Genomic DNA, 72,089 nt, shown 5'->3' on the forward strand with positions numbered 1-72,089 from the left:
TGACAATTTCAAGGCTTGTGGAGTCGATGAGTTTGTGGCTCAGAAGCTCACAAAATGGAATGATGAGCTCATCATGCAGTTCTACTCCACAACTCATTTCTACCCAGATGGAAGGATTGTCTGGATGTCTGAAGGTACGAGGTACCAGTCCACGGTTGCTGAATGGTCAAAGTTGATCAATTCCCCAAAAGAGAGTGAAGATGACTTGGATGTCTATGCCAACAAGAAGAAGGATCACAACACCATGGCACACATGTACAAGGAGATCCCAGATGCTGCTCTTGAGACACATAAGTTTGGATCTGTACATTACCTTCTGTCAGGCTTGCTAACCATCAACTGGATCCTCAGGCACACTCTCTTGCCAAAGTTAGGTGATCACAAGATGATCAGAGGCCATGCAATTAACATGCTTCACATCTTTGATGTCCCACAGAAGTTCAAAGTCATGAGCCTAATAGCTGAAACTATCAAGAGGACAGCTGCAGATCAGAAGAGGAGTTGTGGGTATGCCCCACAGATCCAGGAGCTGATCAACTCCAAGATGGGCACTGGTACATATCTGTTGGACAAGGAGCACATGCCTATCTATCCAGACTTCGAGGAGAACACTGTGGTTATGAATGAGGATGAACCATCTTCTGTGCACGCACAAGCCAAGAAGGAGAAGGCAAAAGCTAAAAAGGCTGCAAGGATGCCAACTACTGAAGAAGCATCTCAGTATCTCCTGAAGAGCAAGCAAGATCAGCTTGGCTACTTGATTGCATCCACTCTGAGGATTGAGAAGGGACTGGCCACCCTGACTCAAAACCAGGAGAGCTTGGAAAGAATCGTGGAGCAAAAGTTCTATGACTTGGATGTGAAGGTAACTGAGATCCAGTCTGTTGTGGAGCAACTTCAAGATGATATGTAGGAGAGGAAGGGCAAGACAACCACCGATGCATTTGCCAGAGTGCCTAGAGCTCAGAGGTCTGCTGCAGTGCCTGTTCTAGACACCAGAGCCACGTCATCTGCACCAGCTACAGCGTCAGTGCCACCAGCTCCAGCACCTACTCCATCAGCTCCATCTACTTCGACTGAAGCCTTCATTCTTGGAGTTATCCGGACACCACCACCTGAAGACCAAGCCTGAGCGACGATTTAGTGCTATGCATTTTCTAGGAACTTTTTGGTAACTTGTTGCCAAAGGGGGAGAAAAATGTATAGATCATAGGTTTCGAGAGAGAGAGAGCATTGCTTTTTATTCTCTCTTGCTTTGGTGGTTGAACTTTATTTGCTTTGCTTGTTTGAGATAATTTCTGTCTGCGTGATACTTGGATGATCATGTGTTTGATCATATGTTAATGCTTGTTCGATGACATTATCTTTTTATCCCTATATAATCATTCACTTTGCTTGGTGATGAGTGCATGCATTTAATTATTATCATTTTGAGCGCTCCACCAAGATGTATGTGACATGGAAGAGTAACCCATGAGCCTAACTCTTTGTGCATTTGCAGTCCAAAGCAAACCATAAACTATGCACAAAATTAGGGGGAGCTCTTGCCTTTCACATACTTCTCAAAGCGACAATGTTTTTCACTCTTATTATCATTTTTCGAAGCTTTGATCTATATGTTGTCATCAATTACCAAAAAGGGGGAGATTGAAAGTGCAACTATCCCTAGGTGGTTTTGGTAATTCCTAACAACATATAGCTCATTGAGCTAATGCTATTCCAAGATTAATATTTCAGGAAAAGCTCAATGAATGGCATGGCATGGATGAGGAATGTGGACCCCTCAAAATATTAAGGAAAAAAAGATTGGCTCAAGCTCAAATCTCAAGACTCTACATTTTATATTTTAGTGATCCAAGATCACATTCAGTCTATAGGAAAAGCCAATACTATCAAGGAGGGATGAGGTGTTGCTTAATTGCTTGCTTGCTTCATAGTGCTTAGTGATATGCTCCAAAACCCTCAACTACCTTCCCACATCCACATATGACCTAAACCAAAAGTCAAACTCGGCCCTACCGATTCTTTCTATCTGGCGCCACCGAGTTTCAAATGTCATAGACACTGCCACAAACCCTAGGAAAATCGGTCTCACCGATAGGGATTTCGGTCACACCGAGATGGGGTTGTAATCTCTTTGTTTCCCTTCGTAACGTTTCAGTCCTACCGAGATGAGTGATCGGTCCCACCGAGATTGCAATGTAAACTCTCTGTTTCTCTTCCGTAACATTTTGGTCCCACCGAAATGAGCGATCGGTCCCACCGAGTTTACCTGACCAACTCTCTAGTTAGCTTATTACCAAAATCGGTCCCACCGAGTTTGTGTAATCGGTCACACCGAGATTACGTTATGCCCTAACCCTAACCACATCGGTCCTACCGAGTTGCATCTCAGGCCCACCGAAAATCCTAACGGTCACTAGGTTTGCTAAATCGGTCCGACCGAGTTTTTCACTTCGGTCTCACCGAGATTGGTAAATTGTGTGTAACGGTTAGTTTTTGTGTGGAGGCTATATATACCCCTCCACCCACTCTTCATTCGCGGAGAGAGCCATCAGAACATACCTACACTTTCAATACACATTTTCTGAGAGAGGACCACCTACTCATGTGTTGAGGCCAAGATATTCCATTCCTACCATATGAATCTTGATCTCTAGCCTTCCCCAAGTTGCTTTCCACTCAAACCTTCTTTCCACCAAATCCATATCCTGTGAGAGAGAGTTGAGTGTTGGGGAGACTATCATTTGAAGCACAAGAGCAAGCAGTTCATCATCAACACACCATTTGTTACTTCTTGGAGAGTGGTGTCTCCTAGATTGGCTAGGTGTCACTTGGGAGCCTCCAACAAAGATTGTGGAGTTGAACCAAGGAGTTTGTAAGGGCAAGGAGATTGCCTACTTCGTGAAGATCTACCACTAGTGAGGCAAGTCCTTCGTGGGCGATGGCCATGATGGGATAGACAAGGTTGCTTCTTCGTGGACCCTTCGTGGGTGGAGCCCTCCGTGGACTCGCGCAACCGTTACCCTCCGTGGGTTGAAGTCTCCATCAACGTGGATGTACGATAGCACCACCTATCGGAACCACGACAAAAACATCCGTGTCTCCAATTGCGTTTGAATTCTCCAAACCCTTCCCTTTACATTCTTGCAAGTTGCATGCTTTACTTTCCGCTGCTCATAGACTCTTTGCATGCTTGCTTGAATTGTGTTAAGATTGCTTGACTTGTGCTAAGATAGCTAAAATCTACCAAAGACTAAAATTGGGAAAAGGATAGACTTTTATTTGGTCAAGTAGTCTAATCACCCCCCTCTAGACATACTTTCGATCCTACAGTATCTTCTTGAGAATCACCGGATAAGAACACAAGAACACTGAAAGAAAGGAATGAAGAGACTTCACATCCATAAGATGGATACTTGATTAAGAAATCCGAGTCCTTGAAGAAAAGGGTGGGAGGGCGGGAAAAACAAAGGCAACTTGGGACGGATGAAACAAACACCGTTGAGAAAAACTTAGATTTGAACTCGCGGATGTTGAAATGATCAGATCCGCTTGAAGAGCAGCACATCTGTTGGAAAAGAATTGACATGACAATCTCGATGAGCAAGAAGGATTAGTATACACATAGGAATATGAGAACACTGCTTAGTGAAGGTATGGAATCAACACTAGCCATCGAAGCAACTTGAATACCACAATTCAAAACAAAACAAAGGATTTGGCTTGCAGGATAAGCCGGAACAAACATATGATAGAGATTTCGTCCGCAATTTTTGTGCTGGGGCCCACACGGGCTCGATCGTACAACACCATCATGTACAAGGAAGTGCACATGACATACGAAGCGTCCCCGAAGTCAGCATAGCCAAGGACCCTTTAAGACACAACGAGACCACTGTAAAACCAACCGTGGATAAGCGAACCACTAGACGTCGAACCCCAATCTCATATCATGCATCTGTCGGAAAGATATCCTAGGAGCTACTTGAATTCCCACCTATAAACTCCCGAAACTTTCTCGTTATGCAATTTGGTGTTGGGGATACAGGGGAAGCATAATATCTCACCGAAACTAACAATCCCTACATCCAGCTGTATCCATCCGTCAACACATAACCAAGAAACCTTTGGAAATCGTGTACCTCAACCTTCGAAAAGCATCCATTATACGAGTTATGGCAATACTCCCGATCTCCCGCCCCAGTACTGGGTGGCGTTGAGGTTATCTCACCAACAACTGCATAAAGGAGATTTTCGATGTCGGCGAACTCAGGTATTCCAGAACTGCAACGATAAAATTGTGACGACAACACCTCGGAGATCAACTCCCCGAGACACTGCCACAACACCTAAATGTCAGGAGGCACCAAGAACAATGTTCTCGTCACAAGACTATCAGAACGATTCCAAGATACCCGCGCGATCCTAATTTTTTTTCGGGAAATTTGAGGAGAGGAGAGTCAAAACTTCTACGTCAGGAGGCCTCACCAGAGCGACGAAGGGACTGAGGAGTAAAAAGAATTCTACTCTCCGATATATATAATCCTAAGACTCAAAACATTTTGTTCTAGACTCAACACCGTCAGCGATTCGATCAAGCAGGGGGTTCCTATGTCAGGGATGGCTCTGATTACCAACTTGTAATGCCCATGATGCGGCTATATCTCCCACGTCCCGAGGCACGACTTAGAGGCATAACCGCATGGTGGTTTTGTCGCAAGAGGGGTAATCTTCACACAATCCCATGTACTGAATAAGAAAGGGATAAAGAGTTGGCTTACAATCATCACTTAACACAAATAACAAGTTTAAACATACATCATACAGAGTACAATCAAGGTCCGACTACGGAACCAAAATAAAAGAAGACAACCTCAAATGCTAGATCCCCGATCGTCCCAACTGGGCACCACTACTGATCATCCGAAAAAGACATATAACAATGACCAAGATCTTCATCGAGCTCCCACTTGAGCTCGGTTGCGTCACCTGCACTGGTTTCATCGGCACCTGCAACTGTTTGGAAGTATCTGTGAGTCACGAGGACTCAGCAATCTCACACCCGCGAGATCAATACTATTTAAGCTTAAGGGTAGGATGTGGTAATGAGGTGGATCTACAACAAGCGCTAAGCAAATAAGGTGGCTAACATACGCAAATAAGAGCGAGAAGATAAGCAACGCAATGGTCGAGAAGTTAGAAGTGATCAAGAAGTGATCCTGAAACTACTTACGTTCAAACATAACTCCAAAACCGTGTTCACTTCCCGGACTCTGCCGAAAAGAGACCATCACAGCTACACACGCGGTTGATGCATTTTAATTAAGTTAAGTGTCAAGTTCTCTACAACCGGACATTAAGAAATTCCCATCTGCCACATAACCACGGGCACGGCTCTTGAAAGTTTATACCCTGCAGGGGTGTCCCAACTTAGCCCATCACAAACTCTCACAATCAACGAAGGATATTCCTTCTCCCGGAACAACCCGATCAGACTCGGAATCCCAGTTACAAGACATTTCGACAATGGTAAAACAAGACCAGCAAGACCGCCCGGATGTGCTGACAAATCCCGATAGGAGCTGCACATATCTCGTTCTCAGGGAACACCGGATGAACACTACGTACAGCCAAAACCAGCCCTCAAGTTTCCTCAAGGTGGCGCTGCAAGTGGCTGTAGGTTGGACCAACACTCAGAGGAGCACTGGCCCGGGGGGTGGGGGGGTTAAAATAAAGATGACCCTCGGGCTCGCGAAAACCCAAGGGAAGTTATAGATCATTAGGCAAATGTAAAACCAAGGTTGGGCCTTGCTGGAGGAGTTTTATTCAAAGCGAACTGTCAAGGGTGTCCCATAACCCCAACCGCGTTAGGAACGCAAAATCAAGGAACATAACACTGGTATGACGAAAACTAGGGCGGCAAGAGTGAAACAAAACACCAGGCATAAGGCCGAGCCTTCCACCCTTTACCAACTATATAGATGCATTAATTAAATAAGAGATATTGTGATATCCCAACATAAACATGTTCCAACATGGAGCAATCTTCAACTTCACCTACAACTAAGAACGCTATAAGAGGGGCTGAGCAAAAGCGGTAACATAACCAAACAACGGTTTGCTAGGAAGGTGGGTTAGAGGCTTGACATGGCAATATGGGAGGCATGATATAACAAGTGGTAGGTAGCGCTACATAGCGATAGAGCGAACAACTAGCAAGCAAAGATAGAAGTGATTTTGAGGGTATGGTCATCTTGCTTGAAATCCCACAAGGAAGAAGAATGAGTCCATGAAGAAGACAAACGGACGTAGTCGAACGGATCCTCACAAACGCGACGATACCGGAACTAACACGAAGAAGCAACACCGGAAAGGATCCAACAACATGGTAAACACACAAGCATAACCATGGCATGATGCACAAACAAGTATGATGCATGTCCGGTTTAATGAGGCATGGCATGGCAAAGTGCACAAACAACACTACAAGTTAAGTGGAGCTCAATATGCAACAAGATGCATGTTGACGAAACACCACATTAGATTATTTAGTTCACTCCCGTTTAGGTACTCAACAATATTAAATGTTGGTTAACATGGCAAGAGGTGAAACATAATTAAATTAACTATTTAGGAAAGTTTAAATGAGGCCGGAAGTAACAAACAACAATTCCGGTAAATCCCCATATGCATTTAGAAATTTAATGCAAACAACAATTTTAAACATTTAAATGTTATTATCATGATGCGGATGACATGTGCAAGTTTTATGCAATTTTCGTTAAAAGTTGACATGAACATGATATGAAACATTTTTCACCGTGGTGGAAAGAAAGGGGTGCCACGGCGACGATAACGAAAATGGTGCCAGGACAACATTTCAGTTCGGTAACTCGATTGAGATGCGGGTGAAAAAGATAGGGCGTGAGCGAGTTGAGCAAGACGGTGGGGTGCTCCCGACTACCGGGTTCCCACGGGTTAGTGGCATGGAAACGAGTGACAAATCGGACACGGTGCAAACATACGGTTCATCTCATACAACGTGCATTCGTCCACGAGTCATTGTCTCAGCGGTATACCTTTGAAGCGTGTGTTTTCGAGGCGGTTCTAGTTCATTGAGGGAAGTAGTGGCTCATGTTCGGGAAGCAGTTTACGATGACGGTAGTTGAACTTGCTGATCCGAGGTGGTATTTGGCAGTCTTGTTCTTGCGACGGTAGTCATTCACGTTCGTTCGAAGATGTACTTGATGACACCAAGCCCTTCGGGGTCAACGGTAGTCGTACACGGGTCTTCGGTGATGGTAGGCGTACACACGTTGTAGTAGAACTTAACTCTTGCGTTACACGTGTTTTCGTCGACGGTAGTGGTACACTAGTCGGAGAGGGACTTGAGGCATCAAACGTCTTCGGTGCCACGGTTCTTGTTAGGTCATCATGTAGACGTAATTTCGAAGAGGAACTTGTCGCGTCCCAAAAGCCCTCGTTCAACGGTGCTCGAACTTGACAAAATCCACGAATGGGTCTTGGCGTATCCTGGTCTTGGAGAGGTATCCGGAAAAGAACTTGGTGTCCACAGGGGTATGGAGCCGCGGTCTTGGTGTCGAGCAGGGGTTGAAGACCAACGAGGGGCGAGGTGGACGCTATTGTTGCCTGCCAGGAGGCGAAACAAGGCGATGACAAGCTCGAGGCGGCGCTGGGAGGACGGTGACGAGTTGGACTTGGCCGGCAGAGCAGGAGGATTGCCGAGGTGCACGGGGCAGCGATGGTGAGGCAGGGGATGGAACTGCTACTACAGAGAACTTGGCGTAGGGATGATGTCCTGCCGGACCCGACGAGGATGTCGGGGTTATAGGAGCCAACAGTGGAGGCAGAGCATCATCGTCTTGGCGTGGAGCCTCGGTGCGTGGCGGCGCACGGATCTGAGACGAGGTGGCGGAGGGCGAGCTTGGGAGATAGGCCGGCAGGGAGTGATGTCTACTACACAACCTTCTTCTTGTAGACGTTGTTGGGCCTCCAAGTGCAGAGGTTTGTAGGACAGTAGCAAATTTCCCTCAAGTGGATGACCTAAGGTTTATCAATCCGTGGGAGGCGTAGGATGAAGATGGTATCTCTCAAACAACCCTGCAACCAAATAACAAAGAGTCTCTTGTGTCCCCAACACACCCAATACAATGGTAAATTGTATAGGTGCACTAGTTCGGCGAAGAGATGCTGATACAAGTGCAATATGGATGGTAGATATAGGTTTTTGTAATATGAAAATATAAAAACAGCAAGGTAACTAATGATAAAAGTGAGCACAAACGGTATTGCACTGCGTTGAAACAAGGCCTAGGGTTCATACTTTCACTAGTGCAAGTTATCTCAACAATAATAACATAATTGGATCATATAACTATCCCTCAACATGCAACAAAGAGTCACTCCAAAGTCACTAATAGCGGGGAACAAACAAAGAGATTATGGTAGGTTACAATACCACCTCAAAGTTATCCTTTCTAATTGATCTATTCAAGAGTCCGTAGTAAAATAACACGAAGCTATTCTTTCCATTCAATCTATCATAGAGTTCGTACTAGAATAACACCTTAAGACACAAATCAACCAAAACCCTAATGTCACCTAGATACTCCAATGTCACCTCAAGTATCCGTGGGTATGATCATAAGATATGCATCACACAATCTCAGATTCATCTATTCAACCAACACAAAGAACTTCAAAGAGTGCCCCAAAGTTTCTACCGGAGAGTCAAGACGAAAACGTGTGCCAACCCCTATGCATAAGTTCACTAGATCACGGAACTCGCAAGTTGATCACCAAAACATACATCAAGTGGATCACGTGATATCCCATTGTCACCACAGATAAGCACATGCAAGACATACATCAAGTGTTCTCAAATCCTTAAAGACTCAATCCGATAAGATAACTTCAATGGGAAAACTCAATCCATTACAAGAGAGTAGAGGGGGAGAAACATCATAAGATCCAAGTATAATAGCAAAGCTCGCGATACATCAAGATCGTACCACCTCAAGAACACGAGAGAGAGAGAGAGAGAGATCAAACACATAGGTACTGGTACATACCCTCAGCCCCGAGGGTGAACTACTCCCTCCTCGTCATGGAGAGCGCCGGGATGATGAAGATGGCCACCAAAGAGGGATTCCCCCTCCGGCAGGGTGCCGGAACGGGTCTAGATTGGTTTTCAGTGGCTACGGAGGCTTCTGGCGGCGGAACTCCCCATCTATTCTGCTTCCCGATGTTTTTAGGGTATATGGACATATATAGGCGAAAGAAGTCGGTCAAGGGAGCCATGAGGGGCCCACGAGGGTGGGGGCGCGCCCAGGGGGTAGGGCACGCCTCCCTGCCTCGTGGCTTCCTTGAAGCTCCCTGACGTCTACTCCAAGTCTCCCGGATTGCTTCCGTTCCAAAAATAAGTTCCGTGAAGTTTCAGGTCAATTGGACTCAATTTGATTTTCCTTTTCTGTGATACTCTAAAACAAGGAAAAAACATAAACTGGCACTGGGCTCTAGGTTAATAGGTTAGTCCCCAAAATCATATAAAATAGCATATAAATGCATATAAAACATCCAAGGTTGATAATATAATAGCATGGAACAATTAAAAATTATAGATACGTTGGAGACGTATCAAGCATCCCCAGGCTTAATTCCTGCTCGTCCTCGAGTACGTAAATGATAAAAACAGAATTTTTGATGTGGAATGGTACCTAACATATTTATCACTTTATTGTGGCAACAATATTCAGATCCATAATATTCAAGACAAAAGTTTAATATTGACATAAAAATAATAATACTTCAAGCATATTAACAAAGTAATCATGTCTTCTCAAAATAACTTGGCCAAAGAAAGCTATCCCTACAAAATCATATAGTCTGGCTATGCTCTATCTTCATCACACAAAATATTTAAATCATGCACAACCCTGATGACAAGCCAAGCAATTGTTTCATACTTTTTATGTTCTCAAACTTTTTCAATCTTCACGCAATACATGAGCGTGAGCCATGGACATAGCACTATAGGTGGAATAGAATGGTGGTTGTGGAGAAGACAAAAAGGAGAAGATAATCTCACATCAACTAGGCGTATCAATGGGCTATGGAGATGCCCATCAATAGATATCAATGTGAGTGAGTAGGGATTGCCATGCAACGGATGCACTAGAGCTATAAGTGTATGAAAGCTCAAAAAGAAACTAAGTGGGTGTGCATCCAACTCGCTTGCTCACGAAGACCTAGGGCATTTTGAGGAAGCCCATCATTGGAATATACAAGCCAAGTTCTATAATGGAAGATTCCCACTAGTATATGAAAGTGACAACACAGGAGACTCTCTATCATGAAGATCATGGTGCTACTTTGAAGCACAAGTGTGGTAAAAGGATAGTAGCATTTCCCCTTCTCTCTTTTTCTCTCATTTTTTTGTTTTTCCCCTTTTTATTTTTTTATTTGGGCCTTTTCTCATTTTTTATGGCCTCTTTTTTTCGTCCGGAGTCTCATCCTGACTTGTGGGGGAATCATAGTCTCCATCATCCTTTCCTCACTGGGACAATGCTCTAATAATGATGACCATCACACTTTTATTTACTCACAACTCAAGAATTACAACTCGATACTTAGAGCAAAATATGACTCTATATGAATGCCTCCGGCGGTGTACCAGGATGTGCAATGACTCATGAGTGACATGTATGAAAGAATTATGAACGGTGGCTTTGCCACAAATATGATGTCAACTACATGATCATGCAAAGCAATATGACAATGATGGAGCATGCCATAACAAACGAAATGGTGGAAAGTTGCATGGCAATATATCTCGGAATGGCTATGGAAGTGCCATAATAGGTAGGTATGGTGGATGTTTTGAGGAAGGTAATGGTGGGTGATATGGTACCGGCGAAAGTTGCGTGGCACAAGAGAGGCTAGCAATGGTGGAAGGGTGAGAGTGCATATATTCCATGGAATCGACATTAGTCATAAAGAACTCACATACTTATTGCAAAAATCTATTAGTTATCGAAACAAAGTACTAAGCGCATGCTCCTACGGGATAGATTTGTAGGAAAAGACCATCGCTCGTCCCCGACTGCCACTCATAAGGAAGACAATCAATAAATAAATCATGCTCCGACTTCATCGCATAACGGTTCACCATACGTGCATGCTACGGGAATCACAAACTTTAACACAAGTATCTCTCAAATTCACAACTACTCACTAGCATGACTCTAATATTACCATCCTCATATCTCAAAACAATCATCAAGTATCAAACTTCTCATAGTATTCAATGCACTTTATATGAAAGTTTTTATTATATCCCTCTTGGATGCCCATCATATTAGGAATAAATTCATAACCAAAGCAAATTACCATGCTGTTTAGGACTCTCAAAATAATATAAGTGAAGCATGAGAGTTCTTCTATTTCTATAAAATAAAACCACCACTGTGCTCTAAAAAGATATAAGTGAAGCACTAGAGCAACAACAAACTACTCCGAAAGATATAAGTGAAGATCAATGAGTAGTCGAGTAATTATGCAACTATGTGAAGACTCTCTAACATTTAAGAATTTCAGATCTTGGTATTTTATTCAAGCATCAAGCAAAACGAAAGAAAATAAAATGACGGTCCAAGCAAAACACATATCATGTGGTGAATAAAAATATAGCTCCAAGTAAAGTTACCGATGAACGAAGACGAAAGAGGGGATGCCTTCCGGGGCATCCCCAAGCTTAGGCTCTTGGTTGTCCTTGAATATTACCTTGGGGTGCCTTGGGCATCCCCAAACTTAGTCTCTTGCCACTCCTTATTCCATAGTCCATCAAATCTTTACCCAAAACTTGAAAACTTCACAACACAAAACTCAACAGAAAACTCGTAAGCTCCGTTAGTATAAGAAAATAAATCACCACTTAGGTACTGTTATGAACTCATTCTAAATTCATATTGGTGTAATATCTACTGTATTCCAACTTATATATGGTTCATACTCTCCTATACTACTCATAGATTCATCAAAATAAGCAAACAACACATAGAAAACAGAATCTGTAAAAAACAGAACAGTCTGTAGTAATCTGGATCAAACGTATACTTCTGGAACCCCAAAAATTATAAAATAAATTTATGGACGTGCGGAATTTGTCTATTAATCATCTACAAAAATAATTAACTAAATATCACTCTTCAGTAAAAAAAAATGGCAGCAAATCTCGTGAGCGCTAAAGTTTCTGTTTTCTATGGCAAGATCGCAAAGACTTTCCCCAGGTCTTCCCAAAGGTTCTACTTGGCACAACCACTAATTAAAAGCATAAAACCACATCTAAACAGAGGCTAGATGAATTATTTATTACTAAGCAGGAGCAAAAATCAAGGAACAAAAATAAAATTGGGTTGCCTCCCAACAAGCGCTATCGTTTAACGCCCCTAGCTAGGCATGATGATTTCAATGATGCTCACACAAAAGGTAAGAATTGAAACATAAAAAGAGCATCATGAAGAATATGACTAGCACATTTAAGTCTAACCCACTTCCTATGCATAGGGATTTTGTGAGCAAACAACTTGTGGGAACAAGAATCAACTTGCATAGGAAGGTAGAACAAGAATAACTTTGAAACTTTAAGCACATAGAGAGGAAACTTGATATTATTGAAATTCCTACAAGCATATGTTCCTCCCTCATAATAATTTTCAGTAGCATCATGAATGAATTCAACAATATAACCATCACATAAAGCATTTCTTTCATGATCTACAAGCATAGAAAATTTACTACTCTCCACATAAGCAAAATTCTTCTCATGAATAGTAGTGGGAGCAAACTCAACAAAATAAATATCATGTGAGGCATAATCCAATTGAAAACTAAAATCATGATTACAAGTTGCAACTTTGTTCTCATAATCAATTGGAACCTCTTCCGAAATAGTGGATTCATCACAAAATAAAGTCATGACCTCTCCAAATCCACTTTCATCAATATAATCATCATAAATAGGAGGCATGCTTTCATCATAATAAATTTGCTCATAAAAACTTGGGGGACAAAAAATATCATCTTCATCAAACATAGCTTCCCCAAGCTTGTGGCTTTGCATATCATTAGCATCATGGATATTCAAGGAATTCATACTAACAACATTGCACTCATGCTCATCATCCAAATATTTAGTGCCAAACATTCTAATGCATTCTTCTAACAATTTGGCACAATTATCGGAATCCTTATTTTCATGAAAGATATTAAAAATATGAAGCATATGAGGTACCCTCAATCCCTTTTTTTGTAGTAGTTTTCTTTTATAAACTAAACTAGTGATAAAACAAGAAACTAAAAGATTCGATTGCAAGATCTAAAGATATACCTTCAAGGACTCACCTCCCTGACAACGGCGCTAGAAAAGAGCTTGATGTCTACTACACAACCTTCTTCTTGTAGACGTTGTTGGGCCTCCAAGTGCAGAGGTTTGTAGGACAGTAGCAAATTTCCCTCAAGTGGATGACCTAAGGTTTATCAATCCGTGGGAGGCGTAGGATGAAGATGGTATCTCTCAAACAACCCTGCAACCAAATAACAAAGAGACTCTTGTGTCCCCAACACACCCAATACAATGGTAAATTGTATAGGTGCACTAGTTCGGCGAAGAGATGCTGATACAAGTGCAATATGGATGGTAGATATAGGTTTTTGTAATATGAAAATATAAAAACAGCAAGGTAGCTAATGATAAAAGTGAGCACAAATGGTATTGCACTGCGTAGAAACAAGGCCTAGGGTTCATACTTTCACTAGTGCAAGTTATCTCAACAATAATAACATAATTGGATCATATAACTATCCCTCAACATGCAACAAAGAGTCACTCCAAAGTCACTAATAGCGGGGAACAAACAAAGAGATTATGGTAGGGTACAATACCACCTCAAAGTTATCCTTTCTGATCGATCTATTCAAGAGTCCGTAGTAAAATAACACGAAGCTATTCTTTCCGTTCAATCTATCATAGAGTTCGTACTAGAATAACACCTTAAGACACAAATCAACCAAAACCCTAATGTCACCTAGATACTCCAATGTCACCTCAAGTATCCGTGGGTATGATCATACGATATGCTTTACACAATCTCAGATTCATCTATTCAACCAACACAAAGAACTTCAAAGAGTGCCCCAAAGTTTCTACCGAAGAGTTAAGACGAAAACGTGTGCCAACCCCTATGCATAAGTTCACTAGATCACGGAACTCGCAAGTTGATCACCAAAACATACATCAAGTGGATCACGTGATATCTCGTTGTCACCACAGATAAGCACATGCAAGACATACATCAAGTGTTCTCAAATCCTTAAAGACTCAATCCAATAAGATAACTTCAAAGGGAAAACTCAATCCATTACAAGAGAGTAGAGGGGGAGAAACATCATAAGATCCAACTATAATAGCAAAGCTCGCGATACATCAAGATCGTACCACCTCAAGAACACGAGAGAGAGAGAGAGAGAGAGAGAGATCAAGCACATAGCTACTGGTACATACCCTCTGCCCCGAGGGTGAACTACTCCCTCCTCGTCATGGAGAGCGCCGGGATGATGAAGATGGCCACCGGAGAGGGATTCCCCCCTCCGGCAGGGTGCCGGAACAGGTCTAGATTGGTTTTCGGTGGCTACGGAGGCTTCTGGCGGCGGAACTCCCGATCTATTCTGCTCCCTGATGTTTTTAGGGTATATGGACATATATAGGCGAAAGAAGTCGGTCAGGGGAGCCGCGAGGGGCCCACGAGGGTGGGGGCGCGCCCAGGGGGGTAGGGCGCGCCTCCCTGCCTCGTGGCTTCCTTGAAGCTTCCCTGACGTCTACTCCAAGTCTCCTGGATTGCTTCCGTTCCAAAAATAAGTTCCATGAAGTTTCAGGTCAATTGGACTCCGTTTGATTTTCCTTTTCTGCGATACTCTAAAACAAGGAAAAAACAGAAACTGGCACTGGCACTGGGCTCTAGGTGAATAGGTTAGTCCCAAAAATCATATAAAATAGCATATAAATGCATATAAAACATCCAAGGTTGATAATATAATAGCATGGAGCAATCAAAAATTATAGATACATTGGAGACATATCAGGGAGGAGTTCGCGGAGGCTGAGGTGTCACTTCGGGCTCGGGGTAGCGCACGACAGATGGAGCAGCTGCAAGGCGGTGAGGAGGTGGACGCCGACTGCAACTGGTCCGTGGCAGGAGGCCATGGCGAGCAGGCGACGACCATGGCTGGTTGACGAGCTCCATTTTCCCGGAGGAGCGACGGTGGCATGGGGCGGCGTCGGAAACAAGGTGGAGCTCGGGCGTGAGGCACACTCTCGCTCTCTACTGGCAACAGCGCGAGAGGAGGAGAGGGAGACAAGCGAGAGAGGAGGGTCGACCTTTCAGTCTCTAGTGTTCCGAGGCCATATCTGCATATGCTAGGCTCGTCAAGTTTAACCCGAGTATTCTGCATGTGCAAAACTGGCTTACACCCGTTGTATGTGAACGTAGAGCTTATCACACTCGATCATCACGTGGTGTCTCGGCATGACGAACTGTAGCAACGGTGCATACTCAGGGAGAACACTTATACCTTGAAATTTAGTGAGAGATCATCTTATAATGCTACCGTTGAACTAAGCAAAATAAGATGCATAAAGGATAAACATCACATGCAATCAATATAAGTGATATGATATGGCCATCATCATCTTGTGCCTTTGATCTCCATCTCCAAAGCATCATCATGATCACCATAGTCACTGGCTTGACACCTTGATCTCCAATGAAGCATCATTGTCATCTCGCCAACTATTGCTTCTACGAGTATCGCTACCACTTAGTGATAAAGTAAAGCAATTACATGGCAATTTCATTTCATACAATAAAGCAACAACCATATGGCTCCTTCCAGTTGCCGATAACTCTGGTACAAAACATGATCATCTCATACAATAAAATTTAGCATCATGTATTGACCATATCACATCACAACATGCCTTGCAAAAACAAGTTAGACATCCTCTACTTTGTTGTTGCAAGTTTTACGTGGATGCTACGGGTTGAGCAAGAACCGTTCTTACCTACGCATCAAAAACCACAACGCGGTATAGTGATTGCTTTTTGATCTTCAAAAAGAACTTTGTTCATTGAATCCGATTCAACTAAAGTTGGAGAAACTGACACCCACTAGCCACCTGTGTGCTAAGCACGTCAGTAGAGCCAGTCTCGCGTAAGTGTACGTGTAATGTCGGTCTGAACCGCTTCATCCAACAATGCCACTGAATCAAGAATCAACTAGTGATGGCAAGCAATATGTATATGCCCATGCCCATAACTCCTTTGTGTTCTACTCATGCATATAACATCTACGCATAGACCTGGCTCGGATGCCACTGTTGGGGAATGTAGTAATTTCAAAAAATTCATACACACATGCAAGATCTATCTAGGTGATGCATAGCAACAAGAAGGGAGAGTGTTGTCTACATACCCTCATAGACTGTAAGCAAAAGCGTTATGACAACGTGGTTGATGTAGTTGTACGTCTTCATGATCCGACCGATCCTAGCACTGAAGATACGGCACCTCCGCAATCTGCACACGTTCTGTTCGGTGACGTCCCACGAACTCTAGATCTAGCTGAGTGTCGGGGGAGATCTTCGTCAGCACGACGGCGTGATGACGGTGATGATGAAGTTACCGACGCAGGGCTTCGCCTAAGCACTACAACGATATGACCGAGGTGGAAATCTGTGGAGGGGCACCGCACACGGCTAAGAGATCAACTTGTGTGTCTATGGGGTGCCCCCCTCCCCCGTATATAAAGGATTGGAGGAGGGGGAGGGCCGGCCCCTCTATGGCGCACCCAAGGGGAGTCCTACTCCTACCGGGAGTAGGATTCCTCCCCTTTCCCTAGTTGGATTAGGAGAGGAAGGAAGGGGGGGAGGGGGAAGGAAAGGGGGGCGGCCCCCACCCAATTCGGATTGGGCTTTGGGGGCGCGCCCCCTCCTAGGCTCCCTTCTTTTCTCTCCCACCATGGCCCAATCACTACTGGAATCAAGATTTTTGCCGTCAGCCAGGTCTTTGCCATCCCAGCAACCCCGGTGACCCCTTCCCCGCCTCGCGCCATCGCTATCGTCGCATCGCGCCGCCCTGTGCCCGAGCCGCCGCCGCCCCACGCCACCCACGTCGCCGCGGCACCCCCTCCTCCACCCCGGTGGCCCCGGCGCCCCTCTGCTCCACCACCGTGGCCGCCCCGCCGCTCCCTCCTCCACCCGGCGGCCTCGGCGCCCCTCTGCTCCACCACTGCGTCCTCCCCGCCGCTGCGGCACCCCCTCCTCCACCCGGCCGCCCCGGCGCCCCTCTCCTCCACCATCACAGCCGCCCCCCCCCTCCGGCGCCCCCTCCTCCACCCGGTGAGACCTCTTGTATTTTTTCTGTTTTTGTTTCTGTATTTTAAGTTTATTTTAGGTTTATTTTAGGTTTGGTTTAGTTTAGGTTTACTTTAGTTTAGGTTTAGAGCATAGTTTAGGTTAGGTTTATTTTCTGTTTAGAGCATAGTTTAGGTTTATTTTCTGTTTAGAGCATAGTTTAGATTTAGGTTTAGAGCATAGTTTAGGTTTATTTTAGGTTTGGTTTACTTTACTTTAGGTTTAGAGCATAGTTTAGGTTTACTTTAGTTTATGAATTCAAATGCATTTTCAATAGAAAATGTAATACACATATCTAGTGAACTGTAAACAAATGCATAGTTGTGATTTGCATACAAAGTAAATTGATTAGACGACACTACACCCTAGAGCCACCTAAAATATGGTGCAACTATGATTTTTTGCCATAAGTATTCCAATGTGATCACACCAGAAGGAACTTTAGGTTTAGTTTTGGTTAAGAAGAAAGAAGAAAGATGAAAAAAGTGCGTAAAGAGGAGAAAGAAGAAGTGTATTTTCCCCTATTTTTAGATTACTATGCTCTTTTTTTCAACATTTTCAGTTTTCTTTCACGTCTAAAGAAATTCCTAGTTTTGAAGGGTGCCAATTGCCATTGCCAACTAACCTACCAAATTAACTAAGTGTTGTTGATGTTGTTGAGCACAAGTGCATTGCTTTTTTTCTTAGTTTTCTTTCATCTCTAGAAACTTGGCTCTATGTTTATAGATATGCTTCTAGATAGATACTAATTGGTCTCTTCTGCTTCTTATTAGAGATGGGGGGAGGCCGTCACCGCAGGCTCCGCTCGGCCACACCGGAGTACGAGTTGGATGCTTTCGAGTTCTTCAGTATCATACTTGGAACTTCCTCCAAGAGGCAAGTATATAAAAGGAGAGATCTCCCCTTCACCCATCTCATTATGATAACTCTGCTGTTTGCTACATCACTCCTTGTCCCAAACTGCAGAGGCTGCCTGACACATTTATGAACATGCTGGGTGAAGATCCGCCAAATAATGTGAAGCTGCGGCAGGCCGGCAGTGGGTTTCGCAGGCTGTGGGACGTGGAGTTGGTGATCAAGGAGGGCCACATGTACCTGTGTCATGGCTGGGAGAAGTTCTACCATGCCTACAACCTGCGGCTGGGGTACTTCCTTCTCTTCAGGTACGATGACGACGCCACCATGCTCATCGTGAAGGTGTTCAACACGACTATGTGTCGCATGCGCTACACTGACAACGATGATGCCAGTACATTCTGCCTCTTCTTATTCCTCTACATTTGGCTTTGTCTCGCATCGATTGTTAACGGTCATTAATTGTTGCATTTGGGCAGGCAATGAGAGTAGCAGCAGCGACACTGGCTACAGCCAAAGCAGCAACGATTCTGGCTATAGCAAAAGCAACAGCGATTCTGGCTGTAGCAAAAGCAGCAGCGATTCGGGCTGCAGCAAAGACAACAAGGAGGAGGATCCGAACTAGAGTGGGGACGAAGAGGAATAGAGTGGGCATCAGGCTGAGGATGACCTAGCGATGGTGGTGGCTGACCAAGGGCAATAGATGGTGGTGGCGCACCATGGGCAAGAGATGGTGGTGGCTGAGGATGACCTAGCAATGGTCGTGCCTGTCCTGCCTGAAGATGGCCTCGCGATGGTGGTGGTGCCTGACAATGACCTCACACCGGTGGTGGCGCCGGCAATCCCACAGCTGGGCGACATGACCACGCCAATTGTGGTAGAAGACTACATCCCACTGTCTCCACCGCCTCGCCGCTCTTGGCGCATCAAGCTGAGGAAGGAGAAGGAGAAGAACAATGAGAACTAAACTATGCCAGGTATGTCAGATCTCCAAAATGATCTATATATAGTTACCTATGTTAGCTCTAATATGCTTAGTTACATATGTTAGCTCTAATATGCAAACTTACCTCTATTATGCTTGGTTTCCTATAGGTTAGCTCCAAAATTACCTATGTTAGCACAAAATGACCAAGTTTACATAATAAGCTTATAGTCTTCTTCTTCTTCTTCTTCTCCAAAATGACATAAGTTAGCTATAAGTTAGCTTAGTTCACTCAAAGATGGCATAATTAGCTAGGTTGGCTCCATTTTACCTAAGTTGGCTCTAATATGCTAAGTTATCTCTAATATGCTTACTTTCCTATAGGTTAACTCCAAAATTACTTATGTTAGCACAAAATGACCAAGTTTACATAATAAGCTTAATTATAGTCTTTTCTTCTTCTTCTTCTTCTTCTTCTTCTTCTTATTATTATTATTATTATTATTATTATTATTATTATTATTATTATTATTATTATAGTCTTCTTCTAGTATTCTTCTACCTTCTTCTTCTTCATTTTCTTCTAGGTTAGCTCCATTTTACTTAAGTATGCTTACTTCTTGTAGTCTTCTTCTTCATTTTCTTCTTATTTTTCTAACACCTTGTTTATCATTTTGCAGATTTGATTTAATTCATGGAAGCTTGCATGGATGGAGTGCTTCTTTTCCATTTGTGCTTTTATTTTGTATCAATGAACTTGCATGGTTGGAACTGGTTATATGGATGGATGGATAACGGTGTTGGATGAACAATATGAAACTTTTGTAATATGTAAGGATGGAACTATATATGTGTTGGTTATGTATGTATATATGATGAAACTTGTGTTTTGGATATGCTTGTTGTGTATATATGTGAATTGATGTGTATATCTGTGAATTGCTGTCAAATTGAATGAATTAAATTAAGAACAGGGCTGTACAGGCTCTGACGGCAAACATGCCACGTGGCAGCTACCTGTGCTTCCTGGGACTGGCATGTTTGAGCACTTTGCCGTCTGCCAGCGGACGGCAAGGACCTTAGCCTCTTTGTCGTCCGCTGGCTGACAGCAAAGCACGCCGGTAACCCCTAACGGTTCTCACCCCACCTCACTGTCGTCCACGACCTTTGCCGTCTGCTGGCCACCAATGGCGGACGGCGCAATCCTTTGCCGTCCGTTTCCAGGAAGCGGACGGCAAAGAAGGCCTTTGCTGGCACATGTTCGGACGGACAGTTTGTCGTCTGCTAGCGGACGGCAAAGAACTTTGCCATCCGCCATGGCGGACGGCAAAGAAGCTGATTCCAGTAGTGAATAAGGCCCATTTACTTCCCGAGGGGTTCCGATAACCTCCCGGTACTCCGGTATATTCCCGAACTCATCCGGAACCATTCCGATGTCCAAACACAGGCTTTCAATATATCGATCTTTAAGTCTCGACCATTCTGAGACTCCTTGTCATGTCCGTGATCTCATCCGGGACTACGAACAATCTTCGGTACATCATAACACATAAACTTATAATACCGATTGTCACCGAACGTTAAGAGTGTGGACCCTACGGGTTCGAGAACTATGTAGACATGACCGAGACTCATCTCCGGTCAATAACCAATAGCGAAACCTGGATGCTCATATTGGTTCCTACATATTCTACAAAAATCCTTATTGGTCAAACCGCATAACGACATATGTTGTTCCCTTTATCATCGGTATGTTACTTGCCCAAGATTCGATCGTCGATATTTTAATACCTAGTTCAATCTCGTTACCGGCAACTATCTTTACGCGTTCCGTAATGCAACATCCCGCTACTAACTCATTAGTCACATTGCTTGCAAGGCTTATAGTGATGTGCGTTACCGAGAGGGTCCAGAGATACTTCTCCAATACACGGAGTGACAAATCCTAGACGGATCGTGCAGTGAGCCACATAATTAAGAGAAAGAGAAGGACATGCAAGTATATGATCACATGCGGCTTAATGTACACAAATTAACCGTGGAGGTCCTATTTGGCTGCACTGTGCAAAGGGAAAATGCGGAGTACTTATGTGGGTTTCAAACGTGTCTGAGCAAATCCACATCCATCCATCACACGTTTTTCACCGGACGAATGACGCTTCTTTGTGTGATGATGAATGCCTGAGGCTGCCAGGTGTTGGAGGCACGGTTGGAATTCCTTGGCCACTGTAGGACGGAAGTTGTGGTGATTGAAAAACATTGTATGGACGTGGTGTGGGTGTGTCGTAACCCATCCTCCACTGCTCCGTCCGTGTTTGCTGGCCGCAGAAAACACGTTCGAGCAAATCTATCTGTCACACAAAGTTTTGTGCGATGATGGGTACTGATGACTGTCTATTCCGACTCATGCCCCTGCTTTATTACTCCCTTCGTCCGGAAAACCTTGTCTCTCAAATGAATGTATCTAGTATCAAGTTAGTGCTAGATACATTCATTTGACCTCTTTTTCGAAAAGAAAAAAACATTCATCTAAGGGACAAGTGGGACAAGTTTTTTTTGGACGCAGGGAGTACGTCGCAAATTCAACAAAGTATAGAGAGAATTCTCATATAGAGACAGTACACCAGACGTCACACCACAAAGGGATACGCTAATGGCCGGCGGGCACATGTATTGAACCAACCTTTATTTAATTCAGTTCAATATGTATACTGCTTCATAAGTTGATGTGCGAGTGTAACTAGTACTGTATTCGGTTTAGGGCGTGGCTAGATCTCAGTCGACTCAGTAACTAAGTCTCAGTCAAGTGATATAGTATGTAGAAAGAAAAAAAACTGAAAAAAAATTCTTGTTCGAATCTCCATGTAAAATCAAAGAAAGATAGCATCGATTGAGACATAACAAGTCGATTGAGACTTAGGCCAACTCCATCACGCGACCCCATCCTGTCCGGCCCCGCCTGTTTGGGGTAAAACGGACAAACCAGACGGCCCAGCGCGCGGGCGCAAACGAACTTTTGTCCGTTTTCTGTCCGCTTTCTACCCATCCCCGGCCCAAGTTTGCGCTGATTTTGGGGTGAAACGGACAGCGCACGGACAAGTGCGACACGTGCGTCTGTCCTCCCCTGGCCCGCCTGTCGGTGGAAGAAAGCACCCCACGCCCCATTTGGCGCCATTTCCCCCAAACCCTCCCACGTCCCTCCCGCCGCCCCCTCCATGGCCGACGCCCAGCCGAATTCCGGTGGCCTGGCCGTCGACCCACCAGGAAAGGTGAAGAAGAAAGCGGCCAATGCGCCAAGGAAGCCGCGGTCGGAGTGCACGCCGGAGGAGATCGCCAAGTTGGATGTGGAATCAGTGAAGAGGAGGAACCGGAGAGCGGTCGTCAAGGTCAATGCCGCCGCGGCCAAGTTCACTGTCGAGCGCGATGCGATGGAGGCCGCGCATCGTAAGGCCGCGGTCGATGAGAAGGAGGACATCGTCAACAAAGCGCACGCCCTCCTCATGCTTGGCATGGGCTGTCCGGCCGATTTCCCTGCAACGGCCGTCGGCCCGGCGAGCACAGGCTCGTCGGTCGCCCTGCCTCCGCACTGCCAGTCGCCGACGTCGCGGACCACGCCCATGTCGCCCGGCTTTCCTCCACCAAGGCACGATGGCCAGACCCGTTTCTCGGGGTCGCCGGACGTTGACGTGATCGCGCCGTCCACACCGCGCCCCTCAGCCGTCATCGACCTCAACATCACGCCTGGGTCCAGCATCGGCGGCCGGCCGGCCATCGAGATGCTAAGAAAGCAAGCACGGGCACCATGCCACCCACCCCCCCCCCCGTCTTGTTTGACGGAAAATGCCAACACCAACGCCACTGGTCGATGACCCCTTCTACAACCAGTACATGAAGGACGTGATCTTCGAGGGTGGGCAGGGCCGTGCCTACGACCCCGAGGAGACCCAAAGTCAGGATGGCCGCGCCCAGTTCGTCCCTGATGAAGAGGCCGACGGCCGTGCTGACTACGACCATGCTGACTCGTGGCATGAAGACGATGACATCTATTGCGAAGGTGATGGTGATGAAGAAGAAGGCAATGACATTGATATTAGTGGTGAGCCATTGTTCATCGACGAGCTCACCCAAAGAGCGGAAGCACAAAAGAGGAGGAAGAGCATTCGCACGGGTTCATATACCCAAGATGAGGACAAGTTGATTTGCCAATGTTGGATGGAGATTAGCCAAAATCCGAAGACCGGCGCGCAACAAAAGGGCCTTGTTTTTTGGACAAGAGTCCACAAAACATTCCATGAAAGGAAGATGGTTGAGCCCTACCAAATTACAAGCAACCATGGCATCACCTCGATTCAAAAGAGGTGGTTGTTCATCCAATAAGAGTGCAACAAGTATTGTGCCGCATTTGAGAGCGTTGAAGCACGGCCCGTGAGTGGTCTCGGCGTTGGGGACATGGTATGCTCTCCTCATCCTAGTCCTTTCCTTGCTACGGCAATGAGACTTCGGCCTTGTATATGTTTGCATGTTCAATTGTTGTTGATCATGTGGTGTAGGAATTTCAATCTTTGGAGGCATTCAAGGCCCGGCATAATGACAAGCCATTCACTCTTACGCATTGTTGGACGATCATCAACAATTTCCCTAAGTTCAAGGACCAATACCATGAACTTCAAAGGAAGAGAGGCATGAAGACGGCCAAGTTCGTCGGAGGTGGAGATGGCGAGGTGTGCAAGAGGCCAAGGGGAAAGACCAACTCCAAGGTTGACGACATACGTGATGCCTCATCCATGGCATTTCATGACACTTTGCATGGCATGATGTCTCAAAAGGATGTGAGGGACGAGAAGAAGCGGCAAAGCAAGGACGAGCAAATGAAGCAATACCTAGACCTTCAAAGGAAGAAGCTTGAGATGGAGGAGGCGGCCAAGAGGAGGAAGCTCAACATGGAGGAAGCGGCCCGACAAAGGCAGCTCGACATGGAGGAGGCAGCCCGGCAAAGGCAGCTTGACATCGAGGCCGGCAATGTCAAGGCCAGGCAGAGGCAGCTCGACATTGAGGCCACCAATGCCGCCACTAAAGCGAAGAAGGTGGCCCTTGCGATCATGAGTGTGGACTTGTCCAAGATGAGTGAGAAGACGAGGGCCTGGTTCGAGGCTAGGTAGAAGGAGATGCTCGACGCCGACGGCCTGAACTAGGTCATCCAATCGGCCATGGCCGTTCTTTTTGGAGGCTCGCATGGGTGTCGCCCGCCCGCTGGGCCGCTGGCTATATGCCGGCGAGAGAAACTTTCATTTTGGAGGCCGGATGTGTTGCCGGCAAAGACAACTATTCATTTTGGAGGTTGGATGTGTTGCCGGCTGCAGGCTGAGTTGCCGGCGATGGACGTAGGCCGCTGGCTCTGTTGCCGGTGTGATGAATTGGGGCCGCTGGCCTGATGAACTAGGGCTTGGCATTTCAAACGTTGCTTTTTAAAAAAAAATAGACGCGGAAAGGATGGGGCAAATGGATGCGGCCGCGCGCGCAGCATCCCAGGACACGCCCGGACAAGACCCCATTGCCCTACCCAAACGGACATAATCCGGACAAAACGGACGTTCGTTTAGGGTCACGTGGTGGAGTTGACCTTAGCAAAATTGTTCGGGTTTAAGGACACGACGCTCCATTTCTTTTCCCGCCTAATATGAAATGAACGTGTCGTGCGTTCATGTTGCATTATTGCGACAAGCCAACAGCAGTTTAGAAAGTTAGAAAGAAGGATGACCGAGCCTCGCAATAATGCAGCGCTAGAGCATGTCGGGTCTCTCTCCGTGGCGCAGTGATTAGCACGAGCCGTCCACGAGCTACCCTCCGTGATGACTTGGATCGGCGTGGCAACTGCTCCCTGACGCGGTGGTTGGCGCCTACTTATACGCGCGCCCCGTTCCTGCTGCCACCGCACCTCTCGCAGCGACCATGGACCTCCTCAGACCGCTCTCACTCGCGGCCCTGTGCGCCCTGCTCGCCGCGGTCGTCGCGGTGCAGGCCACGGTGTCGGAGGTGAAGATGGGGATGGCTGAGGACCAGTCCTCCTATATCGTGCATGTCGCGGCGGCCCACACGCCACGGTTGCCGCAGCGCGGCCTGCTGACAACGCGCGCGTACGCTCGTTCTTGCGCGACCGCATCCCCTTCGAGATGTCCAGCCCGGCGCCGACCGTGCTCTACTCCTACGCGCACGCCGCCACGGGTTTCGCGGCGTGGCTCATAGAGCGCCAGGCCGCGCAGCTGGCGTCCTCGGGCTCTGTGCTCGTCGTCGTGCCCGACACGATGCAAGAGCTGCATACCATGCTGACGCCGTCCTTCATCGGCCTCTCACCGTCCTCCGGGCTGCTCAAGGTGTCGAACGACGCCACGGACGTCGTCATCGGGGTCATCGACACCGGCGTGTACCCGGAAGGCGCATGTCCTTTGCGGCGGACCCGTCGCTGCTGATGACCCACAAGTATAGGGGATCTATCATAGTCCTTTCGATAAGTAAGAGTGTCGAACCCAACGAGGAGCGGAAGGAAATGATAAGCGGTTTTCAACAAGGTATTCTCTGCAAGCACTGAAATTATAGGTAACAGATAGTTTTGTGATAAGATAATTGGTAACAAGCAACAAGTAACAAAAGTAAATAAAGTGCAGCAAGGTGGCCCAATCCTTTTTGTAGCAAAGGACAAGCCTGGACAAACTATTATATGATGTAAAGCGCTCCTGAGGACACATGGGAATATCGTCAAGCTAGGTTTCATCAGGATCATATGATTCGCGTTCGGTACTTTGATAATTTGGTATGTGGGTGGACCGGTGCTTGGGTGCTGTCCTTACTTGGACAAGCATCCCACTTAGGATTAACCTCTATTGCAAGCATCCGCAACTACAACAAAAGTATTAAGGTAAACCTAACCATAGTATGAAACATATGGATCCAAATCAGCCCCTTATGAAGCAACGCATAAACTAGGGTTTAAGCTTCTGTCACTCTAGCAACCCATCATCTACTTATTACTTCCCAATGCCTTCCTCTAGGCCCAAATAATGGTAAAGTGTCATGTAGTCGACGTTCACATAACACCACTAGAGGAGAGACAACATACATCTCATCAAAATATCGAATGAATACCAAATTCACATGACTACTAATAGCAAGACTTCTCCCATGTCCTCGGGAACAAACGTAACTACTCACAAAGCATATTCATGTTCATAATCAGAGGGGTATTAATATGCATATAGGATATGAACATATGATCTTCCACCAGATAAACCAACTAGCATCAACTACAAGGAGTAATTAACACTACTAGCAACCCATAGGTACCAACCCCGGACATGGAAACAAGAATTGGATACAAGAGATGAACTAGGGTTTTGAGAGGAGATGGTGCTGGTGAATATGTTTATGGAGATTGCCCTCTCCTGGTGAGAGGAGCGTTGGTGATGACGATGGCGATGATTTCCCCCTCCCGGAGTGAAGTTTCCCCAGCAGAACAGCTCCGCCAGAGCCCTAGATTGGTTCCGCCAAGGTTCCGCCTCGTGGCGTCGGAGTCTCGTCCGGAAAGATGGCTTACGATTTTTTTCCCTCATCGAAAGACTCCATATAGCAGAAGATGGCCATCGGAGGGCCACCAGGGGGCCCACGAGGTAGGGGGCGCGCCCAGGGGGGTAGGGCATGCCCCCACCCTCGTGGGTAGGGTGTGGCCCCCCTGGTGAACTTCTTGCGCTCAGTATTTTTTATATAGTCTGAAAATGACTTCCGTGAAGTTTCAGGACTTTTGGAGCTGTGCAGAATAGGTCTCTAATATTTGCTCCTTTTCCAGCCCAGAATCCAAGCTGCAGGCATTCTCCCTCTTTATGTAAACCTTGTAAAATAAGAGAGAATAGGCATATGTATTGTGACATAATGTGTAATAATAGCCCATAATGCAATAAATATCAATATTAAAGCATGATGCAAAATGGACGTATCAACTCCCCCAAGCTTAGACCTCGCTTGTCCTCAAGCGAAAGCCCAAATCGAAAAATATGTCCACGTGTTTTAGAGATAGAGGTGTCGATAAAAATAAAATACGGACATGAGGGCATCATGATCATTCTTAGAACAACAACTTATATAATTCTTGTCATATGATCTCTTATGCCAGAGTAACAATTCAATCACAATTTCAAGTATGAATCATAAACTTCATTGAAAACTAACAAACTATAATCTCAGTCATTGAAGCAATTGCAATTTATCATAACATAGGAAAGAGTCAATATAAGAGCTTTTCAGCAAGTCCGCATACTCAACTATCATATACTCTTTCACAATTGCTAACACTCATGCAATACTTATGGATATGGAGTTTTAATCAGACACGGAGAAAGATAGGGGCTTATAGTTTTGCCTCCCAACGTTTTACATCAAGAGTAATGTCAAAAATAATAGTTCATGAAAACTCACATCCAATTAGCCATATATACCAAGATCTTTCCATCACGTTGTGCTTGCCAAAAGATAAAATGTAAAAAGGAAGGGTGAATATCATCGTGACTCTTATGTAAGGTAGGAGATAAAGGTAAAAGACAGTCCCTTCGCAGAGGGAAGCAGAGGTTGTCATGCGCTTTCATGGTTGGATGCACAAAATCTTAATGCGAAAGAACGTCACTTTATATTGTCACTTGTGATATGGACCTTTATTATGCAGTCTGTCGCTTTTATTTCTTCAATATCACACGATCGTATAAAGCTTATTTTCTCCCACACTAATAAGTCATACATATTTAAAGAGCAATTTTTTATTGCTTGCACCGATGACAACTTACTTGGAGGATCTTACTCAATCCATAGGTAGGTATGGTGGACTCTCATGGCGAAACTGGTTTAAGGGTGTTTGGAATCACAAGTAGTATCCCTGCTTGGTGCAAAGAATTTGGCTAGCATGAGAGGGAAAGGCAAGCTCAATCATGTTGGATGATCCAAGACAATATAATTTATCTCAGATGTAAGAAAACATAACCCATTACGTTGTCTTCCTTGTCCAATGTCAACTCTTTAGCATGTCATATTTTAATGAGTGCTCACAATCATAAAAGATGTCCAAGATAGTATATTTATATGTGAAGACCTCTCTTTCTTTATTACTTCCTATTAATTGCAACGATGACCAAAACTATGTTTGTCAACTCTCAACAACTTTTATTCATCATACTCTTTCTACGTGAGCTCATTACTCTCCATAAGATCCATATGATCTCTTTTATTCTTTTTATTCCTTTTCTTTTCTTTTATTCACTTAAGATCATGGAAAAATAATCAAGCCCTTGACATAACACTAATCTTTATTATATAGCTCACAGGCTCGATTACATAGAAGGATCATAAAGCAAAACTCACGACTAGATCATACTAAAATTTTTATTCTACTAGACCAAGATATTATCAAAAGGATCGAACTAAGAAAAACGGTAATGATAGAAGTGATGGTGATACGATACCGGGGCACTCCCCCGAGCTTGGCAGTTGCCAAGGGGAGTGCCCATACCAGATACTCAGTTCTTCTTTGTTGGTGAAGAAGGTGATGGTTTTGTTGATGGCGTAGGCTTCTTCTTTAATTTGCGCTTGAGGACAGAATTTTGGTCCCTTAGGTCCTCGATCTCATGCTCCACGCTCAGTATCTTTTTGCATAGTTCCTGCTTGTTTTCCTTCAAGAGGCGAAAAGGGATAAACTCGATCTTAGGTTTCTTTACTTGACTTTTTGAACTCCACATGCATGTCCCCAGGTTGAGGTAGTGGGACTTCATCTTCATCTGAGCTCGTCTCCTCCTTTCCCTTAGTTTCATAGTCCTCTTCTTCTTCCGTAGTCCAACCACAATGCTCCCCATCCCCATAGACTTTAGGATCTGCAAGGTAGTCAGCCACATAGCTCTCTCCTTCCGAATCCTGGGTCGACATGTTGCTCAAATCTGTAGCAGGACGGCTCGAAACAAAGACAGGAGATATTTACGTGATACGGGAGTCAAAACCTCCGGGAGATTATATAATGAATTTTTACCGACCAAAATACGTAACGTGTAAGAAAACGGAATCCGGAGAGCACACGAGGTGCCCACGAGGTAGGGGGCGCGCCCAGGGGGTAGGGCACGCCCTCCACCCTCGTGGAGCCCTCGTGTCCTTCCCAGACTGCTTCTTATTTTTCTATTTTTCTAAATATTCCAAAATAAAAGAAAATTGCCATTAGAACTGTTTTGGAGTCGGTTTACTTACCGTACCACATACCTATTCCTTTTCGGAGTCTGAAACGTTCCGGAAAGTGTCCCTTATGTATTCCTCTGGGGTTACGGTTTCAATAACATTGGTTTCAACATTTATAGGATTTCCTGAGATATAATGTTTAATTCTTTGACCGTTCACCACCTTCGGATTTGTGCTTTTGAAATTGTTGATTTTTATGGCACCAGAAAGATAGACCTCCTTGATAACGTAAGGGCCTTCCCATTTAGAGAGAAGTTTTCCTGCAAAAAAACTTAAATGAGAGTTGTATAGTAATACATAATCACCTACATTAAACTCATGCTTTTGTATTCTATTGTCATGCCATCTTTTAACTTTTTCTTTAAATAATATGGCATTTTCGTAGGCTTGGGTTCTCCATTCATCAAGTGAGCTAATGTCAAATAACCTCTTCTCACCGGAAAGTTTGAAATCATAATTGAGCTCTTTAATAGCCCAATATGCCTTGTGTTCTAGTTCGAGAGGTAAGTGACCTGCTTTTCCATAAACCAGTTTATACGGAGACATACCCATAAGATTTTTATATGTAGTTCTATAGGCCCATAATGCATCATCAAGTTTCTTGGACCAATTATTTCTAGATCTATTAACAGTCTTTTGCAAAATTAATTTGAGTTCTCTATTACTCAATTCTACTTGACCACTAGACTGTGGGTGATAAGGATATGCGATTCTATGATTAACATCATACTTAGCTAGCATTTTACGGAAAGCACCATGAATAAAATGTGAACCACCATCAGTCATTAAGTATCTAGGGACTCCAAACCTTGGAAAAATAACTTCTTTAAGCATCTTAAGAGAGGTGTTATGATCAGCACTACTAGTTGGAATAGCTTCTACCCACTTAGTAACGTAATCAACAGCAACTAAAATATGTGTATATCCATTAGAGGAAGGAAACAGTCCCATATAATCAAAGCCCCAAACATCAAATGGTTCAATAACAAGTGAATAATTCATAGGCATTTCTTGATGTCTACTAACATTACCAATTCTTTGACATTCATCACAAGATACAACAAACTTACGGGCATCCTTGAAGAGAGTAGGCCAATAAAAACCTGATTGCAATACCTTATGTGCAGTTCTATCTCCAGCGTGGTGTCCTCCATAAGCCTCGGAGTGACACTTGTGTAGGATCTATTCCTGTTCATGCTCAGTTATACAACATCTAATAACACCATCTACTCCTTCTTTATAAAGATGTGGGTGATCCCAAAGGTAATGTCTCAAATCATAGAAGAACTTTTTCTTTTGCTGATATGTGAAACTAGGTGGTATAAATTTAGCAACAATGTAATTAGCATAATCAGCATACCATGAAGCATTATGAGAAGCATTTATGACATTTAATTGTTCATCAGGAAAGCTATCATCAATAGGTAGTGGGTCATCAAGCACATTTTCTAACCTAGACAAGTTGTCTGCAACGGGGTTCTCAGCTCCCTTTCTATCAATAATACGCAAATCAAATTCTTGTAGCAAGAGAACACATCTAATAAGTCTAGGTTTAGCATCTTTCTTTTCCATAAGATATTTAATAGCAACATGATGAGTGTGAATAGTTACTTTAGAATCAACAATATAAGGTCTGAACTTATCACAAGCAAATACAACTACTAAGAATTCTTTTTCAGTAGTAGCATAATTTCTCTAGGCATTATCTAGAGTTTTACTAGTATATCAAATAACATTTAATTTCTTATCAACTCTTTGCCCTAGAACAGCACCTACAACATAATCACTAGCATCACACATAATTTCAAAAGGTAAATTCCAATCAGGTGGCTGAACAATAGGTGCAGAGATCAATGCTTTCTTAAGTATTTCAAATGCTTCTACACAATCATCATCAAAAACAAATGGTATATATTTTTGTAATAAATTAGTCAGAGGCCGAGAATTTTTTTAGAAGTCCTTAATGAACCTCCTATAAAAATCGGCGTGACCAAGGAAACTTCTTATACCTTTGACGTCCTTGGGACATGGCATCTTTTCAATAGCATCAACCTTGGCTTTATCAACCTCAATACCTCTTTCAGAAACTTTATGCCCCAGGACAATACCTTCATTAACCATAAAGTGGCACTTTTCCCAATTCAAGACAAGATTAGTTTCTTCACATCTCTGCAAAACTCGGTCAAGGTTGCTTAAGCAATCATCAAAAGAGGATCCATAGACGGAAAAATCGTCCATGGAAACCTCACAAATCTTTTCACAAAAGTAAAAGAATATAGCCATCATGCATCTTTGAAAGGTAGCAGGTGCATTACATAAACCAAAAGGCATACGTCTATAAGCAAAAGTATCAAAAGGGCAAGTAAAAGTAGTCTTTGATTGATCATTGGCTGACACAGGTATTTGAGAGAAACCAGAATAACCATCTAGAAAGCAAAACTGTGTTTGTTTGGATAATCTTTCTAGTATTTGATCGATAAAAGATAAGGGGTAATGATCTTTTTAGTAGCTTTATTTAATTTGCAGAAATCAATTACCATCCTATAACCTGTAATAATTCTTTGCGGGATCAACTCATCTTTATCATTAGAAACGACAGTAATACCTCCCTTCTTAGGGACACAATGGACATGACTTACCCACTGACTATCAGCAATGGGATAGATTATACCTGCCTCAAGAAACTTTAGTATTTCCTTTCTTACCACTTCCTTCATCTTAGGATTCAGCCGCCGTTGATGATCACGAACTAGTTTGGCATCTTCCTCCAAATTTATTTTGTGTTGACATAGTGTGGGACTAGTGCCCTTAAGATCATCAAGAGTATATCCAATAGCAGCACAGTGCTTCTTCATAGTTTTCAGTAATCTCTCTTCTTCATGCTCTGAAAGTTTAGCACTAATAATAATAGGATATATCTTATTTTCATCAAGATAAGCATATTTAAGAGTATCAGGTAACGGTTTAAGCTCAAACATGGGATCACCCTTGGGTGGAGGAGGATCCCCTAGGATTTCAACAGGCAAATTGTGTTTCAGGATGGGTTCCTGTTTAAAGAATACTTCATCTATTTCCCTTCTTTCATTCATAAACATATCATTTTCATGGTCTAGCAAATATTGTTCTAAAGGATCACTAGGAGGTACGGCCATAGAAGCAAGACCAATAATTTCATCTTTACTAGGCAATTCCTCTTCACAGTGTTGTCTACGAAATTTAGAGAAATTAAACTCATGAGACATATCACCCAAACCAATAGTAACAACATCCTTTTTGCAATCTATCTTAGCATTAACTGTGTTCAAGAAGGGTCTACCAAATATAATGGGACAAAAACTATCTTGTGGGGAACCAAGAATAAGAAAATCAGCAGAATATTTAGTTTTCCCACACAAGACTTCAACATCTCTAACAATTCCAATTGGTGAAATAGTATCTCTATTGGTAAGTTTAATTAGACATCAATATCTTCTATCTCAGCAGGTGCAATATCATGCATAATTTCTTTGTATAAGTCATGAGGTATAGCACTAGCATTGGCACCCATATCACATAAGCCATGATAACAATGATCTCCTATTTTAACAGAAATAACAGGCATGCCTACCAAAGATCTAGGTTTATCTTTAGCACAAGGTTTAGCAATTCTATCAATCTCATCACGAAAATGAATAACATGCCCATCAATATTATCAGACAAGAGATCTTTAACAATAGCAATATTAGGTTCAACTTTAACTTTCTTAGGAGGTGTATAAGTTCTAATATTGCTTTTACGAACCACGGTTGAAGCTTTAGCATGATCTTATATTCTAACAGGAAAAGGTGGTTTCTCAACATAAGTAGTAGGAACAATAGGATCATTTAAGTGTCTTTTCTTCAACTTTAATAGGTGCAGCTACGTTTACTTCTATGGGAGGATGATATTTAAACCACTTCTCTCTAGGGAGATCAACATGAGTAGCAAAAGATTCACAGAAATAAGTTACTATCTCAGAGTCAAGTCCATATTTAGTGCTAAATTTACAGAAAACATCGGTATCCATAAAAGACTTAACACAATCATACTTAGGTGTCATACCTGACTCCTTACCTTCGTCGAGGAAATGCATTTAATTCTTTCCAATAAATCCCATTTGAATTCAATAGTCTTCGTCATAAAAGAGCCAGCACAAGAAGTATCAAGCATGGTGCGGTCGTTATCAGAAAGCCAAGCATATAAATTTTGAATAATCATTTCTCTTGAGATCTCATGATTGGGGCATGAATATAACATTGATTTAAGCCTCCCCCAAGCTTGAGCGATGCTTCCTCCTTAGCGAGGCCAAAAATTATATATATAATTGCGATCACGATGAACAAGATGCATAGGATAAAACTTCTGATGAAATTCCAATTTCAATCGTTTGTAGTTCCATGACCCCGTATCATCACATAGCCTATACCATGTCAATGCATCTTCATTCAAAGATAAAGGGAAGACCTTCTTCTTAATAAAATCTCCGGGTACACCTGCAAGCTTAAATAATCCACAAACTTCATCCACATATATTAAGTGCTCATCAGGATGCATTGTTCCGTCTCCTGCAAAAGGATTAGCTAGCAGTTTTTCTATCATACCCGAAGGAATTTCAAAGCAGATATTTTCATTTTCAGTAGGTTCAGTAGGTTGAGGAGCAACTCTTTGTTCTACTGGTCGGGGTGAAGATACCCTGAACAAGCCCCTCAAAGGATTACTTTCCATAGTAACAAGTGACAGTAAATTTCAGCACACTATATAAATTTTTCCTTACCAAATTCCACCTACCAAAGGCGTTTCACTCCCCGGCAACGGCGCCAGAAAAGAGTCTTGATGAACCAAAAGTATAGGGGATCTATCATAGTCCTTTTGATAAGTAATAGTGTCGAACCCAACGAGGAGCAGAAGGAAATGATAAGCGGTTTTGAGCAAGGTATTCTCTGCAAGCACTGAAATTATAGGTAACAGATAGTTTTGTGATAAGATAATTGGTAACGAGCAACAAGTAACAAAAGTAAATAAAGTGCAGCAAGGTGGCCCAATCCTTTTTGTAGCAAAGGACAAGCCTGGACAAACTCTTATATGATGTAAAGCGCTCCCGAGGACACATGGGAATATCGTCAAGCTAGGTTTCATCACGATCATACGATTCGCATTCGCTACTTTGATAATTTGGTATGTGGGTGGACCGGTGCTTGGGTGCTGCCCTTACTTGGACAAGATTCCCACTTATGATTAACCTCTATTGCAAATATCCGCAACTACAACAAAAGTATTAAGGTAAACCTAACCATAGCATGAAACATATGGATCCAAATCAGCCCCTTACAAAGAAACGCATAAACTAGGGTTTAAGCTTCTGTCACTCTAGCAACCCATCATCTACTTATCACTTCCCAATGCCTTACTCTAGGCCCAAATAATGGTAAAGTGTCATGTAGTCGACGTTCACATAACACCACTAGAGGAGAGACAACATACATCTCATCAAAATATCAAACGAATACCAAATTCACATGACTACTAATAGCAAGACTTCTCCCATGTCCTTAGGAACAAACGTGACTACTCACAAAGCATATTCATGTTCATAATCAGAGGGGTATTAATATGCATATAGGATCTGAACATATGATCTTCCACCAAATAAACCAACTAGCATCAACTACAAGGAGTAATTAACACTACTAGCAACCCACAAGTACCAATCCTGGACTTGGAAACAAGAATTGGATACAAGAGATGAACTAGGGTTTTGAGAGGAGATGGTGCTGGTGAAGATGTTGATGGAGATTGCCCTCTCCCGGTGAGAGGGGCGTTGGTGATGACGATGGCAATGATTTCTCCCTCCCGGAGTGAAGTTTCCCCGGCAGAACAGCTCCGCCAGAGCCCTAGATTGGTTCCACCAAGGTTCCGCCTCGTGGTGGCGGAGTCTCGCCCGGAAAGATGGCTTACGATTTTTTCCTCATCGAAAAACTCCATATAGCAAAAGATGGCCATCAAAGGGCCACCAGGGGGGCCATGAGGTAGGGGGCGCGCCCCCACCCTCATGGGTAGGGTGTGGCCCCCTGGTGAACTTCTTGCGCTCAGTATTTTTCATATATTCTGAAAATGACTTCCGTGAAGTTTCAGGACTTTTGGAGCTTTGCAGGATAGGTCTCTAATATTTGCTCCTTTTCCATCCGAGAATCCCAGCTGTTGGCATTCTCCCTTTTTATGCAAACCTTGTAAAATAAGAGAGAATAGGCATAAGTATTGTGACATAATGTGTAATAACAGCCCATAATGCAATAAATATCAATATAAAAGCATGATGCAAAATGGACGTATCAGCTGCCGCCCCCGCCGAGCAAGTTCCGTGGTAGGTGTGTCTCGGGTCCGTCGTTCAACGGCTCCACGCTCTACAACAACAAGCTCATCGGCACCAAGTTCTTCCGGTGGGGGCAGGAGGCTCTACGCGGTCGTGCACTCGGCGCGGACTCCAAGTTGCCGCTAGACACCAACAGCCATGACACGCACACCTCCTCCACCACGGGTGGCTCTGCTATCACGGGCGCCAGCTTCTTCGACTATGCCAGAGGAAAAGCCGTCGGCATGGCCCCGAGCGCGCGCATTGTCGTCTATAAATGTTGAATATGTCTTGTGTATTGCACGTGTATTGGATTTGTGGCCCACCTCCTAGTCTTGTATAATTGAGGTAGAGGCCTTCCCTTATATTATATATGCGTGCATCAGCACCCCGATCAAAACATCGTATTGCAAATTATCTATCTACATGGTATCATCCTCTTCGGTCTAACCCTAAGGTCGTCCGCCGCCGCCGCGCCCCCTTGCACCGCCGCCGTGCCCCATCCTCACTTCCGCATCCCGCGCGCCTTGTGCCGCTTCTCTGCTCGACCAGCCGCGCGCCTCGTGCTGGGTAGCTATCGCCGTGACCGCGTTGACAATTAGCTAGCTAGCTACCTCGCGCCGCCCAGCCTTTTCCATTGCGCGCCGCTGTCTTTTTTTTCCATCACGCGCCGTCGCCGCTCTGCCTTTTTCCATCGCGTCGCCGCTTCGCCAGCCGCCGCGCCATCTTCCTTCTATCGAGCCCGCGCCGACCCGCTAGCTCCTGTCGTGCCCGCGTCGCAACGCCGCTGAGCCGCTGCCCCGCGCGTGCGTCCCGTGCAGCACCGCCGCTCCGCGCGTCCCATGCCGCGCAACCGCTGCTGTCTTCGCGCCTCGTGCCGCTGCTCTCTGCCCGACGCGCGCCACACCAGCTGCTGCGTCTTTCCAACTGCGTGCTGCTCCCCACCGCCATCGCCGCCGCCACGCAGCGCTTCCCCGCGCGCGCCGCCGCCGTCGCTCCCCGCCGCCGCCGTCACGCCGTGCCTCCCCGTGCGCGTCGCCGCCGCCGCTCCCCACCGCCCTGTGCCACCGCGCACCCCCGCGTGCCGCCGTCGCCGTCCCCTTCCTCTTCCTGCCGCTTCTGACGTCTTCCATGGACTCTCTGGGCTACTTCACCATCTGCGGTGGAACTGCTCCACCGACCGCGCCGATCCAGTCGCATCCTCCTGCACCCGTCGGGTGTTACCCGTTGTTGCCGCCAGCACCTCCCCCACAGCACCGGCAAGGGGGAGGGGGCCGGCGCAACCGGCGTGGCGGCGGTCACCGTCGCCTGCACCAGCAGCGAGCCCAGGACACCGGGGAGGGGCGCACTATCAGCAGGCTCTCCCCGCTGGTCACCAGGCGTTCATCGGCGTGCCCTTCCAGCCGACTGGCGCCGGCTACAGTGCCCTCCTTGTGCCGCCGCCCCTCGGTGGTTATGGCCCGCCCGTCCCAGTGCCGCCCTACGGGGGCCTTCCGCCGCCGCCGGTACCTGTGCCATGGGACCCCACCCTCCTCGCCGCCCAGCACTCCGCGTCGTCGCCGAGTAGCCCTGTCGGTGGAGGCGACTGGTACATGGACTCAGGTGCTACTGCGCACATGGCAGCTCATCCCGGTAACCTAACCTCCTCCGCTCCCGTTCACACACCCACTCGTATCACCGTCGGCAACGGCTCCTAGTTACCTATTACTCATATCGATAGCACTAGCTTTCCCTCCACTTCCACACCCATCACTATGTCTAATGTTCTTGTTTCACCTGATTTAGTCACGAACCTAGTTTCCGTTCGTCGCCTTACTCGTGAGAACCCACTTACTGTTGAATTTGACGGTGTTGGCTTTTCTGTGAAAGACGCCCGTACCCGAATGGTCCTTCACCGATGTGACAGTCCCGATGAGCTCTACCCGTGCACGCCGGCGCCTCCACCTCCACACCCGTCGCCCTTGCCGCCGGCGTTGACCTTTGGCATGCTCACTTGGGTCACCCCAACCACACTATCTTACGTCAAATTCTTAGGAGTTTCTCTTTCTCATGTGATAAGCTCGACGAACACTCTTTTGAGGCTTGTCGCTTAGGCAAGCACGTTCGTCTTCCCTTTAGTGTGTCTTCTTCAGTTTCCACTTTTCCGTTTCAATTACTTCATAGTGATGTTTGGACATCTCCCGTTGCGAGTAACACGGGCTATCTATACTACTTGGTAATTTTAGATGATTATTTCCATTATGTGTGGACTTTTCCCCTTCGTCATAAATCCGATGCTTTAGCCACACTCACCGCCTTTTATTCCTATGTCACCACCCAGTTCGGTCGCCCCATACTCGCACTCCAAACTGACAACGGAAAAGAATTTGACAACGTCGCTTTTCACACACTTCTCGCCTCTCACGGCACCACCTTCCGTCTAACTTGCCCCTACACTTCCCAGCAGAACGGCCGCGCCAAGCGCATTCTCCGCACTCTTAATGACTGCGTTCGCACGTTACTCTTTCACTGTTTTCGCAATCTTAATGACGGACGAAGCATATTGAGCTCGGTATTCACTTCGTGCGCGAGCAGGTTGCCTTTGGCCGTGTTCGGGTTCTCCACGTGCCGACGACGCAACAGTTTGCTGATGTGATGACTAAGGGCTTGCCTACTCCCGTCTTCCAGGAGTTTCGGTCCAGTCTCTGTGTCTCCGGCGACGCTTCGACTGCGGGGGTGTTGAGTATGTCTTGTGTATTGCACCTGTATTGGATTTGTGACCCACCTCCTAGTCTTGTATAGTTGAGGTAGAGGCCTTCCCTTGTATTATATATGCCATCAGCACCCCGATCAATACATTGTATTGCAAATTATTTGTCTAAAATAAAGCGTGCGGGGAGGAAGGGTGCGCGAGCTCTGACATTCTAGCTGCATTTGATGAGGCCATCGCGAACAATGTCGACGTTCTCTCTGTCTCCCTCGGCGCCATCGGCATGGCCCCAAACTTTTATAGCGATAACACCGCCGTGGGCGCATTCCGCGCCATCAACAAGGGCATCGTCGTCTCCGCCTCCGCGGGAAACTCCGGCCCCAGAGATTCCACCGCATGCAACATAGCGCCATGGTTCCTGAGGGTCGGTGCGTCCACACTCAACCGCCAATTCCCAAGCGACGTCCTTCTCAGCAACGGCGTGACCTTCACAGGCACTACACTTTACGCCGGCGAGCCACTCGGCCCGACCAAGATACCACTGGTCTACGGAGGGGACGTGGGCTCCAAAGTGTGCGAAGAGGGGAAGTTGAACGCCACGAAGGTTGCTGGGAAGATTGTTTTGTGTGAGTCGGGTGTAAATGCCCGAGCAGCGAAACCATATGCCGTCAAGCTCGCCGGTGGCGCCGGAGCGATCTTCGCGAGCATAAAATCATTCGGTGAGCAGTCCATCACCAGCCCGCATGTCCACCCGCCACGGCTGTGTCATTTGTCGACGCCGAGAAGATCAAGAAGTACATACACACGCAAACTTCCCCTACCGCGACGATCATCTTCCGGGGCACCATGGTCGGCCCGGCGCCTCCTTCCCCTAGAATGGTGTCCTTCTCGAGCCACGGGCCAAACTTCCGCGCACTGGAGATCTTCAAGCCAGACGTGACCGTGCCCGGCGTGGACATCCTCGCCGCTTGGACAGGCGCCAACTCACCCACAGAGCTCGAGAGCGACACGAGGCGGGTGAAGTACAACATCATATCGGGCACGTCCATGTCATGCCCGCACATGAGCGGCATCGCCGCGCTGCTCCGGCAGGCGAGGCCAGAGTGGAGCCCGGTGGCGATCAAGTCCGCGCTGATGACCACCGCGTACAACGTGGACAACTTCGGCGGCGTGATCGGTGACATGTCCACCAGCGACGCGTCCACGCCGTTCGCGCGAGGGGCCAGGCACATCGACCCCAACAGTGCTGTCGACCCAGGCGTCGTCTACGATGCCGGCACGGAGGACTACATCACCTTCCTGTGCGCGCTCGGCTACACCGCCAAGCAGGTCGCCGTCTTCGGCTCGTCCATCAGCTGTTCGAAGCGTGCGGGCTCGTCCATCGGCGACCACAACTATGTGGACTTAAACCTTATGTATTCGTCAGTTTAGTCTTAGCAGAAAATAAACGCTGCTTAGTCAGCTGAGTAGATAAGTTTGTTAGAAAGTTTTTTTTCCCTTAGAAGTAGTCCACACCCCGCACGAGCTGGATCGTGGGATGGCGCGATCATTGTGGCTCGGCTTTGCTGTTTTCTCGGGCCGTTAGTGGCCTCGTTTCCTTTCTGTAACAGAATAAGAGGTGAAGAAGAAATGCAGAAAAGTTGCAAGTGTTTGCAACGCAAAACTACTATCGTCTGAGCATTCTCGCGCGCGCGTGTGTGTGGGATCGGTGCTTACAATTGGCATCAGAGCCGTTAGTACGATCCGGCGGTCATGGCGGGAAGCAAGGAGCCCCGGAAGGGCTCCGGCGAGGGGTCGCGAAAGGACTCCGATGGCGGGTCCCGGACTCCGTCGCCGACGCGTGGGCGCATGCTCTCGCGGTCTCCCAGGGCTAGGCATAGCCGCACCGTGCGCGGGCGCGAGGTCGCCGCGCCGGTGGTGCAGAGACGCGAGGTGGCCCTCCCAACGGTGTTCCCAACACTGATCCGGAGCAACTACGGCAGCCGGTCTCTCTTGATGAGAGCCATCCGTAGACTCGCGGGCTGTGGGACGCCGTCACCACTGGAATCGCCAACTACCACGACGACCGCACCACCCTGGAGGCCGTCTTCCGGGCGGTGTCAGAGGAGATGCTCGCGGTCCTCTCCACGAAGGAGACAGCGAAGCAGGCCTGGGACGCCGTCAAGACCATGCGGATGGGCTCGGCCGCCATGCGCGAGGCCAAGGCCTAGGGCCTCCGTCGAGAATTCGAGGATATCCGTTTCAAGCGCGGCGAGAACGTCGACGACTTTGCGATGAGGCTCACCGGGCTCGTCAACAACCTCTCCATCCATGGTGATCCTGTCGGGGACGCGCGTGTGGTACATAAGTTCCTTCGAGTTGTGCCCCGCAAATACGCTCAGGTGGCACTCTCCATCGAGACGTTGGTCGACCTCGACACCCTGACGGTGGAGGAGCTCACCGGACGGCTCAAGGTGGCGGAGGAACGCCTCGACCAAGACGGCGTAGGCGAGGATGCCGGTCGCCTTCTGATGACCATGGAGGACTGGCGCGCGTACGAGAAGCGTACGGCGAACAACGGCGCAAGCGGCAGCAACTCGTCAGGTGCACAGACGCGCGGACGAGGGCGTGGCCGCGGACGTGGCCGCGGCGGTGGACGCGGCGGAAAAGGCAAGTCCCCTGTTGGCACTGACGCCGGTGGTGGGAAGAACGGCGGCGGCGACGCGGATCGTGACAAGTGTCGCTACTGCGGCTTCGCAGGCCACTGAGCCCGGGACTGCCGCAAGAAGAAACGCGAGGAGGAACAGGCCCTCCTTGCACAAGGCCAAGCAGGCGAGGACGACGATCCGGGTCTACTGATGATCGAGGAGGCCTCCCTAACAGCTGCGGCCGTCGCGCCGCGTGCTGGAGCGGGCGAGGAGGTCGTCTTCCTCAACGAGTCGCGCGCCCGCGTGGAACTCCGCCGCGCTCCTGGAGATCAGGACGCGGCCTGGTACCTCGACACGGGTGCGTCGAACCACATGACTGGCGACGAGGCGGCGTTCGCCGAGCTGGACAAGGGCATTTGTGGCTCGGTCAGGTTTGGGGACGGCTCGCTCGTGTCAACCCAAGGGCGGGGCACCGTCCTGTTCGCCGCGGCTGACAACGGGCACCGTGCACTCACCAGCGTGTACTAGATCCCGCGGCTCAAGAGCAACATCGTGTCCATCGGGCAGCTCGACAAGAACGGCTGTCCCACGCACGTCGAAGCCGGCGTCATGACGGTGCGTGATCGCCAGCACCGCATCCTGGCCAGAGTGTCGCGCACCCGCAATAGGCTCTACATCGCCCGTCTACAGCTCGCCAGCCCCGTCTGTCTTGCTGTGCACTCCGGGGATGAGGCATGGCGCTGGCACGCGCACTTCGGGCACCAACACTTCGACGGCCTCGAGCGGCTGGCACATCAGAACATGGTAAAGGGCATGCCCCTCTTCCACCACTCCGAGCAGGTTTGCGACGCCTGCCTAGTGGGCAAGCAGCGGCGAGCGCCGTTCCCTCAGCAGGCTAACTACCGCGCCACCGAGCCGCTTGAGCTTGTGCATGGTGATCTTTGCGGGCCTATCTCGCCGCCCACTCCGGGCGGCAAGCGTTACTTCCTGTTGCTTGTGGATGATCACAGCAGGTTCATGTGGTTGTACCTGCTCCGGAGCAAGGACGAGGCAGCCGAGGCGATCCAGCGCTTCCAGGCACACGCAGAGCGCGAGACGGGGCGGAAGTTGCGCACTTTCCGCTCTGACCGAGGCGGAGAGTTCAACTCCGGCGAGTTTAGCGCACATCTTGCTGATCTTGGGGTCCAGAGGCACCTCACCGCGCCATACTCACCCCAACAGAATGGCGTGGTGGAGAGGCGCGACCAAACCGTCGTCGGGACGGCCCGGTGCATGCTCAAGGCGATGGGAGTGCCGCCGCAATTTTGGGTCGAGGCCGTGTCCACGTCCGCTTTCGTGCTCAATAGGGCGTACTCCAGAAGCGTACCGGGCAAGACGCTGTTCGAGGCCTGGCATGGCAGGAAGCCCTCCGTCGACTTCTTGTGCGTGTTCGGTAGTGTGGCGCACATCAAGAACACGCGCCCACAGCTCTCCAAGCTTGAGGACCGGAGCAAAGCCATGGTGATGATCGGGTACGAGCCAGGGAGCAAGGCGTACCGGCTCTACGACCCGGTGGGCAAGCGAGTCCATGTCTCTCGTGATGTCCTCTTCGACGAGACGCGAGCATGGGACGGGGAGAAGAGTGGCACGGACCGGGCAGGTATGAGCTTTACAATTGAGCACATGTCAATCCTCACCGGCGGTCCGTCATCTGCGGCACGCTTCCCCTCATCGCCTGGCGCCCCGCGATCACCCGCTCAGTCCGCGTCCCCGTCAAGCACGCCATCCATGACAACAGTATCGGCCGGGGGCGACGACGACACCCCAGCGACGACCACTACCGCGCCCATGGCTCCCCCGGCTCCTGCGCGCACGACCGACAACCTTGCGCCGGTGCACCTGATGACGACGCGCGGCAAGGATGGCATCCCCCTCCCCAACCCTTGCTACATGGGCACGCTTGAGAAGGCGGCTCGGAACATGCCTCCTCCAGGGCTGGAGGAGTTCGACGACGCTGACGGCGAGATCAACGACGACGAACTCGTCGATGAGCTGCACCTTGCGCTGGGCGAGGAGCCCGGCTCCTTTGAGGAAGCAAAAGGTGAGACGTGCTAGCAGCACGCGATGATGGAGGAGACGAACTCCATTGAAGCCAACCAAACCTGGGAGCTCGTGGACCTGCCCGCTGGTCACCGTCCGATCGGCCTCAAATGGGTATACAAGACCAAGAAAGATGCTCATGGCGCGGTAGTGAAGCACAAGGCGAGGTTGGTGGCGAAGGGATATGTACAGAAGCACGGCGTCGACTACGACGAGGTGTTCGCGCCGGTGGCCAGGCTCGAGTCCGTCCGCCTCCTGCTCGCTCTGGCCGCACGCGCGAGCTGGACTGTGCACCACATGGACGTAAAGTCCGCCTTCCTCAACGGCGAGCTAGAAGAGGAGGTCTACGTGGTGCAGCCGCCGGGGTTCACAGCTACCGGCGAAGATTCGAAGGTACTCAAGCTCAGAAAGGCCCTGTACGGGCTAAAGCAGGCCCCGCGGGCATGGAACACCAAGCTGGACGCGAGTCTGGGTTCGCTTGGGTTCAGCAGGTGTCCGTCTGAACACACGGTGTACGCCAGGGGCACGGCGTCCTCGCGCCTAGTCGTCAGCGTCTACGTCGATGATCTGATCATCACTGGCTCGGACGAGAAGGAGATCGATGGCTTCAATAAGGAGATGTAGGCACTCTTCGACATGAGCGACCTGGGACGGCTCCACTACTATCTTGGAATCGAGGTGAGGCAGCACAACGGCGGCATCGACCTTGGTCAGGACGGCTCCACTACTATCCTCGACAAGGCGGACATGACGGGTTGCAACCCCTGGCACAGCCAGTGGACGGCACCGATTACAGGAGCATCGTGGGCATGCTCCGCTACCTCGTCCACACCAGGCCGGATCTTGCTTTCTACGTCGGGTACGTCTCCCGGTTCATGTAGGAGCCCACGACGGAGCACATGGCGGCAGTGAAACATGTTCTGCGCTATGTGGTCGGGACTTTGCACTGGGGAGTGCGGTACACACGCGGTGACCACGATGCGCCTCTGATCGGCTACAGCGACAGCGATCTGGGCGGCGATGTGGACAACCGCAGGAGCACCACCGGTGTCGCCTTCTTCCTTGGCAGCAACCTGGTCAGCTGGCAATCACAGAAGCAGAGGGTGGTGGCCCTCTCCTCATGCGAGTCGGAGTACATGGCCGCCACCACGGCGGCATGCCAAGGTATATGGCTCGCACGGCTGCTGGGAGAAATAAAGGACGAAGAACTGAAGGCGGCGGTGCTCAACGTTGACAACAAGTCGGCCATCTCACTGAGTAAGAACCCTGTTTACCACGACCGGAGCAAACACATTGAAATCAGGTATCATTTTATCCGGGAGTGCGTGGAGAACGGGAAGATCCAGATCGAGTTCGTTCAGTCCGGAGATCAACTTGCCGATGTGCTCACCAAGCCCCTCGGGCGAGTCAAGCTCCAGGAGCAGCGCATGAAGATCGGGATGGTGGAGCTCGACGAAGCACACAAGGCTTAGGGAGTGATTGTGGACTTAAACCTTGTGTATTCGTCAGTTTAGTCTTAGCAGAAAATAAACGCTGCTTAATCAGCTGAGTAGATAAGTTTGTTAGAAAGTTTTTTTCCCTTAGAAGTAGTCCACACCCCGCACGAGCTGGATCATGGGATGGCGCAATCGTTGTGGCTCAGCGTGGCTGTTTTCTTGGGCCGTTAGTGGCCTCGTTTCCTTTCTGTAACAGAATAAGAGGTGAAGAAGAAATGCAAAAAAGTTGCAAGTGTTTGCAATGCAAAACTACTGTCGTCTGAGCATTCTTGCGCGCGTGTGTGTGGGATCGGTGCTTACAAACTACCCGGCCTTGGTGGTGTTCACCTCGAACAAAGTGGTGGTCGTCACGCAGCGCTGTGTCGTGCGCTACGTCGGCAACGACGCCGCGGCTGCGTACACGGCCAAGGTCACCGCCCCGGACGACGTTCGCGTCACGGTGAGCCCCGAGACGCTACAGTTCAGCCCGACGGAGAAAACACAGGAGTACATGGTCACCTTTGCGCAACGAACCACCAGAAGCGTCACGGAGAAATACACGCTCGAGCCGATTGAGTGGAGCGATGGCGAGCACTCGGTGACGAGCCCCGTCGCCATCACCTGGCCGACGAGCAAGGTTGCGGAGATGTGAATGTGATCGGTGTGGGGTTACATGCGAGAGTTTATCTCATTTGATGTAAGTTTTAGTTCATGTGCTTGAATCAGTTAATCAAGAGCCTTACTTTTATTTGGCTAGCAAAACATGCCCGTGTGTTACAACGAGAGAAAAAAAAATCTTCGTATGCGCCAAGCAATCCATTCGTGTTACCACTTCTGTACGCCACCATCATCAACGATGGTCATGTGGTCCAACTATTCATGTCTTTCAATTCCAAGCCGATGAGCCTGGTTGCATGGCAATGCCGTGTACCGGAACTTGCGATTGAGCTTAGATTTCCGGTGAAGGGACTTGAGGCCTTCTTACGTTGGGGAGAATATCATACGGAAACCAAAATTCGATGAAAACCGGTGAAAACCATGAGACAAAAATGTTTTGAAGTTTCGAAGAAACCTGAAAGAAATACGGGATGTTAAGAGGATGGTGTTTTATTGCCAACAAATTTTCAAGTTGAAACATATTGTGAGATGTGAGCTATAAAAAATAAAAAATCAGCGTTGAATAGTATCGAACAGTAAAGTCACTATTCAGGACTGATTTTGTCTTTTTCATAGCTCACATCTCGCAATGTGTTTCAATTTGAAATTTTGCGTGACAATAAAACAACACCTCCCTAACATCCCGTATTTTTTCAAAAAATTTCAAGACTATAAAATATGGTTTGCACGAAGTTTTTATTGAATATTTGGTTTCCATATGATACTCTAACATGTGACTTTGGCATGCAAAATGGGTATATAGTTAGTGTCAATCAGTAAGCCGTTAAAAATTGTACGAACTTATTGGTTCATGGAGAGAGTATTGGACTATATTTCACATATAATCTTGCATGTCCTTACTCCTTTCATCTTATTTGATTATCCTTAGAACCCCCCATGAACACTAAGCACTGTACTTTCACGTATAATTGTCTGAGCTCGCCCCTCTCTTTTGTACTTATTGGTTCATGGAGAGAGTATTGGACTATATTTCACATATAATCTTGCATGTCCTTACTCCTTTCATCTTATTTAATTATCCTTAGAACCCCCCACGAACAGTAAGCACTGTGCTTTCACGTATAATTGTCTGAGCTCGCCCCTCTCTTTTGTTTTTCCATCAGATCGATGCCTCACCCTTCAATTATTTAATTCCCAAGAAGGCTTGTTCGTAGGTAACTTGCTCACATATTTGAACTGATGAGATTCAGTGTTAGAAAGCAAGGTGGGACTATATTTTTAATGAGTAAATTATAACATGAAAAGGCTGATTAGGAGCCCACTGGACCTTGGTGGAGCTGCGTGGATGGGCCGACCTTATATAGCTTGGACGTGTTGGTCTTTTTGGATTGGAAGAGTGCTAGACTCGTCGTGTTGATCACTAATCTAAATAATCTTATAAAAGTTTACAAAGGGAGTACATTATTGTAACCTTTATATACGAATCTTAATAAACTTCCTGCTTGCTCACAAAAAATATGATTATTTCCCTATATCTAATTTCAAATGGGTCTATCTTTAACACTCTGCACATTTTGAAATTGATTACTATAATACATTAGCAATTTTAAAAATTAATGAGCCCCAATGACAATTGAGAATTAAATTATTTTTATGTAAGGACATGCCCTGAACTTAGTGCTTGGAAGCTATACCTGAATGAAACCATAACACGAGGTAAATATAGGATTGTATTGCAGCAAAACGTACTTTCAGCAAGTATGGTAATGGTGCGAGTCATTATCATTTCTCATAAACATAAAGACTGATTATTTGCACAACAAAATTAATAAAGCACTATTGTGTAGGCACATAAGTAAAGAGAACAGGCAAGCGCCATTGGGTTATTTTCTGAACAAAAGTCCGCTGATAAAAATAATCAAACCCTGACCATCCCATGCAGAATGAGTAAATGGACAATCTCTGGTAACATCACAAGATTTCTTAACTTTGGCATGAACAAACCTTCAACACTGAGTAGCATATAATCCAATCACAAAAAAGAAAAAAGAAAAAAAACATAGCTAGGCAACCCCTAATGAATGAGCTAGCCTGCATCGTCAAAGAAAGGGGGAAACTGTTAATAGGATGTCCCTTGTGAAAATAAATAAGGACTGCATGCTTGTAAAATGACTTTTATTTATGGAGAAGTGGGTATCACATATAGTTGGATGCCGATAAGTTCAATTTAGTAGAAGGGGATCATTTGCCTGGACAAGATGTCGCATTGTACAACCAACAAAACACTTTCAAGAACACTAAAAAGTATATATGATATAAGAGTGTATCTTGAAAGAAAAAAAAATGAATACCACCTGGTAGAAACAAATCACACATTTAAATGTCTAAGCAAAGCAGGACATACAATAAAAATCCAAAGAGAATAATATCATGGCTTTAATGCTCCAATCACTATTCTGGGGTCTTGTATTAGACATGCTGCTACTACTGTCACCACTCCTGTTAGATTTTTCTGGGCTTCTCCCAGCTGATTACCCAGAATGCCCCAACTTTCTTGTTCACTGTTTCATCAAAATGATTTATGCACTCCCAAATACTAAATTATTATGAGGTTAAGCAAGTCGTAACTTCAAGTTTAGAAGATCAACACTGCTAAGCTTTTCACTAATGTATTTCAGGAGATGCGGCAAAAATAAACCAATGCAAGTTAAGGATCTCAATCATCTCAGACTAAGTGCATAAAGCACTTCGATGAAGCAAACATGCCAAACCATGAATCGTATAGGTCAAGAAGCTTTACTCATGTCCACCAACGGCGCCTCACTGACGACCTCGCCTGGTGGTTGGTGCCATTGTAGTATTCACGAGCAATCATCATCACATGCAACTTCTGATCTAATTAATCAAAGTGCTCTTTCTCATCTAGTTGAAGAATCTCTTCCCCTGAAAAAAGCTATGCAAACTCCCTAAGTAAAAGAAAAGCAAAGGCATAGACAAACAATTTCTTCCCTGTCAACTGAAGCTCGATGGAAAAAGCAACTTCTGATCTAATTAATCAGAGTGCTCTTTCTTATCTAGCCGAAGAATCTATTGCCCTGAAAAAAGAACTGTATGAAATCCCTAAGCGAAATAAAACCAAAGGCACATATAGAAACAATTTCTTCCCTGACAATTGAAGCTCAACAGAAAATGGTACCTTCGACCAATCAATTATTGCCCAGTGCCTTCGAAGAACTATTGCTGCCTCGGGCCCTCAACTTTGTCCACCTGCTGGTTTCTTCTATGGCTCGGGAGCATGCATTCTTCTACAGATTGGTTCCATAGGAACAAAAAAATGGATCCCAAGACTTAGTAGGCACAAGTGATCTTTGAGAAAATAAATGGGTTCCACAAGCTCAGAAGAGGCATAAACGTAAGAAAACTATCAGAAACCGTATATGGTCAACAAACGACATTCAAGTATCCATGATCTCGTGAAAAAAGTATCCATGATCTCGGGCAAAAGAAAATACAGTCAGTTGCTAGATCCATGAATAGCTCATTATCAGTAAAGAATTAAGGAGTCAACATGAACTGCCTAAAGCAGGGCAGACCAAAAAGAATGCCAGATTAGAAGGATCAGTTTCCCCTAAACAGTACATTGGGTGATAAGAAATATATCATGCGCATGGAGTGAAAATATACTTAATGCAAACCTTTGAACTGAAAATCTACACCGATACACTTTTTAGGCAAATGTAGCGAAATACATGGGAGCTTTATATTGACGTACCAAACCATAAGAAGCAACCAGTTGAATACCAACATAAACCAACTCTCATCGCCCCTCGCCTGTAAGTCTAGACATAACTATAGTATTTTGTTGCTTAACAAAAATAATGGTTGCATGTAGGCCTGCAGATGCTACACCCAGAAAAGAAAAAGTGAACTTAGACAAATCTCGGCATGGACATGTGAATTTAAATTCAATATAATAAAGAATGAGTCACCCAAAAGTGGATTTAAAAAGATCTGCATGGAAATGTCACGAGGATTACTTCCCAATCTTTAGAAATTGAAGCATGTATCGTCATCAATTCACTTGCATAATTCAATTTTATATTTTATTATCATTTGGACACATCAATGGAACACCAATTACTTATCTAAGGTTCATGTTTGCATAGATAAACCACAACTCCTAGAAGTGCAAGGCATCAGAAATTCATCTGCAGAACACTGAAACCCAAAAGTAAGAGTGGTGACCCAGTTACAATTTATCAGCTGGTTTGTGATGATCTTCACCTCTATAGGAAGGCCTTTTGGGAGTGATCGCTTTAGTGTTTTGACATGATCTGGAGATGTACATAGTTTGGGGTCTCCCTCCTGTCACTTTTGTGAGTGTGTTTTAACTCTGTAAGCTTATTTCCTCAGCCCATTGTACAGCCATTCCCCCTTCTTAACTGAAAAAGCAGAGCTCCTACTGTTCACGGTCAAGAAAAAAGCAATATATATATATGATAGCACTATTCTAATCCTGGTATTAGAATAGTTATTTGGATCACAGCATCCCCTATATAGGGCCCGACAGGGCCCTCCCGAACTTCTGAACTGCTGCCGGCCCGACAGGATCCACTGGATCCCGAGGCTCCCCGACAGGATCCACCTGATCCCGATCCCGAGCCGCCCCAGCCCCCCCCCCCCCCTCGATCCCCCGCCCCCCCCCCGTGGTCGCCGCCGATCTTTGCTAGATCCGCCGCCCCCCCCCCCCCCCGTCTCCAGCTCCTGGCCGGCCAGATCCGCCGCCTCCCCCCGTCTCCAGCTCCTGGCCGGCCGGATCCGGCCCCTCCCCTCCTTCCCCAGATCCTGGACGACCACCGGCTCGGGCGAGCGAGCGACGGCGGACACCGGCGCGAGGGAGCCCGCGTCGCCTGGACGCGGCGAAGCCACCATGGACTTCCGGAAGCCGCATCCTCCTTCCATATTCACCGCCCGATGCATTGGCAGAGAAGATGACGGCCCCGACGCAAGCTATGGCGAATGGCATGGCCAACGGAGCAACTTCACGGCGAAGGCAGCATCAGAGGCGCCTTCAAATCCAGCAGCGATACATGAACTTCCACCCACTTTGTCGCCTTCTTCTTCAATCGTCCCTTGCCTGACCTTCTTGCTTCGTGCAGATGAACTTCGCGCCCTATGCAAGTCATGGATTGCCATGCGGTTCCTCTCCTAGCTCTCTGACAAATTTCTCACAAGGTGGCCTATCAGCTGCTCGAAAAAGGTTGGCCGAACTTCTAGCTAGGGTATGGTTGAACTTCTTCCCTCTGCTTGTTATTTTCTTACTGCCATGAGAAGTTCAGGTGGAGTGTAGCATCAGTCCATGAGAAGTTCAGGCTGCCAAAAATAGTAGTAAATCTGCCTGAACTTCACATCCATGAGAAGTTCAGGTACATCTGTGAGCATCAGTACATGAGAAGTTCAGGCTGCCAAAAATAGTAGTAAATCTGCCTGAACTTCACATCCACGAGAAGTTCAGGTACATCTCTGAGCATCAGTCCAGGCTACAAAAGCTTTTTTTAAATCTGCCTGCTGTAACATGTGAAGTTCATGTAGTCTGTGAGCATCAGTCCAGGCTGCAAATAGTAGAAAATCTGCCTGCTTACAGCCATGCGAAGTTCAGGTAGTTTATGAGCATCAGTCCAGGCTACAAATAGCTTTATATATGAGAAGTTCAGGCTGTGAATAATGCTAAGTTCAGTTAGAAAGGTATAGGCAGATGTAACTTGTGTGCTAATAAACATTTTTTTATTTTTTGACAGGAAGACGAGAGACGCATGAAGAAGCTCAGAAGTTCCCAGCAACAAGTACTCAATCCCAAGCCCGTACGCGTTGCACCGACCCCCCTCCCCCCTTCTCGGCCTCGCGCTACCGCATTTGTCAATAGGCCCATTTAAATCCTAAAATAACAAACATAATTATAATTAAAGAAGTTCAAATAGAAAAGATATAGAAGTTCGGGACAGTTATTCAATGAAGATCTTGAGCATTTTAAAAACAGACCCCGACCTCGATGCTTTCAATGGTAAAGAGCCTCTGCAAAGCATTATCTAGAAAAATTGAGCAAATCTCCCTTCTAATGCGGAAATAAAGGTGAACAGAGGCCTATCAGAACAGAGAACTAACTTGGGTCATAAACGAATTGCTTTTGTCCATTGTCATTCCAAGAATAAACAACCATTATCGTCCTTCAATACCACAACAACAACAATTACAGTAACGTAATTAAACACACTTGATATTTATTCATTGTCTTGACATGTATAATCAGAGTACAGTTGTAACATACTTGTCAGTATCAAGTAATTTCGCTGCAGCCTTGAAGTAGTCAAAGAAATCTGGGGCGATCTCCATGTCATCTGTTAACCAATTAACCATGGAAATGAGATGGCATGCGAAAACATCTAAGAACAAGAACCATCAAGGAGATCAGACCTTCCAGAATGATTACTCGACGGAAATCATGCTTAATGAATAGCTCATCCAAGGCCCATTTATAGTGGTCTAAGTTAAGAAACATCGTTAGGACAAGAACCGGTCATATCATCAACTCTAAAGAAAACACTCATCAATTCAGGACCACCTACTAGCTATCTTGTAATATGCAACTTTTTCTCCTGGTCTTTCAGTGCGCACAGGCTCAAGATCCACATGCTGCAACACATCAAAGGCAAAAAGAACACCGAGTTCTAGCTAAACAAAAACAAATCTACACTGAGTAATAGATTTTGTCAAAACCTCAAATTAACATTTTAAAAATGATTAGCATACAGAAGTTCAGGATAGTTATTCACTGAAGATCGAACAACTACTATAAATACGAAAACATACTAGAAAAAATAAGAAATATACGCATATCCGTAGGCCAATTACATGGTTGCTCATGGGACTATCAAAAAATCCAAAGCAATGCAAAAGAATGAAAATAACATTAAAAAGAAAGAAACACATAGGGCTTGCTCCATTACCTTGCAAAGAAGGAAAAACAGAAGTTCAAGTATGAACAGTACAGAAGTACAGCTTGTACAACGACCCTTAGATGATCTGGAAAAAGTGCATGCATACTTGGACTAATCCCATGATTGACCATGAGACAAACTCTAAAAATAACATCTCAAGAACTAAAATTATAAAAAAAAGAAAAAAAAGAAAATATATAGCACCATGCACCTTTGCCTTGCAAAATATGGAATGCAATGTGGAAAACCAGAAGTTCAACCATTAATTAGAAAGAAGTCCAGCATCTACTGAAGATAGTGGATCATCAAAAATAACAAACCATCGACTGAAGTCAAGCATCTACTTACAACACAGAAGTTCAGGTGCGAAAGTTCTAGCAGTCCAGCTTGTACAACAGAACGAAAATTGATTGAAACAACAACCCCGATTAAATTTGGTTCCCAGATTTAATCGTTTGGGTCAATTCCGACACGTCAAAAGCCATTTCGAACGTCGTCATACTCTAGATAAAACATCCAAAAAAGATCCGCCATCAATCAGTGCGCTCGAGCAACAAACCGCGACGGGAGGCAGAAAGTGCAATCCGCAATTTCGGAATGAATGAGCTAGCCAAATCGAATTAACAAAACGGGAAGGATTCAACCGCCATTTCGAACGTCATCATGCTCCGGATAAATAAGAAAATGATCCCCGTCATACTGTCCCTCGAACAAAAAACCACGGCGGGAGGCAAAAGATCCAATCATCGGATTTCGATTTGTATGAGCTCGCATATTCAAATTAAAAACATGGGCAGCATTTTGTCTCACTAATGCACACAAATCCACACCCAATTTGAACAGAAAACCTACAAATCTACAACAGCTGCCGAAACCAATCCCGCAGACGAAGAACAGAGGTGGCGGAACACCAAATCGAATTCGTTCAAAAATAAGTAAACTCGTACCTAAACCCAATTCTCATCCTATTAGGGATCCTAGAACATCCAGTACATGCAAAACACTTGTGACAGACCCATGTTCATCACCGCCCGAGAGCAAATCCGCTAACGAGCTAGATTCCTAATCAAAACAAGCATTTAGATTCTAAAAACCGTGTAAACATTACACTTACATCGCCAACAACACGAACGATCAGAAAAACTCGCGGTAGAAGGCACGGTTGAGAAGATAGCCTGAAGGTCGGGTTCGTACAGAGGGAAGGTCAGGCGCGTTACTCAGGCAGTTCAGGTTGTGATCAGAATATTATTCTGATCATATATATATATATATATATATGGTGGAGCTAACGTATAATATATGTCTGGTTTGGTTTGGTTTGGTTGCTAATTATGTAAGGGCACTGTTCATGAATTACTCGAAATCAGTTTTCAGTGTACACAGATGGATCATTACTTAATAGCCAGGAATATGGATTTCGCAAGTGCCCATTGACAGTGTGTGTGCTTATTTGGAAACAAACTTTGGGAAAGTGCAGCAAGCAGGGGAAGATATGGTTCTAGAATTCCTTCCTGTTGGTACAGAATTGTCTAACTTTCTACACTGAATTCCCTTAAAATTCTAACAACTGCATCCAGCAGTAGCCGCAACCATCCAAAATTCATACACATCACACACCAATAGGAAGATTACTGTCGAGCAATTGATAGAAAAGCGCATAGTTATGAGAATATCTAGTCATGATCATGAACATAGGCATCACGTCCGTGTTAAGTAGACCGAAACGATTCTGCATCTACTAATATTACTCCAGACATCGACCTCTATCCAGCATGCATCTAGAGTATTAAGTTCATAAGAACAGAGTAACGCATTAGGCAAGATGACATGATGTAGAGGGATAAACTCAAGCAATATGATATAAACCCCATCCTTTTATCCTCGATGGCAACAATACAATATGTGTCGGTTCCCTTTCTGTCACTGGGATCGAGCACCACAAGATTGAACCCAAAGCTAAGCACTTCTCCCATTGCAAGAAAGATCAATCTAGTAGGCCAAACCAAACTGATAATTCGAAGAGACTTGCAAAGCTATCAAATCATGCTTATAAGAATTCAGAGAAGAATCAAATATTGTTCATAGATAAACTTGATCATAAACCCACAATTCATCGGATCTCGGCAAACACACCGCAAAAAGTATTACATCAAATCAATCTCCAAGAACATCGAGGAGAACTTTGTATTGAGAACCAAATAGAGAGAAGAAGCCATCTAGCTAATAACTATGGACCCGAAGGTCTGTGGTAAACTACTCACACATCATTGGAGAGGCTACGGTGTTGATTTAGAAGCCCTCCGTGATCGAATCCCCCTCCGGTAGATCGCCGGAAAAGGTCCCCGGATGGGATCTCACGGGTAAAGAAGGTTGCGGTGGTGGAAAAGTGGTTTCGTGGCTCCCCTGGATGTTTTCAGGGTATAAGAGTATATATAGGCGAAAGAAGTAGGTCGGTAGAGCTACGAGGGGCCCATGAGGGTGGGGGCGCGCCTGCCCCCCTGGGCGCACCGCCCTACCTCGTGGCCGCCTCGTTGCTTCCTTGACCTCCACTCCAAGTCTCCTGGATTGCGTTTGTTCCAAAAAAGATCCTCGTGAAGGTTCCGTTCCATTTGGATTCCGTTTGATATTCCTTTTCTACTCCAAGTCTCCTGGATTGCGTTTGTTCCAAAAAAGATCCTCGCGAAGGTTCCGTTCCATTTGGATTCCGTTTGATATTCCTTTTCTACGAAACACTTAGGCAAAAAACAGCAATTTGCACTGGGCCTTCGGTTAATAGGTTAGTCCCAAAATAATATAAAAGTGCATAATAAAGCCCATTAAACATCCAAAACAGATAATATAATAGCATGGAACAATAAAAAATTATAGATACGTCGGAGACATATCAATAGGTTAGCTTAATCTCTTTGTCTTTGTTAGTGAGCAGAAAATTGAATCTGAGAGGACTCGTTGTACTTTATACTATGGTGCAGAAATGAGTTAAGGAGGATGCCTGCAGAATTCAAAGATTCTAAAACTTTCCAAAAAAATGTAGTGCATCAGAGGGTACAAGTAGAAAAGTGGAATCGGAGTATGAAATGTGGGCTATTTAGTAAAGGATAAAAAAGTAAGAAAAAGCAGAGATAGCCAATGTGGTGATGGAGAAAGACTCAGCAATATACAATAGCATGACAAGAGACATATCCAAGCCCTGAAGGGGGAGTAGATTGAAAATGGTGAAGCAAAGGATAATTAAATGGGGGGATTTGTTACCAGCCATTTGACTCATGCATTGGTGTGTGACGTGGTCATCAGCATGTAAAAGAGTTAGGGAGAGCGCCTGAGGTGAAGCCTGCTCTAGCAGTTGCTGTGGTGTGAACCTTGAGCAATTCTCGTAGTACTCCGAACTCCTAGAGTCATACATTTCTTTGTTTCAGCATATGATCAGTCTAGTTTGATAAGTGTTCAAGATTGTTGTGCAAACTCATGCAAGCCTTCCTACTCCACTGAACTATTAGGAAGTTTTGAGGATCACCACATAGAGAACTTCTCTGTTATTATCTAGGATCAACCAAGCATTAACTGAAATAGCAGCTGACGCAGAGACAAAAACAAATTATAATGAGCTCCTATTTCAGGAAAAAAACTGTCTCAAGTGTCCAAAAAAATATTTCCCAAACTGGGAGCAATAAAATAAGTTTTGATCACGACAAAAAAATCACCACCATAGACACAAAGTGCCCCCACTGGGATTGGTATGGTACAATCAGTTTGAGCGTGCAAAAGAAAACACTCATAACATTAGCAGCACAGCTATACGGTCATATTCACTTTTAGGCATGCCGTGCAAAAGGATAACCTACATCTTGATAATGGATTTAATAAAATACATGGTACTAACAACCATATATAGAAAGGGTAAAAAGGAATATATAAAATCCTAATCAGCTAATTCACATTGTTGGCATGCTATGAATGGAGGTGCATGTACAATAACTTCCAGTACAAATGATCACACACAGGAAAATATAAGGAAATTCAGAGACATATATGAATCAATTGAACAGAACCTTGACTTCCAGTCAGTCAACACAAAGTTCAGATCCACTAAAATGTTATTATACACGAAGGGAGACAGAGCACTGTTAGATACAGATAAAGAGCTCACCTCAAAGACCATCAGTACCTTACACAGCTTCATGCCGCATCCTACACCATGATGCCATGGAAGTAGAAACCAAAGAGTAAGGCCCGCTTGAGAAGCTACTCTATGGGCCACCCCAATCCATTATATTTATCCAGTGAGTGGCCTCCCATAAGGTTCACAATTATGGCCAGTCTATAAAAATATAAGCCATCAGTAGAAGTAGTTGACAGTAAACTATAAGCATTAATCATAGAACTATTCTTGGCCGGTACAACTAAACACATGTTTTATCAATGTAAAAACAGAAACATATTTGCGCATATATATACATCATAATTATGAGGTTGTAGTGATGGCTTGTTCCAACAGAGGAGAATCACTGAAGCCGCCCGGCCATGTGCAGAGCATAAAGCATAGATAATCAATACCATAGATTTAATGTATAAATAGGAAGGCCTCTACTAATTCAGTGCATTTCGTTCTTTTAATGGACTACATGACATGTACACTTACCAAGAAAAATGTGAAACCATCGGATGTCTATGATCACAGAGATATGCAACTTTAGAAACAATAGTTACGAATAAGGAATTACTAAGAGTGTGAAGTAAAGAGCATGAGGTATCAAATCGAATTAATGTCGTGATGTCCGAAGATGGTGAAAAAGACAGTGGTATTGATAGAGAGATAGAGGATGGTTTCCATACTGCAACCTTTGGCAAAATGAAAACAAAAACCATAGCAAGACCAATAAATAAATTTAAAAATATATAATGTGAAGGGGGGACAATGGCCAACATACAGATCCCAAATGGCCCAAGCAAAAGCTCCAAGAGGACTTTCATTCATGATTAGACAAAATATAATGACATTTTTAACCCAAAAAAGACTTTCCAGCTGATAAATTGACTTGACACTCTCATTTTAAACCGCACTAATGCATCATGTGATTCTAATAATCAATGTGGCAGTTAGTATTAATAGCAGCAGCTTAAAAAGAGATTGATGACCAGTGAACTAAATAGCAAAGAGGATCATAACAAAGGGTCTGCTCTGACCAAAATAGATAGCACATTTTGGCAATCTGTTTTAATGACAACTCTTTGCAATCCCGTGGAGGATTGAAGTTCATCTTTGAAGAAGCATCTGGCAAAAGCTAACATGCTTACTAACAAGACAAACAAGACAACGGTATCTTGTTAACCACAGGAATAAAACTGCCAATAGCTAGACATGGGAGAAGAAGGACAATCGTGTAATACGTATAGTATATACAACTAGAAAGGCAAAACAAACCCAATTATAAATCAATCCAAGTAGGCTTAGGGTGGTTGAGTTCATCACCAAAAGAAGACATAAATCCCAAGTCCATATGGATCTTCACTCACATCAACACAATAGAACAGAAAGAAGAACATTGTATAGTAGATAAGGAAAATTTGTGTATTTGTAGCATAGCAAAAGAGGGCTCAGTTTTGTCTTTGATCTTCAAGCCCGACACTCACATCTCATGTTGCATAACATATCCATCGCAATGCAAACGAACTGCCCTGGTTATCGCTCATCAGAGTGACCATCCGAGGAGCAGAACATTGAACATTACCGATGAATTGAACAGGCTGCAAGAGAGGTAAGGGTGGGCTCTAATTTAGTACCCACAAGGCACAACAGTCTTGATTGCTCAAGACATGCTTATTTCAGCCAGAGTCATCATCATCGTCCCTCATTTTTTTACCTAAAAGGAGGTTCTACCCCCAGACTTTGCCCACCAAGCAACATGAGCCTGATATTCATACATACATACATACATACGCAAGCTAGTGATTACTGAGGTTAATAGGTTCCCAGAGTGAAAGACCTTCCCTTCTTCCTTTAATAGTGCCCCCCTTTCCTTCTCCCTCTCCTCCTTCCTTTCCCCCTCCTAGTAGGAGTAGGAAAGGGGAGTCCTACTCCTACTAGGAGGAGGAGTCCTCCTCTCCTGGCGCGCCCCAAGGGCCAGCCGGCCTCCCCCTTGCTCCTTTATATACGGGGGCAGGGGGCACCCTAGGACACACAAGTTGATTGTTTCCAGCCGTGTGCGATGCCCCCCTCCACCATAATCCACCTTGGTCATATCGTAGCGGTGCTTAGGTGAAGCCCTGTTCCTATAGCATCATCATCACCGTCATCACGTCGTCGTGCTGACCAAGCTCTCCCTCGACACTCTGCTAGATCGTGTGTTCGTGGGACGTCACCGAGATGAACGTGTGTAGATCGCGGAGGTGTCGTACTTTCGGTACTAGGATCGGTCGATTGTGAAGACATACGACTACATCAACCGCGTTGTCATAACGCTTACGCTTACGGTCTACGAGGGTACGTAGATAATACTCTCCCCTCTCGTTACTATGCATCACCATGATCTTGCGTGTGCCTAGGAATTTTTTTGAAATTACTGCATTCCCCAATATTGCATGTGTAGAATACTCGAGTTAAGCTTGACGAGCCTAGCATATGTAGATATGGCCTCGGAACACTGAGACCGAAAGGTCGAACATGAATCATATAGTAGATATGATCAACATAGTGACGTTCACCATTGAAAGCTACTCCATCTCACGTGATGATCGGACATGGTTTAGTTGATATGGTTCACGTTATCATTTAGATGACTAGAGGGATGTCTATCTAAGTAGGAGTTCTTAAGCAATTTGATTAATTTAAATTTAATTTATCATGAACTTAGTACCTGGTAGTATTTTTCATGTCTATGTTATTGTAGATCAATGGCACGTGCTACCGTTCCCTTGAATTGTAATGCGTTCCTAGAGAAAGCTAAGTTGAAAGATGATGGTAGCAACTACATGGACTGGGTCCGTAACTTGAGGATTATCCTTATTGCTGCATAGAAAAATTACGTCCTGAAAGCACCGCTAGGTACAAAACCCGCTGCAGGAGCAACTCCAGATGTTATGAACGTCCGGCAGAGCAAAGCTGATGACTACTCGATAGTTCAGTGTGCCATGCTTTACGACTCAGAATCGTGACTTCAAAGACGTTTTGAACGTCATGGAGCATATGAGATGTTCCAGGAGTTGAAATTAATATTTCAAGCAAATGCCCGAATTGAGAGATATGAAGTCTCCAATAAGTTCTGTGGCTGCAAGATGGAGGAGAACAGTTCTTTCAGTGAACATATACTCAGAATGTCTGGGTACCACAACCACTTGACTCAACTGGGAGTTAATCTTCCTGATGATAGTGTCATTGAAAGAGTTCTTCAATCACTTCCACCAAGCGACAAAAGCTTCGTGATGAACTATAATATGCAAGGGATGGATAAGATAATTCCCGAGCTCTTCGCAATGCTAAATGTTGTGGAGGTAGAAATCAAGAAGGAGCATCAAGTGTTGATGGTTAACAAGACCACCAGTTTTAAGAAAAAGGGCAAAGAGAAGAAGGGGAACTTCAAGAAGAATGACAAGCAAGTTGCTGCTCAAGTGAAGAAGCCCAAGTCTGGACCTAAGCCTGAGACTGAGTGCTTCTACTTGAAAGGGACTGATCACCGGAAGCGGAACTGCCCCAAGTATTTGGCGGATAAGAAGGATGGCAAAGTGAAAGGTATATTTGATATACATGTTATTGATGTGTACCTTACTAATGCTCGTAGTAGCGCATAGGTATTTGATACTGGTTTTGTTGCTCATATTTGCAACTCGAAATAGGGGCTACGGATTAAATGCAGATTGGCTAAGGACGAGGTGACGATGCGTGTGGAAAATGGTTCCAAAGTCGATGTGATCACCGTCGGCACACTACCTCTACATCTACCTTCGGGATTAGTTTTAGACCTGAATAATTCTTATTTGTGCTAGCTTTAAGCATGAACATTATATCTGGATCTTGTTTGATGCGAGACGGTTATTCATTGAAATCAAAGAATAATGGTTGTTCTATTTATATGAGTAATATCTTTTATGGTCATGCACCCTTGATGAGTGGTCGGTTTTTGTTGAATCTCGATTCTAGTGATACACATATTCATAATATTGAAGCCAAAAGATGCAAGGTTAATAATGATAGTGCAACTTATTTGTGGCACTGTCGTTAGGTCATTGATACGTCTCCGTCGTATCTACTTTTCCAAACACTATTGCCCTTGTTTTGGACTCTAACTTGCATGATTTGAATGGAACTAACCCGGACTGACGTTGTTTTCAGCAGAATTGCCATGGTGTTATTTTTGTGCAGAAATAAAAGTTCTCGGAATGAACTGAAAATCAACGGAGATTATTTTTGGAATATATAAAAAATACTGTCGAAAGAATCAAGGCCAGGGGGCCCACACCCTGTCCACGAGGGTGGCGGGCGTGCCTACCCCCCTAGGCACGCCCCCTGCCTCGTGGGCCCCCTGAAGCTCCACCAACCTCAACTCGAACTCCATATATTCGTGTTCGAGGAGAAAAAAATTAGAGAGAAGGATTCATCGCGTTTTACGATACAGAGCCGCCGCCAAGCCCTAAACTCTCTTGGGAGGGCTGATCTGGAGTCCGTTCCGGGCTCCGGAGAGGGGAATCCGTCGCCATCGTCATCATCAACCTTCCTCCATCACCAATTTCATGATGCTCACCGCCGTGCATGAGTAATTCCATCGTAGGCTTGCTGGACGGTGATGGGTTGGATGAGATTTATCATGTAATCAAGTTAGTTTTGTTAGGGTTTGATCCCTAGTATCCACTATGTTCTGAGATTGATGTTGCTATGACTTTGCTATGCTTAATGCTTGTCAGAAAGGCCCGAGTGCCATGATTTCAGATTTGAACCTATTATGTTTTCATGAATATATGCGAGTTCTTGATCCTATCTTGCAAGTCTATAATCACCTATTATGTGTTATGATCCGTTAACCCGGAAGTGACAATAATCGGGATACTTACCGGTGATGACCATAGTTTGAGGAGTTCATGTATTCACTATGTGTTAATGCTTTGGTCCGGTACTCTATTAAAAGAAGGCCTTAATATCCCTTAGTTTCCAATAGGACCCCGCTGCCATGGGAGGGTAGGACAAAAGATGTCATGCAAGTTCTTTTTCATAAGCACGTATGACTATATTCGGAATACATGCCTACATTACATTGATGAACTGGAGCTAGTTCTGTGTCACCCTATGTTATAATTCTTGCATGATTGATCGCATCCGACATAATTATCCATCACTGATCCATTGCCTACAAGCTTTTCATATATTGTTCTTCGCTTATTTAGTTTTCCGTTGCTACTGTTACAATCACTATAAAACCAAAACTGCTACCGTTACTTTTGCCACCGTTACCACTACTATCATATTACTTTGCTACTAAATACCTTGCTGCAGATATTAAGTTATCCAGGTGTGGTTGAATTGACAACTCAGCTGCTAATACTTGAGAATATTCTTTGGCTTCCCTTGTGTCGAATCAATAAATTTGGGTTGAATACTCTACCCTCGAAAATGGTTGCGATCCCCTATACTTGAGGGTTATCAAGACTATTTTCTGGCGTCGTTGCCGGGGAGTATAGCTCTATTCTTTGAGTCACTTGGGATTTATATCTGCTAATCACTATGAAGAACTTGAAAGATCAAAGAACCAAGATTTTTTCCTCAACTACGAGGGGAGGTAAGGAACTGCCATCTAGCTCTGCACTTGATTCACCTTCTGTTTTGAGTAAACTTGCGACACCTGCATATGCTATTGATTCTGATAGGTCGCATGTTATTGATAATGCCACTTCTGCTTTGCATCATACTTATGATGAAACTACTTATATGCTTGATAATACTGTGCCACTAGGTGAATTTCTTGACGAACAACTTGCTAGGGTTAGAGAGAATGAAATTATTGAAACTGATAATATTGATGAAAGTGATGATGAAGATTCTCCCCTAGATATGAATTGCCTGTTGTGCCTGAGGGTTATGTTATGGATGAAGAAACTACTAGAGACTTCTTAGCTTGTAATGATAGATCTGATCTTAAGAAATTATTAGCCAAGCTTAAAGAAAAGTCTTTGAATGCTAGAATGAAATATGACTCTGCTTTTGCTACTTCACCTATCTTTATTACTGATAATCTGAATTGGACAAGTGGTGGGGGCGGCGCCCCCCTTTCCCTCTCCCACTCCTCCTCTCTTTCCTCCTTTGCTACTCCGAAAAAGGAAAAAGAAGAGGGGAATCCTACACCACACTTGGCGCGCCCCAAGGGGGCCGGCCTCCTCTCCCGCCCCCTTTGTATACGGAGGCGGGGGTACCCCAAAGGCACACCAAGTATTCTTTTAGCCGTGTGTGATGCCCCCTCCACAGTTACACACCTCGGTCATATTGTCGTAGTGCTTAGACGAAGCCCTGCACCGGTAACTTCATTATCACCGTCGCCACGCCGTCGTGTTGACGGAACTCTCCCTCATCCTCAACTGGATCAAGAGTTCGAGGGACGTCATCGAGTTGAACATGTGCTGAACACGGAGGTGCCGTACGTTCGGTGCTAGGATCGGTTGAATCGCGAAGACGTTCAACTACATCAACCGCGTTACTAAACGCTCCCGCTTTCGGTCTACGAGGGTATGTGGACACACTCTCCCCTCTCGTTTTTATTCATCTCCTAGATAGATTTTGCGTGATCGCAGGAAAATCTTTGAAATACTGCGTTCCCCAACAGCTCTGTCGCAGGGGAGGGGGGGCGCAAAAATGCCATTGAGGCATGATTTTTTAGACTAGGAGAGTATAATTTTATCCATTTTATCTAATACTCTAACAACATTTTATCCATTGGTACTTGATTTAGTTCATGTCTACTTTAGATGGCTTGGCTGCTTCTTAATATAGTTTCTTGACATTTATATTCTTGTCGACTATTGAAGATTGTTCATTCTCAGCCGCTACAGCTGCGTTTGCACATGTTCTTGGTTGGACACACCAAGCTCACACTGAATCTATTGGAAACACATATGGGTAAGAATGTCATTTCTTTTCTAAATTTGACCTAATGCGGTTCAAAATGTACACTAGGTGCTTATGCTTTACGAACAAGTTAACAAGTCCTGGTGGCATCAGTGACCAAATACAAAGAACAATTTTTTCTCCTTGTACGAGAATCACAACACCGCAAGAACATCTTGCTAGTATGAGTTATTTCTAACAATTGTAAGGATGTGTTTGACTGCTCCTCCTCTTGCATCTCTACTTGTCTAAATATCAACACTCCTCTGCTCTTCTAGCAGGGTAGGCGCAACCAACATCATTACAACGGGCTCCTGCCCATAAACAGCTAACTCACTGGCACTGTGTGTATGTCCACAAATTCTTCCTTCAGATTACAACAAGCAACTGAAACAATAATATAAACTATAAATACTAGTCTTAGTCTTCCATGCAGCTACATTACCTGCTTGTTGCCAACACTTGTCTTTTTGCCAGATAAATGGCAACTTACTACGCCTGCACTGCATTCACAAATGCAGTTCAATGCCACCAGGTTGAGACGACTGAACTAACTGAATGAGGCTTTGAATTTGACTAAAGACGACTGATGAATAATACAGTGACTTAAAAGAACAATGACAAAATGGAAGATTGCAATGAACTGTCGGATCACTAAACCAATGCCAAAGTTGCAAAATATTACCCACCAATGCCACCTACAAGTGATAAAAATGTTTTAAACAAGGGAATGCCCGCCTAGGCTGGCAGATGCAGTAGGGACCTCCTATATTGTGCTTTGCGCACTGGGAGAAGACGCGGTGCGCCCGTTTAGGCCGCCCATGTCCCGGCGGTCTTTAAAAGAAAAATCAGTTTCCCTGTTTTTGTTTGTTTCTACTCCAAATAATTTGGGACTTTTATTTTTTTAATCTTTTTAATAAATCACAAAATGCTTGTGGATTCAAAAAATGTTCGTGATTTTGTAAAAACATGTTTGCTCATTCAAAAAATGTTCCAATTTTTTAAGATATATGCCTGGGAAATAAAAAAATCACGATTTTCAAAAAGTTAGTGTATTAAAAATGTTAACAAAATTGAACAAAATTTCACCAATTCAAAAAATGTTCACGAATGAAAAATATCCTAAAAATTCAAAAACTGTTCGTGACTTACATAATAGTCTATTCATTCATAAAATCTTGGATGACTAAAAAAATTTAAGTTAAATCAAAAAATGTTCATGAATTTCAAAAATTGTTCCACCAATTTCCAAAAAAATGTTCATCAATTCTAGAAATGTTCGCCGATTCAAGATAATTGTTTAAAAAATGTTGACAATTTTATAAAAATATTTGCAAATAGAATAAATGTTCATGAATTCAAAAAATGTTCTTGATTTGAGAACATGTTCTAAAATTTGTAAAATGTTCACAATTTGAAATATGTTCAAGAGTTTAAAAAATGTTCATGATTTCGTGAAATTGAGAGTGACAGTGTATCTCAGTGATGCAGCAAAATGTGGTCATGGCCATTGGAGATTTTTCTTTTCCGATTGTAACGCATGGACCCTTTTGCTAGTATATTCAACGAACCGAGTCCCAAAAATCTACATACATGGTCCATTATCCCTCAGGCTAATGAGGAGCATGTACACGGCACAAAAATGACACTAAACTAACAGAAATGCCAGAAAAAACACCGCACTTTTGACCCAATGCCGGCACGGCCCCCCTCAGCTGAACAGGGTGAGCAATAACTCATTTTTACATCATTAACCAAAGTTATCTCATGTGAAATTCAAAATAAATAATTCATATGTTATTCTATAGTGGGGGGTGTGAACAAATAACTGCCAAAAAAAGCAAACGCACAAAGACAAACGGATTATATTCACCCCCCTCGCCATGGTCACTAGGTTGGGATGGATGGCTACCAATTTCTCCCCCATTACCCCACACAACTGCACTCGAACACTGAGGAGAATCGGTTTTTGGACGGGAATGAGGTGCCTGCTCTTCCTCGAAAATGTGCCTTATTGGCCGTGCGTTGAAGTCAGCTCCCCCCCTCTCACACACACACACACTCAACAACTCATCCCCTCTAGAAATGACATACAACTGAAAAGGACACCCCCACATGGGTCGGAGTCCAAACAAGGAGTGGGCGGCCCACAACCTGAATAAAAAGTCCAACGACAAATAAACACGACACGCACTCACGAGTGACAGACAAATAAGGGACATCTGCGACACTGAGATTCGTGCATGATCAGACTGACACAAAATTTAAGAAACCATCAAGATTAATTCAGGAGATGGGACGAATTCTAACTACAATTACACTTGCCAGATTTTTCATAGCAAGGAAGGATGCATTTCAGATGTTAAATCACATGTACGACATTATGTGAAGATTTAATATTCAATTAGGACAGAGTAATTTCTATCCAGACTTCTAAGGCAAACAATACAAGGCACACCACATTTTCGCATCCGGGCTTGGGACCGGCAAAGGCGGTACTAGGTCACACCAACCAATCATTCAGCAAAGCATACAAGGCACACACACTCAAAAAGTCAGGTCACACACAATCACACACACAGTCATTGTCAAAATGCAATATTCACACTTCTAAGGCAAACCATACAAAGGAACTGCAGCTCCCTCCACATTTTCGCATCCGGGCTTGGGACCGGCAAAGGCAGTGTTAGGCCACACCAACCAATCATTCAACAAAGCATACAAGCCACACATACACACACACACATAGAGTCAAGCCACACACAATCACACACACAGTCATTGCCAAAATGCATTATTCATAGTCACACACATCACAGTCATATTCAACACAATCACACACACAGTCATTGTGAAAATGTAATATTCACACTTCTAAGGCAAACAATACAAAGGAGGTAACTGCAGCTCCCTCCACATTTTCGCATCCGGGCTTGGGACCGGCAAAGGCAGTGTTAGGCCACACCAACCAATCATTCAACAAAGCATACAAGCCACACATACACACACACACATAGAGTCAAGCCACACACAATCACACACACAGTCATTGCCAAAATGCATTATTCATAGTCACACACATCACAGTCATATTCAACACAATCACACACACAGTCATTGTGAAAATGTAATATTCACACTTCTAAGGCAAACAATACAAAGGAGGTAACTGCAGCTCCCTCCACATTTTCGCATCCGGGCTTGGGACCGGCAAAGGCAGTGTTAGGCCACACCAACCAATCATTCAACAAAGCATACAAGCCACACATACACACACACACATAGAGTCAAGCCACACACAATCACACACACAGTCATTGCCAAAATGCATTATTCATAGTCACACACATCACAGTCATATTCAACACAATCACACACACAGTCATTGTGAAAATGTAATATTCACACTTCTAAGGCAAACAATACAAAGGAGGTAACTGCAGCTCCCTCCACATTTTCGCATCCGGGCTTGGGACCGGCAAAGGCAGTGTTAGGCCACACCAACCAATCATTCAACAAAGCATACAAGCCACACACACACACACAGAGTCAAGCCACACACAATCACACACACAGTCATTGCCAAACAGGATTATTCACAGTCACACACATCACAGTCAAATGCACAATATTCAGTCACACACAGAGTCAAACACAGAGTCACACACATAGTCACACATCACAGTCAAATGCAATATTCACACACAGTCCCACACACACATTCATTGCCAAAATGCATTATTCAGTCAAATGCACAATATTCAGTCACACACACAGTCAAACACAGAGTCACACACATAGTCACACATCACAGTCAAATGCAATATTCACACATAGTCAAACACACAGTCCCACACACAGACAGTCAAGCCACACACACAAGAGAGTCAAGCCACAAACAGTCAGACAGACACAGAATGGAGCACTTGCACACAATAAACAATAAGAAACATACATAGATAGGGGCACAAACAGAAAGCAAATAGATGCAAGACCGAAGTAAACTCAGAAAGCTATAAAGAAATTCCAGAACCTGAATGACTAAACGATTTCTCTTGAGGGGTGAGGTGTGATTCAGATCTTCGTTCCTAAAAACAGGAAGCTAGTTAGAGGTTGATTAAGTGATTATCTTCATTACTACCCACAAGTTTGTAGGCCTATGGACAGAAAAGAAATGTTAAATGTGTTCTTATTCTACTTACTAGAGAAAGCAAGGCATGTAACATGACCAACATTCTTATAGAAATTTTGGCTAAGGTAAGCCATTCATACCTAAAAGATATATGTTTCAAGTTCGCAACTGTGGTTGCCTCTCATGAGCTACAAGCCGATGGATAGCCTGAAAAATGACATGAGCAACTTAAACTGTGAGTTTCCACAATGTAAATGATGTTTCTATTATTCTTGAAGCAAGAAAAGTAGCTTACGTTACCAGCAGCACCAGCAGTCATATTTACAAAACAAGATTAAGATGACCTGTGATGTACTCCCTCCGTTCCTAAATACTTGTCTTTCTAGACATTTCAAATGACTACTACATACGGATGTATGTAGACATATTTTAGAGTGTAGATTCACTCATTTTGCTCCGTATGTAGTCACTTGTTGAAATGCCTAGAAAGACAAGTATTTAGGAACGGAGGGAGTAATATGCATCATATGAGTCAAAAATACTTGGAATCAGTTTATGATCATAACATCATAGGTAACTATTCCTGTGTGTATATCGAAGTTATCAAGATAGGAACTTACTGATTCTGTGTATCTTGCAACTCCAATAATTCACCTGGTTTGTCGTCTTTGACTTTAGCTATAGGTGAGAAGAACTGATAACAAATAGAAGTTACACAAATGGAAGTACCCCATTCCTGCAATGTTCAGATGTCTGATGCACGGTATGATGTTCAGGAAAGAGTGAGGAAGTGGCATGGGATACATCATTCATGTTAGGAATCTGGTAACAAAGAGGACCAAGGTAGTACCTTCTAGGAAGAAATTTTGCTATTTCTGCCCATTTATTCCCTGGGCATTATACAGTGCATGTTCCTCCTCATAGTCCAAGCATCTCTCTGTATGTCTGGATTCAGATGATTATGCCACCTAAGATGTTATGTATGAATTCGAAATCAGCTTCATAACCAATCAGCTCTTTATGTAACCAGTGTGTTTCTGAATTAGCAAACATTCCCCTTTTTGTCTTGCATAAAGGGGAAAATGCATTTAAGCAAATCATGAAAATGAAACAATCAAAAGAATACCTCTCTTGACATTGCTTGCCTATACGTCCAGGTAGTGACCTTGCAATGAGACCAATTTGTTGCTCCATACTGCATTTTGAGCACAAATATCAGGTGCCAATAGGTACTTACGGATACAACACATCTAAAAACAGAAGTACCCAGAAATAGCACAATTTGGCTAAATAAACATTTTGACATCAGCATCGCAAAATATAAAGAATGTAAATACCTGCATTTTATGCAAACTCAACCCATCAGTGTCCTTAGCAACACAATAAAGAGCCAATGTGAAATGTCCAGATCCAATGTCTGTACCTTAAATACTTAGAAAAGCATTATTCCACTGACTGGACAACAGTAATACATAAAAAAGAATATGATATCCACATAAGACATAATCACAAAAAAGTTCAGAAAAAAAGAATAGTGCTAGGTCTGTTCACATTCAACAAACAACAAAGCAATCAATCATGAAATATAAAACACAAGTTATACAACCAAACATTCAGCAAAGCATACAAGCCACACCATCAAACAAATGCAATTTTCACACACAGTCACACACACACACAGAGAATCAAGCCAGACACATATTCACCATCAAGCCACACACACTCACACACAGAGTCAAGCCACACACATATTCACAATCAAACCACACACAGTCAAGCCACACACAGAGAGAGCCAAGCCACACACACAGAGAGTCAAGTCACACACACAGTCAAGCCACACACAGAGAGAGTCAAGCCACACACACAATCAAACCACACACAGAGAGAGTCAAGCCACACACACCATCAAGCCACACACATATTCACCAACAAGTCACACACACATAATGAAGCACTTGCACACAAGAAACTGACATAGATAGGGGCACAAAGAGAAACCTAATACATGCAAGATCGAAGTAAACCCAGAAAGCTATAAAGAAATTCCAGAACTTGAATGAGTAAACTGATTTCAAGTTGGCAACGGTGGTTGCCTCTCATCAGTTACAATATTGTGCATGTTACAGCAGCACTAAGAGCTTGCTAAAGATCATTTTCGTCAATCTATCTGAGAAAATACAGAAACTATGTTCCATCAAGATCTTTGAGAATAAAATATGGAGGCCATATCAGTTCCAAACATGACTTGCTAATAACCACTGCAGTACTTAAACATGAGTATCAACTAGGGTAATTTGAAGGGTGTAAAATAGAAATTAGGCACCACTAGACCGGCAAGGCAACAAAGAACCATACAAGACAGAACATTAAAAATGAGTAAATTGCAGAAGAGAGAAACAAATCTACAACTGAATGGAGTAAGCCTTACTCATCCCCAATTTGGTGTTGCTCAATTTGAGAGATACCATAGTATAGAAGTGCAGCTTCCAAGAATTTACGCTTTAGATCTAAAATTCTCGCATAGCATACCTACAAGAGATATAAGAAGGGAACTAAATTTTTGTCCTTAGTTGTAGACAGATAGATTATTAAACTGTTTCTGAACCAACAAACCTTGTATTAAAAGTTCAGAACTTCCTGGTTGCTGTTTGTGACAAAAAATGAGGCTTTGTTGATAAAAGCTTCAACATTCACTGCATCATCATCCTACAAAATGAAGAACTACGTTAGTCCAGCTGAAAATGCAATGACAACAGAGGCTAAAATGGGACTAACCTCCAAATAGAGTCGTGCAATCTGGACGCACTTGGATAATTTGTTTGTCATCAAGCATTCTGGTTTTTAAGAAGATGATCAGATTTCCCAGACTTAGAATATCCAATGACATGTAAAGAGAGACAAAAGCTTTGCTTCTACCTTATTCCTGAGTCCAAGTCAAAGCCACTAAGCATTTTCCATGCTCTTGACCATTGTTGTTCAAATTCATACAGTTCTGCAAGCTTCTCCCTAATCACTACAACCTGCAGATAGCCAGCAAGGTAAATACACCATTTTAAAATAACAGGACGCATGTTTTTCTTCTTCAATTTGTTCATTTATTACGAATAATTTGTTCCAGGAGATCCATTTGGCAAACACAAGTTAAGCATGATAAAATCAAGTGTACCTGATTAGCCAGGCTGTGCGGTGGCCCAGACAAACCGTTCAGTGTCCTTAGCAACACAATAAAGAGCAGATGTGAAATGTCCAGATCCACAAGTCTGTACCTTAAATACTTAGAAAAGCATTAGAATATGATATTCACATAACAGACATATGACAAGAAGTTCAGAAAAAAGAATAGTCAGTTGTCTGCACTAAACAAGTACTGGTCTGTTACCTATGTGAAGTATTGGTCTACTACCTATGATCAAGTACTGGTCTGTTACCTATGATCAAGTACTGGTCTGTTACCTATGATCAAGTACTGGTCTGTTAGCATAAATGATTATTCGTCAAGACAATCACTCCTGCCATATAAACATGTATCTCAAGGAAAATTTGTAAGAGATGTGGTTAATTACTTGAATAAAACACACCATATCAAGTATACTAACACAGAAGTGATATCAATATTTCCACCTTCAACATCAGATAGTATAAAACACACCATAACTAGTAAAAACACACCATGGCCTACACGGTTTGCACCCTAACGCATCCCCATATATGGAAAGACAGACATTGGGAACATAAGCAAAGCATGGCAAGAAGAACCCAATTGGAAAGAACACTAAATAAGCAACCATCAGAACAACCATAATGTATCACCCCATCTCTGCTTATAAGATGGGTGATTCAAGAACATAAGAACAACCGTAACGAACAACCATGACGACCAGCGAGCCAAACCAGAGTATCACAAGGGTGCATGCGTTTCAGGTCTGGAAATCGCCGACGAACAATGCAACGACGGAACCGAGGAACCGATCTGAGCGAACACGATAAACTGACCTTGCTTTGGCCTCTCCCTGTCTCCGTAATCCAAATCCAAAACCAGACCGGCGAACACGAAACACAGGGACACGGAACATAATCGTTCATCATTCCGCCACGAATATGAAACAAAGGATAGTGAGTGTCTCTTAGATAACCAAAGCACACACAGAAGTTAATGATCCAACAAACTCAGAATCAATATTAACTACTCAATGATCCAGCAAACATTACAACAGAATTTTACGGAATAGGGTGTCAGAAGCTCAATGATCAATGATCGCACTATAAGTTCATTGTCACAAAGTCTAGGCAAAGCAAGAAAAGCATTTTCCATTGACTGGACATTAGTAATACAAAGAAAGAACATGATATCCCCATAAGACATAACAAAACACGCATATCACTAAAAGCTTAAGAAAAAAGAAGTCAACTGTCTACACTAAACAAATACTGAGTCATTAATCACAATTCCGAATTGATGCCATAAAATTTAACATGACAAACAATAATTTTTCAT

General features: G+C 44.8%; 2 long non-coding RNA genes and 1 pseudogene across 10 annotated transcripts in view; 1 reads left to right on the forward strand and 2 right to left on the reverse strand.

Annotated features, from left to right (window-relative positions):
- Positions 1-25,220: 25,220 nt before the first annotated feature.
- On the forward strand, positions 25,221-45,415 carry LOC125519361 (annotated as a pseudogene).
- Positions 45,416-51,720: 6,305 nt separating this feature from the next.
- On the reverse strand, positions 51,721-52,079 carry LOC125519457. The gene is made up of 3 exons (XR_007288262.1): positions 52,005-52,079; positions 51,853-51,921; positions 51,721-51,776 (listed from the first exon to the last, which is right to left on the reverse strand). It is a non-coding gene; the product is annotated as an uncharacterized LOC125519457 (long non-coding RNA).
- A 14,076-nt stretch (positions 52,080-66,155) lies between these two features.
- The window catches only part of LOC125551922, a 6,365-nt gene continuing 431 nt past the window's right edge, over positions 66,156-72,089 (reverse strand). Inside the window, exons 1-12 of one of the 9 annotated variants that reach the window (XR_007303314.1) lie at positions 71,048-72,089; positions 70,761-70,973; positions 70,511-70,614; positions 70,370-70,428; positions 70,208-70,300; positions 68,929-70,123; positions 68,718-68,786; positions 68,442-68,559; positions 68,212-68,344; positions 67,887-68,073; positions 67,732-67,798; positions 66,156-67,547 (exon numbers count right to left, since the gene is read on the reverse strand). The exon at positions 71,048-72,089 is cut by the window's right edge and continues 431 nt beyond it. This is a non-coding gene — a long non-coding RNA (uncharacterized LOC125551922). Of the gene's footprint in view, positions 67,548-67,731; positions 67,799-67,886; positions 68,074-68,211; positions 68,345-68,441; positions 68,560-68,717; positions 68,787-68,928; positions 70,124-70,207; positions 70,301-70,369; positions 70,429-70,510; positions 70,615-70,760 lie in introns of all 9 variants that reach the window. The other 8 variants (XR_007303316.1, XR_007303315.1, XR_007303324.1 and 5 more) reach the window with 8 other exon arrangements.

Source organism: Triticum urartu, chromosome 1 (assembly GCF_003073215.2).
Source record: "Triticum urartu cultivar G1812 chromosome 1, Tu2.1, whole genome shotgun sequence".
Taxonomy (NCBI): Eukaryota; Viridiplantae; Streptophyta; class Magnoliopsida; order Poales; family Poaceae; genus Triticum; species Triticum urartu.